The 72,089-nt window shown below is 35.9% G+C and overlaps 5 protein-coding genes and 1 long non-coding RNA gene across 6 annotated transcripts; 1 reads left to right on the top strand and 5 right to left on the bottom strand.

Annotated features, from left to right (window-relative positions):
• Positions 1-7,969: 7,969 nt before the first annotated feature.
• On the bottom strand, positions 7,970-10,701 carry LOC129798043 (dynein regulatory complex protein 11). The gene is made up of 3 exons (XM_055840998.1): positions 9,937-10,701; positions 8,354-9,858; positions 7,970-8,290 (listed from the first exon to the last, which is right to left on the bottom strand). Exons 1-3 carry the CDS (start codon positions 10,699-10,701, stop codon positions 8,122-8,124), a joined length of 2,439 nt encoding a protein of 812 aa, XP_055696973.1. The 3' UTR covers positions 7,970-8,121.
• Positions 10,702-13,224: 2,523 nt separating this feature from the next.
• On the bottom strand, positions 13,225-13,831 carry LOC129798047 (uncharacterized). Its single transcript, XR_008751380.1, has 3 exons — positions 13,677-13,831; positions 13,459-13,599; positions 13,225-13,379 (listed from the first exon to the last, which is right to left on the bottom strand). It is a non-coding gene; the product is annotated as an uncharacterized LOC129798047 (long non-coding RNA).
• Positions 13,832-15,364: 1,533 nt separating this feature from the next.
• On the top strand, positions 15,365-24,541 carry LOC129798052 (chitin deacetylase 1). Its single transcript, XM_055841021.1, has 6 exons — positions 15,365-15,589; positions 15,691-15,939; positions 17,604-17,983; positions 18,228-18,319; positions 20,277-20,799; positions 24,072-24,541. Exons 1-6 carry the CDS (start codon positions 15,469-15,471, stop codon positions 24,348-24,350), a joined length of 1,644 nt encoding a protein of 547 aa, XP_055696996.1. The 5' UTR covers positions 15,365-15,468; the 3' UTR covers positions 24,351-24,541.
• A 13,922-nt stretch (positions 24,542-38,463) lies between these two features.
• Positions 38,464-39,679, bottom strand: LOC129798080 (S-formylglutathione hydrolase). The gene is made up of 2 exons (XM_055841056.1): positions 39,515-39,679; positions 38,464-39,373 (listed from the first exon to the last, which is right to left on the bottom strand). Exons 1-2 carry the CDS (start codon positions 39,677-39,679, stop codon positions 38,519-38,521), a joined length of 1,020 nt encoding a protein of 339 aa, XP_055697031.1. The 3' UTR covers positions 38,464-38,518.
• Positions 39,667-41,022, bottom strand: LOC129798072 (presenilins-associated rhomboid-like protein, mitochondrial). Its single transcript, XM_055841044.1, has 3 exons — positions 40,918-41,022; positions 40,618-40,837; positions 39,667-40,553 (listed from the first exon to the last, which is right to left on the bottom strand). The coding sequence occupies exons 1-3, from the start codon at positions 40,965-40,967 to the stop codon at positions 39,741-39,743; spliced, it is 1,083 nt and encodes a 360-aa protein (XP_055697019.1). The 5' UTR covers positions 40,968-41,022; the 3' UTR covers positions 39,667-39,740.
• A 68-nt stretch (positions 41,023-41,090) lies between these two features.
• Positions 41,091-42,402, bottom strand: LOC129798063 (UPF0415 protein C7orf25 homolog). The gene is made up of 2 exons (XM_055841032.1): positions 42,211-42,402; positions 41,091-42,148 (listed from the first exon to the last, which is right to left on the bottom strand). The coding sequence occupies exons 1-2, from the start codon at positions 42,367-42,369 to the stop codon at positions 41,177-41,179; spliced, it is 1,131 nt and encodes a 376-aa protein (XP_055697007.1). The 5' UTR covers positions 42,370-42,402; the 3' UTR covers positions 41,091-41,176.
• Positions 42,403-72,089: the final 29,687 nt, after the last annotated feature.

The following is a 72,089-nucleotide window of genomic DNA, read 5'->3' on the forward strand; positions in this document are numbered from 1 at the left end:
GGGTATCTAACGGGTTTTATTTTGAATTAAAATCAACCTGTGTTCATTAGGAACATTTTCTTCTTCTCAAATAAAAGAATTCAAATTTTCTCCAGAGCTTTCGAACCTTATGGTACGAGTCTTCCTCCATGTATTAGAATCTTTCACTTATTTAGAAAATGTCGTCCTAAACGTCAATAGCACTTTAGAATTTCTTGAAATACACATACAATTCTTTTTCTTAATTTTTCAATTTTCCTATCTTAGTGTTGACTGGCTCTCAATAAATTGTTAAGTATTAGTGGTGATGTATAGATAAAACCGATAAGACAAACAACAAACGTTACCCAAATAATAAAAAAGATTCCAATTGACACATTGAGGTGTACCCATACCAATGATCGAAAGCTCGGGAGAAAATTTAATATATATATTTTTTTTAAAGAAGCTGCCTCTGACGAACACCTTAACCCTTTGAACACTTCATATTTTTTCCACATTTCTTTAATAAATCTGATCCATGGCCCGTATGGCCTCTATGGCAATATATTTTAATACATAGTTTTAATTCACATATTTCCTGAAAAAAATTGAATTCAGATTCATTAAATTAAAATTAGGCATGGGAAAAAAATCGAAAAAAATCTACATAAGAAACAAAAAAAAAAAAAGAATTCTGAAAAGAAAATTTATACACCAATATTTTTTAGAGATTTTACAAATCCTATAATTCCAATTACCATTCAAACCTTCGTAGTTTGAGGGTTCTAGACTTACTCATTTTACCTGAAAAATTCAGTCAAATACAAGGCATAAAACTCATTAAAATTTCGAAACATTGAGCTCTCAATATTCAGCCAAGGCAATTTGATTAAGAACAGATAATTTCTTTTTATACAAAAAAATATTACCTCACAAAAAAGCTTAAATCTAATACATTCCAATCGCAAAAAAACCTTTCAGTAAACATCCTAATTTGAAAACTTTTTTCGGTTCAAGGGTTAGAAAATAAGTACAAGGCTAACGGATTATATAATAATAAGAAAAGCGTTACTTCAGTGTTCAAGTTTTTAAAACCAATTTAGGGCATAATCACATTGACAGTAAAATGCTCACCGTATTTCGTTGATTCACGCATTTTCATTGCAATTCTTACGCAAATTCTCGATTACCGTATTACCTTATCTCATACTCGGTGACACTAGGTAAAAATAGTATAAGAAAACTGAAGAAATAAAACTAAAATGCGATAAGCGGTGAGCAAAAAAAAACTGTAGGATTTTTTTTGCTACAGTTTTTTTGCTCACCGTTTATCGCATTTTCATTTTATTTCTTCAGTTTTCTTATATTATTTTCACCTAGTGTCACCGAGTATGAGATAAGGTAATACGGTAATTAAAAATTTGCGTAAGAATTGCAATGAAAATGCATAAATTAACGAAATACACTGGTAAAAATAAAAGGGTCAAATTGACCCTTTTCAAAAGGATGGATCGTATTTGACCCTTTGAAAGGTTCACTTTTGTATCTCTTGAAATTTAGTATGCACATTTATCACGTTCTTGTTTTAGATAGATAGATAAATTTATTCATCAACAATGCTTTTCGAAGTACAGTTTCGTTTCACTGAGATCCCGTGCAATTCTTAGCGTCCACCGCCGTCTTAGCGTTGGTGACCAACCTCCAGAGCAAAACGGTGGAAAAGCTCTTTCTCAGGTTGTATATGCCAGTCATGTAAAAACATGTTTGAACTTTTTTCTTTTCTGAATACACAAAATTCCAAGGTAAAAGAGAAAAAATAAAACAGAAGATCTTGCTCCGTTGAAACTGCACTGCTTTGCAGCATTGTGAGAGGTTAAAAATAGCTAGCTCTTACTGAGCTGTAAGCCATTTGGAAAAAAAACGCAGAGAAAAAACAAAAAAAAATATTGCCTATGAAAAAAAAGAAAATGCATCAGGGAGGCTCCGCTCCACGACCATCCCACCAGACCCGCAAGTAGATGGTCCCAGGAACGACCTGTCCACCTTCAGTTTTGCAGATCCACACTTTACAATTTAACCTTTCACGGGGAGAGAGACCTCGGTGAAGCCGAGGAAGAGAGACCCCAGAGAGGATTTGCGGGTGAAGGTGGAGAACTTCATCTTAAGTTCAACAGATCGAACCCGTTAGCTGAAGGCTTGGAAAAAAAAAAAAAACATTCCAAACAGATCACCCCCAGCTGGCCCAGAAAAAGAGATCGCAGTTGCAAAATAAGTTATCTCCCCGAAACAGAAGTCAGCTTGCAGAATAGAGAAAGAATTAACAAATAATAATGCATATCAAGAAAAAAATATTCATACAACAAAAAAGTTTAAAAAAAAAAAAACTAGGGTTCCCCAGGCAAATAAATAAATAAAGATTGTCCAGACCGCTGTTACTACCTCCAAGTAAATAAAGGAACGCGAGGCAAAAAAAAAAAAAAAGAACACCATGTTATAGATAAAACGTTAAAAAGTTTGTAATAATTCAGAACAGCCCTCCATTTGTGACAGGATTCGGTGTATTAAGACAGTAAGGAGAAGAGAAAATCAGACAAAAAACAAAAAAAAAAAGCAAGACAACAATAATCGACTTGAAGGAATCCAGATGAAGCCGCAAAGGGCATGAGATTAGGAGTACAAGTCCACAATATCAAGATCTCGTAAATCCATTAGAACAGATCTCAACTCAGAATTTGTGAAAGACACTCTACCATGAAGAAGGATCAATGAGTTAATCAGTCTAGGGGCACAGTACGCGTAACAGTGCTTAAAGATCTCCTTTCTGGGCCTAGGTACACAGTAGACCTCCCGGGAGCGCACATTACGAATTCGAGAAACATCATGCGGCCTGATAATCCTCTCTCCGCAGCTATTAAAGAAAAGCTTCGTAGTTCTGTACGCATAGAGGGCCCTCAGGGACATAATCTTCCAACATCTAAACAGCGGAGCAGCGCTCTCAAATCTACTTTTAAAAGACATTATTCGCATAACAATCCGCTGAGCGGCGCTTAGCTTCCCAAGATGTGTGGAGTAAGCACAACCCCAAAAAGGTATTCCATACTGCAGTCTAGACTGAATCATAGCAAAGTAAAACGATGCAACCACCGGACGGGGACAGGATTCCCTCAGTCTAAAGCAATATCTCATGCATAGCCTCAAATGATCATGCAGACTATCGATGTGGAATCTCCAGCTCAAAGCCTGATCCATCACAATCCCCAAATACTTAAACTCAGAGACCCTCTCCAGATCAAAACAGCCAGGCTCGCAGCCACCGCTTAAACTAGCGTCGACCCCACAATTCGCGGAATGCAATCGAAGCGGAGAAACCACAGGAGATCCTCTCAAGGAAAATACCATAAACTTAGACTTCGGACTTAGAAGCATACCGTGGAAATCAAACCACAGCTTCAGTGCAGCCAAGTCCGCACTCATATCCACCACGAGAGTCTCAACTGAAGGCCCAGTATACGTAATGGCCAAGTCGTCCGCATAGGCCGTTGGCACACCTCTTAAACCAACCCCATGAATGTCATTCACATATATTAAAAATAAAATGGGACCCAAGACAGATCCCTGCGGAACACCAGTTTCAAGTCGCTGAAAACTACTAAACACTGAACCAATCCTCACACATTGCTGTCTATTAGAAAGGTAGGAATTACACCAATCAAGCGCTACACCCCTAACACCAATAGAATGAAGCTTCCTGAGCAAAAGCCCATGATTGACTGTATCGAAAGCCTTGCAGATGTCCAGGAAAAGAGCAGAGACCCTCCTATCCTCATTCAGATTATTAGAGACTCTTTCAAGGAAAGCTTCCAGAGCCTGCTCACACCCCACCCCCTCCCTGAAACCAAACTGAAAGTCCGCAAGAATTTTATACTTGGTCAGAAAACTCACAAGTTGAACCTTCATCAGCCTCTCAAACAGTTTGGAGAAGATTGAGAGAAGCGAAATCGGACGATAATTCTCCACCGACGATTTATCACCCTTCTTAAATATTGGAACTATCACAGCTCTCTTCAGCACATCAGGAAAAATCCCAGTTTGGAAGGACAGATTGACAAGATGGCTCAAAATATCGATAATATTCCATGCAACCCTCCTTAAAACTGTGCAGTTGATACCATCGAATCCGCAAGAAGAGTGCGGCCGCAATAAGAAAATCTCCCGATATACATTCATGGCCGGAATTGGAGAGACGAATAGAGAATCCACATTGTACGAATCAATCCTATACTCACCAACTGGAGACTCAATTTGCGATGCAATTCTGCGCGGAGCATTGACAAAATATCTGTTGAATTCCTCCGCGACGTCCTTTGGATCCGTTAGAGGACAATCATCACTATCGCGAACAGAGTCAATATTTTCTACATTTCCAGTTCGCCCTGTTAGTTCATTAACAGTACTCCAGACTTTCCTCATGTTATCCTGGGCCTCATCCAGCTTATTCTTATAATAAGAATTTTTGCTCCTCTCTATCTCCCTCCTCACATCACACGACAATCTTCTTGCATATGCCGCCAGCCTCCCACACTCTGGCTTTCGTTTACTCAGTCTCAGAATTCTGTTCTTTCTTCTTATCAGTCCACAAAGTTGGACAGTAATCCATGGCTGTCTAGGGACGTCAGACCCAATAGAGGGAGACAAAGTAGAAGACTGATCCATCAAACTCAAAAAAACTTCTAGAAATAAGTCGAAAGCTCTTGATGCATTAGGCTCTTCGAAGACGGCCTGCCATGTTTCCCCTCTAAGCCTACCATTAAAGTCCTCATAATTGATCCTCCTCCTATTGCAACTCCTATCAGACGCCCGTGAATCAGAACCTCTACCCTCCAATTTAAGGAAAAGAAGAGAATGATCAGTAACATTCAAATGCAAAATTTCAGCCTCAAACGATATATGCTGTCTGCGGCTACGCGCCCAAATATGGTCAATACACGTTGCACTGTGCCTAGAAATTCTAGTTGGATCGTTGATTAAACTTTCAAAACCGTAGCTAGACATAAGGGTAGCATAATCATCTGACTCACGTTTGTCAGCAAGGTCAATATTAAAGTCTCCAAGCAAAACCACATTAGGGAATTTAAATCTAACCAAACAATTATCTAATTCAGCCAAAAAACAAGAAATCGGGTACCTGTGGAAGCGATAAGCGCACAAAACAGTCATTTCCTCGTCATTCCTTTTAAAATTTACACATACAGCATCAGCTGCAGAAAAATTCACAGGAACAACATTACATGAGAAAGCCTCCTTAACATATATCACAATGTAAACTTTATTGTTTTTATTGTAAACTTATTACTGATATCATATTTCTCTCATCTGAGCGAACACCAAAGATCACTTTTTCATTGTTTTTTTATTCGTTTATTCCGGAATTAAATAGATGTCAAAACCGTGACCCTTTCGAAGGGTACCTGGTGACCCTTTCAAAGAGTCAAATATGATCCATCCTTTGGAAAAGGGTCAATTTGACCCTTTTATTTTTACCAGTGTACGGTGAGGAATTGACCGTGACGGTGAGCATATTTACTGTCAATGTGATTCTGCCCTTAAGCCAAAATTGTACGAATGATGGAAAGAAGCTATTGGTTTTTACTTTATGATAAAAAAATAAATTTAAAAAAATCATCACTGCAATCTTTTGGCATTTATCAAAAAATATCGAAAGTTTAATAATAATTACTATCAGCACTCAAACAACCAACGCGACAACATCCATTCTAAACTCCTGTTACATCTTTGCATAACTCTTCAACTTTTGATATTTGCAGAAAGTTTATGGTAAAGTTAGCAGACCACAACTTATACTATCCTTAACCCTTTAAGGACGAGCGGAATACCTGTGTTCTAAAAACAAAAACAATTTTTTAACTCTATAAAGTTATTTTGTCCTCTAAATAGTCAGAAAAAAATGTTTTTGAATTTAGGACACCGGTATATCAGTCGTCTTTTAAAGGTTGAACACACAATTCAAATTTACCGACACTTTAACTTTGGGTTTTGGATTTCCAGATTTTGTTAGAAACTACTTAAGTTTCGCATAGTGTATTTTATATGACCAAAGTAACTTTCAAACGCAAACTTTTCACCTTTACAATATTCATAAAGTTTTTAAAGAAACCGACATTTCCCATTTGTCAATAAAGTAATTTTTGAAACTGTAGAAGTCTCTATGGTAAATTATTCCACCTTCATAACTTTTATCAATACATGGAACTCAGAAAAAGAAATTGGTAAACTCTTTAAATTTTACGGATTCCTACAGTTGCATACCTTAACCTCTATCTCCTTTGACTCACAATCTAGAATGTTTTATATCCTTGCATTTTAGAAAAAATGAGATCTAAACACATTTTTTAATATCGCGGTAATTTTTTTTTGCGAAGATCGGTGCTATAGATCAAATGATTAAAAATATCTTTCTCAGTTCTAAGATAAACAAAGCTAATTTAAACATAGTGCTAAAAATAAGAATTTCCTGTTATAACTTTAAAACGAATGATGCTTCTTATTAAAAATCACATTATAAATTTCAGGATTTGAAGGGCTTTTAGATCAACTTAATTATGGAAAATGTTAAAAATTTTAAAAGATCAATTTTAACTTAATTATAGCGAATTCTGTTGTTTTTAAACAGAGATTTAAAAAAAAAATGTTCGAAAATACATATCAGTCTTTAAAGATTTATTTAAATACTAAACCCCTAAAAATGTATCTGAGAATTGAGGCGATCGTCTCTAGTTCGTCAAATGCCCCTGCATTTGGTAACATTCTTCAGAGTTTCATTATTTTTATTTATTACTAAAAATAATTCTACCACATATGAAATTTTATGAGATGCGTAAATTTAGCATATAGGGTAAGTGTGCCAAATTTCGGCATAGTTGCATGCAAGCGCCAAAGTCTCAAGTTTTAAATGCTATATCACTAATACAAATTGAATATTTTAATTACTTCTTCTTAAGGAGTGTTGCTTGGAACCTTGTAGACAGTTTATCGTCTTTATTTACTCTAAAATCATTCTTAATACATTTTAAAATAAATAAAAATGTTGACATAGCTTTGGTGCCTTATTTCGGCCACGTTCATTCTCATAGTTCTTTGCCCATTGGGAATTCTTCAAATATCTTTCACGTCATCTTGTTTGTCGAAGCTACATTTTTTGTTATTCTTTTGCATTGTATAATCTCTAGAGTACGTAAAATCTAAAAGTTCATGGAAATTCGAGGAACAAAAATAGTGGCCGAAATTGCAAGCTGGCCGGAATTTGGCACACTTACCCTATTTAGTGAAATTCACAGATTTAGTAATATGTACCAAATTTCGTTGAATTAAAATTCCTGTTACTCATAACAATTCGAGTATTCTGTGAATTGCCCTGTCATTGCTCTTTTTAAATTTATTATCAGATCTAAATCTGTTTCTTCCAAACAAAAGTTTGATTCATTGAGAATTTCTCTCAATTTAAAATTAATTATTTTTGCGATTTCAATCTATTGTCAAAATTTAACACTTTATTAAAGACTTCTGTAGCACTCTGCAGAAACTATTTCATTTATGTTGCGCAAAGTTTTCAGAAATTTCTCCCCATATGCTTAAGACTTGCCCAAAATATAACACCCTTCTCCAAATGATAAGTTTGTGAGATGAAATTCCTGAGAATATGTCAATGGAATCCCTGAGGAAGTCTCAATTGGGAATCGATTATTTGTGAATTAATTAATAAATATATCTTCGTCTTCTCGAATTTCCTGGAAGAGACGAGAATACTCTTCAATATTTCAGAGTGTTTTCCTTTGAAAATGGGAATGGGGAAAGCATTTCAATATGTTTGCATGATTTGGAGAGGACTCCATGTAATCGAAAAGTATAAGATACGAGCGCGGGAATCTCGAGAGAAATACATATGTAATACACCAATTTTCTTCCAAACATCCTCCTTCCGTACCCGGAAACTGCCAATATGCGGAAGCTCGGGCGAAGGTGTTGACTGAATTTATCGGATGTAAATTAAAGTGATGATAAGTAAAACATTGGAACTAAGTAATTCCCTACATTAAATGCGCTGCGTACGTGGAAGTCAAACAGAATACGATGTGGTTTAAATTACTTTTTCTTCTTGGCCCCCTTTTTGGCTTTGTCGCTGGCATTCTCCTTCTCAATCCTCGCCTCCATCTCCAACTCCAACACACGCTGTCTTCGTCGACCCAGAGGCGTCTTTCCCCACCACGTCAGAAAGGCCTCCTCTTCTTCCCGGTACACCGGATCCTTCGTGCTGCAGAGTCAGAGGAAATGTACTCAGAAACTGAGAATAGAAACTTTCTCGCGATATCCATACCTCAAGGAATTAATGAGTTCTACATGAGTTAATGGCTGTAGTCGGAGCTGCAGCATTCTCTTGCACGTTATCACCTCCTTGAGACATTTTACTACTGAACCTATAGTATACCCATCGGAAATCTTGGCCATTGCTCCTGAATCAAACGTGCTTTGGACCCCACTATATTGACTAAGCAAGGTCCTCCAGGCATATGATAAAGTTCCATAATCCGGCCGGGGAATGTAGATGAACCTGTTATAGGCTTGCTGTAAGAGCTTCTGATCAGCCTCCCAAGGAGCACAGGAAGTCCCTATGAAGATTACGCGATCTTCAGGTCCGATATTTTTCACCAACTTTGGTAGGTCTTTTTTCAATCTTTTAGGGTCAGTTCGATCTGTTTTAGGGATCTTCTTCATAAATGGTTTCTCAGCATCCCCCATATAGATCACCGATGGCTGTAGTAACCTTGATACCTTACTCACCAAGTGCATCAACATAATCAGGCCAGATTTTCCCGGATATTTGCCAACAATATTAGCTGGAGTCAGATCAAACAAAGTCCCACCGACCTCAGTACAAATTGCATTAACTAGGGTCCTCTTCCCTGCCCCCTTAGACCCAGTGAGCAAGATTGATCTAACACAGGGAGCAAAGTTCCTCACAACTTCTGACCCCAAAGGCAGGATACAATGCTCAATGATCACCTGACGGATATCCCCAGGAGTTGGATTAATCCCTGATCTAGCTACATAAGATTTATCACCCAAAAAAGACTTTAAAGGTGTTTCTGGATACTTCTTAATGATCCCATTCATGAAGAGCTCTTCAAACAGAGACTCAGTTGTTCGATCTGGGGTCAGATCCTTCTCCTTCTTTTTCTTTCCCTTTTTCCCACTTCTCCGAGCTTTCTTGTTGCTCTTCTTAACTTTCTTTCCCTTTTGAGCACGGTCGCGGTCTAAAGCTGCCTGCAGAAGTTCCAACTCCTGTCTCATCATATCATCTACAACCTTCCGGAGCTCATCCTCAACTTCAGCATACTTTTCGTTAAATATCATATCCTCATAATGACTTTGCTTGGCATTCTGAGTCTCATCCTTGTCGCGCCATGTGTCATTAAACTCCTCAATCCCGGTTTTAAGTTCTGGCAAAAACGAACTTTGAGAGGCTTTGTAGCCATTCTCAAAGGTATCTTCAACGTTAATGTCACCAGACTTTACTGCGCTCTTAGACTTATCTTTTGCTTTCTTAGACTCTTTAGAAGAAGGAGCTGAGGATCGACTCATTTCACTCTCTGTTCCTTGACGACTCAACAAGTGCCGTGACCCTCCGTGTTCCTCAGAAGGGAAGTCAGGAAGTTTCCCAGTGCGGCCCTTATACTCCTTGAACCAATTCCTTATCTCATCGGCAATGTCCTCCGAAATGACAGAACCTTGCTTTGTGTTTATCTCCTCTTTGGTGCCTTGCAGGGCTTTCTGGAACTCCTCCTGAAATTCAGCCTGAATGCTGTAGCGAAGCTGTGTTAGCTGGAAAATTAGATGAGAAAATCAATCAAGAGCTAATTGGTGTGAAAAGTGCCAGAGGAATTAATGACTTTCTCATACATTTTCACTCTTCTCCAGGCACTCTGGTCTGGTGGATGTAAGTGGCGGAATCATGCCAATAAGCACCATTTCCTCCACCTTCCGCCTCCGTGTCTTCTTTCGGGTGGCAAAACCCCGCCACACCTTCTGAATCTTCATGGCGGCAATCAATCCCGAATCTGTCTTGTCTTTCCCACTCTCTGGCTTTCCCTTTTCCTTCAGCAGGCGAATCTCCTTCATGAATTGTGCTCGAAGTCTGCCCTGGCGTGCTCTCTCGTGCATCTGAATCACCCTGATGGCTTCCAGTTCAGTCATCTTCTCCTCCTCCTCCTCCTCGTCCAAACATCCTAGCTTCTTCAGAATCTCATCCATAGTTTCTCTGCGCTGTGCCAGCTCCTTCTCCCTTTCCCGTCGAAAGTACCGAGGCACTCGAATCTCAATGTCCAGAGGAGTGAGGCCCAATCTCTCAATCACCTCATCATTGTAGCTGAACTCCATGATATCGATATTAACCAGGTCAGCTTTGAGTTCCACAACCCTTCCCAAGCACGCATCCAGCACCTTCCTAACCAGCAGACGTTTCTGGGGCTGGACCATCTGGTCATAAATCTCCTCAAGCTTATTCGCAATACAGATGTACTTTACATACAGTTCAAATATGGCCGTTTGCGCGGCACTTTTATCAAATTGCGGTTCAAGTGCCTGATTCTCAAAGTCCGACACAGCCACACTCTCCAAATGCTTCTGTGTCTCATGCCACAGTTTATTGTACGTGTAATTGGACATCTTTCGCGAGCACTTCCGGCCACTTTCACACACTGAAGAATTCGATCTGGGCAATTAATTCAATCCCGCACCAAACAATTGAACCATTGTTTGTGCCTCTCCATGGAAACTCTACTATACACTCTTAGGGGCCAACAAATCACACACATACATGCACCAATGATGCCTCAATGAGCCATTGATTGGCAACGAAACACTTCTTCAATGGCCATCGGCATTGGCTTGGAAGAAAGTTTCACGTCTCACACGATGTTGCTCGAGGGCTCGTAACTTTTCCCATTTTGATTGAGTGAGAGTGAAAGATTCAGGAAATGTTTCAAATATGCCCACTGCAGCTTAATAGCCTCTACACACTATAAGAAGTTTTCGTCAATATTTAGGATATTGAAACAAGTTTTTCATGCTTGTGTAGCAAAAACATCAAAATGTCTTCAATAAGGCCAAATATGGACATAAATTTCTCTAGCATGTAGGTGCCATAAAAGTGCATATTGTAAAGTGGGGCAGTATTAAGCACAAGAAAGTTTCAAATGCATATAATCAAGGCATTCATGGTTTAGTTTAATACAGCCAATTGCTCCTTAAAACACCTCACTGTATTATTTTTTGTACAAATGTGCCGATCATGACCCAGGTCAACATGATACGCCTAATATAAAATATGAAATAAGAGTCATTAGAACACTTTGAAGTTAAGAAAGAAGATATCTTCAAGGCTACACTTTGGAAACGTAAAACTACAGGTCATAAGTTGCATATCATAAAAATTTTAGGGGTTTCAAACAGACAACCGATGGTTCAATTCATCGTAAAGTCCTCTACATTTTCAGGACTTTTTCGTCAAATATTTTCATTATGACGAAATTTTAATATTTTTCGCTAGGTTATTTCTTTCAAAAAAAATTGACGACAATTGTTTCCAGTGTGTAGATGCCTTAAAGACAGAAAATTTTATCCGATCTATTAAGAATGATTTTCTACAAATGTTCTATATTTTTTGTAAATTTAGTTTAAAGTAATTTGGGGACCTCCAGTGGATCAATAAATTATGAAAATTAGCTTAGATTGAACACCACGTTGGTCGGTCAAACAATTGGGCAATGTATGCTTGAAAACAATTGTTAAAACTCTGATAGTAATACAATTACCGGCGGGCTCAGCACTACTACTGGCCATACGTGATATTAACAGTGAATAATTCTTCTGATCACTCCATCATTGGAATAGCTAAACCTTCCAACCAATACGAAGATGGTTCTAAACCAAATAAATGAGAAATATTCGACATAATTTTTGTTCATCATCATTATCAATCGGTAAGACAAAAACAAATTCAAATCAAATTCGCTTCAACTCAAATTTATTTATCGATCTAACTTGTAGTAGAAAGCAACATGAGCGGAAGTTCCAGCATTTCGCAAAATCCCTTTTACATGACTTTCCCCTTTACCGATTCGGAATCGGAACCAAATTGAATCAATTCACAAGTCATTTTTTTTTAAATATCGCTTGCAAATTTATACATCAGGATTTACAAAAAAAATGTCAATCACCCACTCATTTTTGAATTAAATCAGTTAAGATTAATTCTAAAATGAAAGCCTTTTCTTAAGTTTGAATTTAGAATTGAATATTTAAAAGAAGTAGGATGAATAGGAATATACAAGAAATGAATATCTGAAAATTAAGTTATAATTTTTCAGATAGCCAAAAAGTTATGTTAAAAACAAAACCTATTTAACTTACATGATTTGGCAAGATACTTAAGAAAAAACTGTTGAACTGTGTAAAACTGCTAAACTTTTTTCAAGGATTGAAGAAACACTTCAATCGTTGAAATCAATATAGGAAACACTTGTTGGCAGTTTCACTAAGATTAAGCAGGCATTTCCGCCAAAAAGAGGTGATCAATTTTTTTATCCCAAATGGTACTGAACTATTGAGATCATAACAAAAAGATTCTAAAAGTGGCAATATGTTTTTCTTTCACCTTATTTTATATCCATTTAGAAATAAGATCTTCTGAAATTTTTCTAAAAGCCTCAAGTCAATATCTCGTACCATTTATCCTATAGGTCTGATAACAAATTTACGAACGAACAGATAAGCAATGAGTAGAGGGATTTTTCGCTTTAAGGTCCAGTAATGATATAGTCAACCGGTGGTAGCCACAATCCCGAAAGCTAAAATAACGAAAGCCAAAATCGCGAATGTTCAAAATCCTCAAAGGGATGAAATTATATGGAGAAAATGTTTAGAGTGATTTCCCAAGACACAGAAAATTTTCCTTTGTCTCCAACAAAGCGCGGGTGCAATCGTGGGAGTAGCTATGACCCATTCGGGATTTCGGATTTCGGGATTTTGGCTTTCGGGATTTTGGCTTTCGGGATTTTGGCTTTCAGAATTTTGGCTTTCGGGATTTTGACTAGGACCCATAGTCAACATACAAAGGGCTAAAAATTTAAATATTCGAAACTGCACTATACTTTTACAAATACAGTGATACAATAACACATTAACACATTTCTATGTTCTTGATTTTATTCTTCAACCTTTGTTTAAATATACATAAGGTGATGGATCCGTCATTAAGCATTTTTCTGCATTTTTAGATATATTCTGTCCATGAAACTATGCTTGCTCTTTCCAAAAATTTGGCATATCCAATTTTTTCAGCCCTGTATCAGACAAACATTGAGAATATTCAAAACATATTAATCAGAAATGTAAAACAAAGTATCAGTTAGTATCTAATACCTTAATGGTGATTTTCGGAATTCGAACTTTGAGTAATTCCGCCTGAATTTTTGTGTAACATGCACTTCATAAGGTTTTTCATAAAACCCACTATAAAAGTCCTAAGGGCGGCAACTAAATCCGACTGCATGATTTGGGTTACTGAAATTATAGTATGAATAAAACACATGTAGATCACCTCTGTTTTGAGTACTAAAATAATTAAATTAAATATTAACTTGTGTCAGCAGCACTTTGCATGACTGATCGTTGCATTCTGTATTTACATTCTGCAGAATGCAATAAGAAAACTGCCAAGATAACTGACACAAAAAAGAACTTCACAAACATTTTCATTTTTAGTGCACTCAACTAATTATTTCTAATAACTTGTAAATTCCTCGGCTGCGAATCGTCTTATATAGTCGAAAAATTCAGAAAAAAGTAATTTAATTGCTTGTGTGTAATGAGATTTTAAACTATTTCTTTCAATATATTTCTCTAATCTGCTGATTTGAACTTAAATTGAAACTGTTATCAATTGATAAAAAAAATATATTAAAATTTCAGAGAAAGAACAATAGAGTTATCATATTTCTCTCTTATTACATTTGTTTTCGTTTATTAAAATGCAAATTATATATTATACATTTTAAAATGCTTTTTCAAAACGAAACCCATTATAAAAGCCATGGTAATTTGAGCTCTGCACAGATCAGCATCAAAAGAAATATAAAGAAGTAATAAATTGATTCCATCAATGCTAATTTTTATTTTTGATTGTCAATAAAAATTATTTTTAACCGATGAGAAAAACTATTTTATTAAATATTTTAACTTCATGCAATTTTTTTGCACAGAGCTATGTTATTCTTGAGATCGAGCTCAGCGTCTAATGAAAATTTGATGATCATCCGACGTTTAGGTGAAGAGATGTTCAATTTTTTCGAAAAAAAATTACACGGTCCGGCACAGGAATTTGCCAACTTCAAATGACTTTACTGAAAAGTTGTTATTTCGAGATAGCATAGTATGGAATAATACCATCGATTTATTCTTTGAGAATTTTGTACTAAGCCTTATTCATAAACTTTGATATTTTACTTCTTTTATTTAACATTCTTCTATTTTGACTATCTTTTGAAAACTTATTGACAGAATGATTTTAATGAAAAATACTTTATAGATCTTCCGTTTAAGATTATAATTCCAGCTCTTTCGAAATTTGTACCTTTAAAAACTGTTTAATAAAATAAATTGATGAAAAAAGTATTCCGTGGTTCGATTACTCGGTTTATAATAAGATTAATAAAAATTTATATTTGAATATTGTACTTTAAATATTTTGGTTCACATTTTGTAGTTGAAAACTATAAATAGTTTTCTCATGTTAGACAATGCTTTTCTTTAGTATTTTAACATTTTACCAAGCCTACAGTATCTTAACTTGTTGAAAAAATTTAGTGAAAGACATCAAGGGTCATTACAGACACATTCATCTAATTTAATACCAATTTCGTGAATTGAGCAGGAAGTAAAGGACCAAAAATCATCCTATAATAGATACATATGTGGCACAATTACTAATTATATTTTTTATTAATGTGTAATTGGCTTAAATATCAGTTACAGTCTTTCTTTATAAACTTCTTTCAAAGCCTCTGTGTCTTTGAGAAAATAAAACAATGTAGCATCAGCTTAGGTCAATCAAGAAATCAACTTAATACTTTCTTTGCTGTCCCCATCATTAAGTGCGATGGACATAACGGACACGATGGAATTTTTCAGGGAAGCTTTCATTGATATCCAATGAAACTTTCGCAGTCAAAGCAGCGATCGTGTCTGCAAGACACGCAAGATGCGACGATGGTAAAAAAAAAGGTGCTGGACTCAATCATACCAGTTAGAGAGATTGCCATCGAGGTTTAGTTGGATTCGCGACGTTGTTGAGGTAAGACCAGCTTAACCATCGCGGGCTAGGTGCCTCAGAAAGTGCGAGGTGTGATACCAAAAAGAAATTATTAAGTGGAAATGAAAAAAATGCCGCGACGCACGACAAAGACCATGAGTAAAAGTGACCAAGTGACTCCAAGCTCTGTTCAATATTCAGTGATAGTGATGTTGTTTTTGCTCATCAATTTCACCGAAAATGGTATGTTGGGTGGAATGATGAGGCTCAAGAAGTGGTGCAAGTTTGCGTGTATACTTTTCTGGGCCAGAATGTCAACAGAAAAATTTCTTTCCACATTCCAGTTTCATGTGGCGGAAATCTCACGAAACGGAGCCTCAAGAATACTATTTCCTGCATTGAAGACGGTCGTTTCTATCGTAACCCAGAACGTCCGGTACATAAGATGTGGTCAAATGCAGAATGTTCCAAGTACTACTTATGCCTCGAGGGTGAAGTGTTTGAGTTCAAGTGTTCCGTTGGACTTCTCTTTGACGTCACTCGACAGATTTGCGACTTCAAGAGCAATGTCGATAATTGTGATATAACAGCCGGTCAGTATTATGACTTGAGTTTATTGCACTCTACCTCGCCATTGACTTTCATTTCAGCGTCTCATTTCTTATTCCGTCGCGCTGTCTCACTGGATACATTATCTAAAAAAAATTTCACACGTTGTCTTGGCATCAAACGAAATTTCACCCGAAGAGGCTCTTCACTAATTCAAAATTTTGCCATCCAAAACAAAAGATATGGTTGAATCTCTCCGAAAAAAGTTAACGAACATTAAGAAAACACAACCAAATTCTTTAAGTTCTTATTTTTGAACTTTGAACCTGAACTTAATCTTTAACCATTTACCCCTTAAAAAATAGATTTTAAAGTCGGTCATATAAGGGACTAATGCATGTTGTTAATTAAACATTTTTGTTCTAAGTTCTATAATTTGAGTAGTCAATTAACCCTTTAAGATCGAGAGGGTCAAAAATTGGGGGTAAGAAAAACTCACCTTTTCTGAATTTTAAAAACAAGACATAACCTTAGGTGGCCGTAGGAAGAAAGATTTGTTTTTTGGGACACCGCGGTGTTCCTATTGTCCTTAAAGGGTTAAGCGAATAGTGACTTGAATACAGATTCTAAACACTAATAAGAGGATTTGTCTGCGATCCTATAGAGATCCAAAATGCCTGTAAAATAAATACTTAGCGTAATTAAAATTGATAAACTACGTTCCCAACATTTTTAAATTAAACTGTCTCTCGATTTATCTATGAGCTATGACTGTGCTAAGTAATTTATTTAAGTAATAGCCTTAATTCTCAAATTATACTTAAGTAAATAAAGTTGGTTGTTATGAATACTAACTTTTTAAAACTTTACTAATCTCTTCTTAAATTATGATAACAATTTACTCTCCTTCCTAATCTTCCTCTTAATTATGATATTATGATTTGAGCCTTAATATTCACACGAATTTCATTCATTTAATCGTTTTAAATTATTCTCACATTGGAAGAATTATCCACACCATTTGTGGACAGCCAAAGAGCAAGATCTTAATAACAGGGATGCTTTTTCATGCTGCTGGATTTTTCTGACCTATATAAATATAACGCAGAACTAAATATCTTCAGATTAATGTTAAAAAATGAAATTTACGATTATTTTTCCGCGTCAATAGGAAAATAATATTTTACTCGTACTTCTAGAAGTAAAAACAAAACAACTAATCTATTAAATATAAATTTGTTTCATGGTTTTACTGACCAAAAGTAATTTTATACTGCTTTTTATTTTTTACCTTTAGAAATATGATTAAAATTCATTTTCTCACTGATGGATTGCCAATTTGTTCTCAAAAGATTAAATATTCTTTAGGAAATTCTTTGGAGAAATTTTGACTTTACGGGCTTTAGACCTAAAGTTTAGCCATATGACTTAACTTCCCTAATTTTTTCACACTCAAGATTTTTTTTGAAAAATTTAGACTCAGGATTGGATTATTCAGGACAATGATACATTAGATTCTGAGAATCCAAAAAATTGGTTGCTATTTAAGATTTTAATACCTTCGGAAACTGGGCTGCTCCTCTAGTCTGAAGACCCCTTTAAAATAGTAAAATTGAGACAATTTATCTTCCAAACTATACCAGTTTAGTGGAACCTTCGGGAACGAGATTAAACTTTTAGTTTCAAACCCATATTACTTTGAATTTAGAACCCCAAGTACCAAAACCCCTCCTGGCTGAAGCAAACTGTTCGGACAGGAGTCACCTAGGCTGTGGAGACGGGACCTGTCTGCCGAACGAGTACTTCTGCGACGGAAGCGTTGACTGTCCTGATGGATCAGACGAAGGCTGGTGCGATGTAAGCAATGACCCAAATGCTGCATCAACCTGCGATTTATCCACCTGTCAACTTCCCGAATGCTTCTGCTCAAAAGATGGAACAATCATCCCAGGACGCTTGGATCCCAATCAAGTGCCCCAGATGATTCTACTAACTTTCGACGATGCCATCAACTTTGAGAATTGGGATCTTTACACCAAAAAGATCTTCACAGCTGAACGAAAGAATCCCAACGGATGCCCGATAAAGGTGAAATCTTTATATGGTCAAGTAAAAAAAATAAACCCATCTGTGACTCTCCAAAGTGCGTTACTATATGCAGAAATTGTGGCAAAGAGTGAAATTTCGAAATGTCTCCAATACTAGCAATTTCCAAAGCATCGTGAGAGTCACACACGATGAGTTTTTTGCAGCTTGCACTTTTTTCATCACAGAGATTCTTATAAGTTTTCCCCTCTCTTTTCCATCTCATCGAACACGCATCCAACACTAGTCCACTTTTTATATTTCCCATCAATATACCAACTACCAGCAAGTGCAGAAAATGTGGAATGATGGACATGAAATTGCTGTGCACTCAATAACGTAAGTAAAATTATTGTGACATTTACGGGAAAACCATAACAGCATCCTATTTCTCTTCACTACATCCTCCAGTGACCATCCGAATGAGCAGGAGGCATCATTCACTCGCCTAGGAGAACCTTTTGATATTGAACTTCTTCGATGATAAAAATATTCTGCATTATTCCCAAAGAAAGTTTTCTCAATGAGAAGCTTTGTGCTATTTATATATAATATACGTACACTTTAACGGTTTTTTTCCTCAAAGGCACTTAACAGAGTTGAAAGATTCTAGATTGAAAATAGATACATCTTGTAATTGTTTTTCGATCTATATGGTTTAATTAAGCCAGATTGCGTTGAAAAGGTTTTGGAATATCTGATAGGTCTAAACCGGTTTCAATCGGTTATGAACCAAAAAATAACCAATTATGAAACGGTAAGCAAATTTCGTCAGGAAATCAAATGTATTACTTGCTATTTTGGGTGATCTTTTGGCTGATTTTTCAATCAGTTCAAATCGATTGAAAACCGGTATAAAGAAAATGATGAGATAGTACTTTTAAGGGGTCCCAGTCAAAATCCCGAACGCCAAAATCCCGAAAGCCAAAATCCCGAACGCCAAAATCCCGAAAGCCAAAATCCCGAAAGCCAAAATCCCAAATGGGCCAAAATCCCGAAAACCAAAATCCCAAATTCTTAAAAGTCCCGCGATTGTACCCGCGCTTGCGGGGGGCAAAGGGAAATCTTCTGTGTCTTAGGAAATTATTCGAAACATTTTCCTCCATATAATTTCATTCCTTTCAGGATTTTGAATATTCGGGATTTTGGCTTTCGGGATTTTGGCTTTCAGGATTTTGGTTTTCGGGACTTTGGCCTTATCGGGATTTTGGCGTTCGGGATTTTGGCTTTCGGGATTTTGGCTGCCACCGCTTTTAAGATCTAGCATCTACGTCACAAGTTCAAGCATTTCGGAAAACGTGAGATAATTTACCAGCCCTTTATACATTAACATTTAGAAAATACCAACCTCTAAAAGCCTCTGCACATTGCAAGCAATTTTCGCCGACAATAATTGCATTTTTTGCAGAATTACAGAAGAAATCACATCATGATAATCTCTATTCAGGATGAATTAGCCTAATGCCTTTAAATTTAAAAACTATCAAAATGTATACTACTTCATGTAGTTATGCGATCGATCACATGTATAATAAGTTGCACTAAACTAGGAATAATACTATCAACAAATTTTATAGAAATAATTTGATGGAAAATGATTTTATGATTTATTACTTAAAGATCAGATATTTAAAGATACGCTTTAAAGATCATTTTAAATTCCGAAATTAATTTAAAACGGCTCTTTAAAGGGAACTCCTCATTTCAAACTATCATCTCTACTTAGATGATAGTATAGTCTAATAGCCCAAAATAGACTCGAGCTGATCTTTGAGATTATTTAGCCTGCAAATTTCCAGTAAAGGATTAGTTAAAGGAAGTTTATGCAAAAGACCTTAATCAAACTAATTGTAAAATAGTTTAGGGTAAATCTTTACTGCTAAATTTTTAGGATGGTCCGACTGAATCTATTTGGACCGTAAGACACTTCAACTCTGATTAAAAATTTTGATGTTACGCATAATTCCCGGAAATGATGCCTGTAAATTAATCTCTGAAAATTGTAAAATATTGCATGAATAACTTAATTAGTTGGGTATAATTACTCAGTGCGAGGGAGATGTTAATGGCTCAGTGAATGACCACAAAAGCCATCTACTGCAGCCGTAAAATGTATTTCAATTTTGGCCAATTTTTCTCGAAAACCCATAATTTTGTGGCATTTTATTGGCCCATTTCCCATCACTCTTTTCCCAAACAACTGCTTCAGGGATAAATGGTTAATGGCTGAATTTCATGAGGAGCTTTCCGCAAAACGCACAGAGAATAATGAGACTTTCTTTTCTATACCCCCAAGGCATCGAGGCCCTGAAGACTGGTGGTCTAGGAATGCTACAATTGAGGACTGGTTCGATGAGATGGTGGGTCAGGCCAACATCATCAACAAGTTCGCGAATGTGCGAATGGAGGATTTAAGAGGTATCAGAGTGCCATTTTTGAGAGTCGGATGGAACAGACAATTTCTAATGATGAAGGAGTTTGGATTTGAGTATGATTCATCAATGGTGGCACCCTTTTCAAACCCACCACTCTGGCCATATACCCTGGACCACAAAATGCCCCACACTTGCATGGGCAGCAACCAAAACTGTCCCTCAAGGAGTTATGCTGGAATCTGGGAAGTAGTGATGAACCAACTGGAAGCTGGAGAGTATACTTGTGGAATGGTAGACACTTGTCCACCAAACATGAATGGCGAAGAGATGTACAAAATGTTTACGCACAACTTTAAGAGACACTACCTCACCAACAGAGCTCCACTTGGGCTCTTTTTCCATACCACTTGGTTCCGCAATAATGATTACAAGGATGCTTTTATGGTGAGTTATTTTTAGTTTTGATCAAAAAAATTAAACTAAGTGAACTTGCAACATGGATACGTTAACTTTTGATTATTTCTTATTTTGTTTACATTATTTTTATTTTTCAATCAAAAACAATCTCAGATGCTTTTGAAGAATATAATTTTCAGACGATTTTCTCATAAACCTGATTCAAAAGTACACAAAAAATCTATAGAGTGAGATACAGTAAAGTAATTGGTTTAGAGTTATGAACTTTTGCATTGTAGATATTTTTCAATATTGTAAAATTGCAATTCTCAAATTGTTTTCCAACTATACGGCTTTTAAATTTATAGGACATGTAATAAACAATTATCAAAATACTTGTTCTGTCCCTCCAGCCTTTCATGGTTAAGTAGTTAATAGTTATTGTAAATAACTTACAGGTTAGCACAATCAGTAAAGGATCTTCCTAAGGTTATACGGCCTAGATCCTTCCGAAATTGCCACCGTCTTATATTTCACGATGTTTTCTGAAACCTCGAAATTCTTTCTTGAGAGAAAATCCTCCTTTTCATCCACCGTCATCGGATGGTATATCATTCTAGCTGTTCACTAACCAATACAATTCACAGAATGCACTATGTAGTCTTTGTAACTTATCCATAATTTTCATCTAAGCAGGAGCACTCCCTGGCTCACATTCGGCACTTTTCCCCGACTTTTACCGATTTTCACGAAAGAAAACTTATAATCAATTGTTCTCGCACGGCATGACTGATTTCAGAACTGATTCCTTCGTGCATACTTGATTAATAACCAAATTGCATATTTTTCTTAAAATTGAAATTAAATAATAATGGAAAGACAATATAAATTTTTAGCATAAGGGCAGAATCACATTGACAATAAAATGCTCGCCGTAGCCTCACCGTATTTCGTTAATTTACTCATTCTCATTGCAATTCTTACGCTAATTTTCCATTACCGTATTACCTTATCTCATACTCGGTGGCACTAGATGAAAATTACATAAGAAAATTGAAGAAATAAGACGAAAATTCAATAAACGGTGAGCAAAAAAACTATAAGAGAAATTAATCGTACAGTTTTTTTGCTCACAGTTTATCGCATTTTCGTTTTATTTCTTCAATTTTCTTATATTATTTTCACCTAGTGCCCTGGATATGAGATAAGGTAATACGGTAATCGAGAATTTGCGTAAGACTTGCAACGAAAATGCGTAAATTAACGAAATACGATGAGCATTTTACTGTCAATGTGATTCTGCTCTAAATCTTAAACATAATATCAACGAAATTTCTTTAAAAAAATATATATATTGATTTTTTACATTGTAGGTAATGTATAAAAACAGATAACAAAACGTCCTAACTTTGTAGAATGCTCGACATAGATATAGCTCTCCATGAATTATACTTTTACATAATAGTAATAGTAATAGTAATTTTATTATCCTTCCCAATAGGTTCAGAAAAATCTTCAACCTTTTATTTTGAGGTAAAATTTAATATTTGACATTTTAAAAAGAAAGTTATAAAGAGAAATGAGTAAAAATCATTTAACAGGTTGAAGATAATCAGGTTATAAATCGTCGGTTGCCTCAGCAACTGTGCTAACTGCATCTGCTTTGTGTCTGCATTCATTGCAAACGCCGCGCAGCGTTGCTTTGCTTACAACGAATGCTGACACAAAGTAAATGCAGTTAGCACAGTTGCTGAGGCAACCGACGAAATTTCAATACCTCTTCCAATGAAATTCAAATTTGACTATATCGGTTTGGAAATAAACCCTAGGCCTAGATTAACCCTTTAAGGACGATTGGATCACAGGGATCACAGGTGACCCAAAAATAAAATCTTTCCTATGGCCTTCTAAATAATTTGTGTTTTGCTCTAAAATGTCAGAAAAAAAAATATTTTTCTGACTCCCAATTTTTGACCTTCTCATCCTTAAAGGGTTAATTAAATTTTGGCCATCAGGGGGAATTGGGCACCTTTGAAAGTGCGGAACCTTTGAAATTGGAATTTTTCACCTATTTTTAAATAAAATTGAGCCCTATCGTGATATAATTTAGCTTCTTACTCTGTTTGTGCAGCTAAAGGTGAAAAATCCTAATTTCAAAGGTGCCCCACTTTCCCTTAAATATTTCAAATGACGAATTCTCTAGCCAGAGATATGTATGGAGAAAATTTTACCCACGCTGCCTCCAAAACCTGTCCGAAAATGTATTAAATTTGCGTAGGCCCATTTCGGAAAGACCATAAAAAATTATGTAAGGGAAAAGCTGAAAACTCGTAAAACTTTTTCATATAAATTACTATTCTTTCTTTAAATACGAGCAGTAATAAAAACGAAAGCAAAAATATTAATAAAGAAATTTATATGTTTCATATAAATTGATTTCTGACGTAAAGGCCCTAGGATCGATCATGTTGTCTTCAGTGAAAAGACATTCAAAACAAAAATCAGACATTTTGAAACAATACCATGTAGGAACAAAAACAAGAAAAGTACTACACTTTGATCTTAGCCGTTAGGCCGAGAAGCGATAAAACAAGAAAGGTGTTTAACAGTAAAAAAAGACTAATAAAATTTCAAAGTTTCAATTTTCCGATGCACAATGGAATAATATTTTTTTCCGGCCAAAATAATGATCGCCGAAGGTTTTAATACCTTTATTCAAATAGCATGTATGTTAAATTCAATAAACTTAAGCTTAACTGATTGTGATGGCCATTTTAGCGATTGGCAATGTACAGAAAAATATAATTTAAATTTATTTAAAAGTTTTATCAATTATTTTTGCGTGAATTTATATTGAACCCAGGGATCTGTCACGATAAAAATTCGCCTGATTAATTTTGTAAAATTTGATAATATTGACAAATAATAATGGACTTATTAATTTGTCACGAAATATGCTGATTGCATAATTCTCTTAGTGACGTATGCTTTTGTTATCCATAATTTAAGAGTATTTCATATAATTATCATTCAAAAATAAATTTCACTGAGGGTTAATTAATGATGAGACAGAAAATGATTTGAATAATCTCACATGCATATAATCTATATAATATTCTATTACCGGTATTATCACAGTCATGGCAAATTAAAAAGTTAATAAAATTTCCAATTCCGGGCCAAATCTATTAATTTGTGAAAAAAGTTAATGTTTTATTGATTTTGGTTGAAATTTGAAATTTAAAGCAGTTGTCACAAAAAATTAACAGGTTCTGAGTTAATTGCACCGAATATATGAATTTATATGATATTTTTTCTAGCATTTCCTGGATGATATGCGGAAAATGCCTGATGTATACTTTGTTACAACACACGAGGCCATCGAATGGATCCGTAATCCAACTCCTCTCAATCAGATAAACCAATTTGAGCCATGGAGTTGCAAAGGTCGTCAGCTGCAACCACATGAAATTGCATGCAACTTACCTAACATCTGCAAGCTCCACAGTCGCGTACTTCAGCAGGATCGGTATCTGTACACATGCAACGAATGCCCAGCTCAGTATCCGTGGCTGAGGAATGAATTCGGCTTGGATTGATACCCATACCGCTGGCCAGATTCAGCTCATTTTCCCACTGAACGCTCTGTTGAACGCCAAGGAATGCTCCCTCACTGCAAAGGGCAATGGTACGGGGGCAAATGTTATTTATGCTGCATAATATTATCTCGCATTCTCCTGCATGAGGACACACTTTCCAGTATTTAAGAATAAAAAGAGAACAAACTGTAGAGCATTGTTTGACGACTTGCGCGGAGTTCCTTCACCTCATAAAACACCAACGATTTCTTTTTCTCATTTCCACATAAAACTTTAATATTCCGGAAACAAGTTGGGGTATTGGGGCGAGAAAAGCAGAGACAACACCACCTACCAGAGACAAAGACGCGACGGAAAAGGCACATTTTTCCCAGGATGGCAGAGTCTGTGTTAGAAAATTTGCGCTGATTAAATATGGAGCCGAAGGGAAGAAATGGCAAAAAATGAGATGAAACAGTCTCATGGAAAACACAGAATTACCCACCACACGATGTCATTCTGGGACACATCTCCTTTTGCGTGAATTTTCAAAAATGCTCCTCATCCCCAATTACTCCCTCCCTGGAATTAATGACGACGCACAGTTTTGCTGGAAAATTAATTAACCCCCATTTAACTACTCTGAGGCGACCTCAATTTGTTCACCATCCACGGTTTCGAACCCCAACTGAGCTACAGACGTTTCTCTATTCAGTGGACCTGTCTATCTTGTATCCTTAATTTTACCCATTCAAATCTTTCGTGAGTAACCAGGCATATTAGAATCATTCAGTACTAGACGTTTAAATAGATTTTCGAAAACATAATGTTACCCCAAAGCTAAATGTCCATTCAAAAGTCCACCTAAAGTCTAAAGTTGATTCTAAATCTGAAGAACAGAAAAAGAAATTTGACTAATAAGGCGTAAAAATAATTTTATGCAGTCAAAACATTATTTTGTCTATGAACCACCGATAATAACAACTCACTGATCCTTAACCCATTCCTTACCATGGTATTATACATCATACGCAAATTGACTGATTTTAGATGATTTATTTCTGGGCAATTGATATTCGAATTTCTGTCGGGAATGGATCTTTAGTTACTTTAGTCCTTCAATTACTTGGAAAAAATAGCCTGACCGAGATGGAAATAAATTTTGTTGTTCTTTTCTCGCTTCGCGGAAAGTCATGCAAAATTTTTGCTCAAAATGGCGGACAGAAAATTCGACATCCCGTCGAATTTGTTAAATTTGACCTCCATCTTCATTACTTAATTGAATTCTAGTTGCCAATTTTTTTTCTTGGATAGTTACTCTATCTAAATCAATAGAGTTTGTAATAAATTAATGTACAAAATTTAAATTCAGTGACCGTTAAGACACGTGTTTGAGGGCAGCTCCCTGCGTCCCCATAATGGATAATTTTTTTTTTTTCAAAAAATTCATCTATTAATCTGTAGGAAACTAATCCCAAAATATGAATATTCTATCTCAAGTATTTCTAGTACATTGACTGAATGCGTTAAAGGATTAAGAGACCTTACTACTTTCAAATCAAGCTTTCGAAATTTCAAATGAGATTCTGACAAGTGATAAAACGTTGAAGTAGTTAAAAAAATTTAAATCAATTTTAGAACAAGAAAATCAAAATGATTTATGATTGTCTCACAGCTTCCTCTAGGTTAATAACACAAAAATTAATTACCAAAAGAATTAAAAATGTTATTAGCCTCAGTGTTCTCAATAAAAATCTTGAAAAAAATAAAAGAATACAGCAGGACTTTTCCTTATTGACATTTAATACTGAAATGTCATCCGAATTGTGAGTTCATTCGGATGTAAATAAAAAAAGTCAAAAATCCAATGATTTTTAATTCATTTATTGAATTTTGCTAAAAGATGAACAGTGCTGAAAGTCAAACGCACAGAAAGTCGGACTATAGACAGCTCCAAAACACAAAAACTTAAGCTCCTTTTTTAATGGGTTACGTGGATCACGCACACTAAAAAAAAACATATTTTCTTTATATCTTTTTTCAATATAACAAAAAATATTTAATCGAGCTCTTAAGCCTATAATATTTCGACTATATTTCTTTCTAAAATTTTCCAAAAAAATGTACTATGTAGAAAACAACAAAAATTAAAAAAGGGACAGATAATCCTAACCGGCTTATGTAGGTGAGATTCTTAACGTGAGCTAACTCGGAGTGCATGCAAATTCGATTTAGAGCTGAAATTGTGAGTCGCCATTCAGTTATCTTGAATCAAATTCGTGAAATTATACAAATTTTGTATTTAAACCAAAATATCAAGGATTTGGATGAACTGGCACAAAAGTGATATATGGGTGAAATGTAGACCAGAATGTACTCTATAATGTTCCTATAGAACATGATCTCATCGATTACTCAGAAGCCAAGATAAGCGAGGTTTTTTGTTTCTTAACTCGTTTTTTCATCCAGAGTGCCCCAAGTAGTCATTTGTTGAACTTCAACTATATCAAAGAATTGTTGTATTTTGTGGGACTTTCCATTTAAAACCCTATATTAAGTGTCTTTGTGGAATAGAGGCAGTCAAATTGGCATCTGAGTGATTTCAAAGCGTTATTATGGGAAAAATCAATTTTTTCACACTTAAACGGCAAAATCGGAGTGATAGCGTAGTCTGAGCGGAAAATGATGTATGGACGAAATGTAGAGACAAATGTCCTCTACAATTATGTTGAAGTAATCATCAAAATCGGTTCAGCGACAGTCCAGATAATTGAGGTTATGTGATATTGAAATTGGTTTTTCGACTGTGGCGCCCCTGCTGTTGGTCCCACGAAGTTCAAATATTTTAGAAAGTTGTAGCATTTGGTGAGATCTTTCGTTCAAGCCCTCATTAATCAAAATCGGTCACATAGAACCGGAGATATGATTTTTTGAATTTTGTGAACTTTGACCCCTCATATCTCCGGTTCTGTTTTAACCACAGCGCACATACGCACCATTTTGGAAACGTCCTAGACTGGACTACAACATACTAAAATTTGATTAACTTGCACAATGCCGTTTTTGAGAAAAATGACTTTGAATTTCGATGAATTTTGACGCTATCACAGCGCCACCTGTGGTGACTTTTTGAACTTCCATCTGAAAGTGCTCATCGAGACGAAACCAAAAAGGTAAAATTTATGTCGCTATGTTAGTTAGAACCGGAGATAGAGGCCGGTCAATGTTCGAACTTTAACCCCTTATAGCTCGGGTCAGGGGTTTTAGATCGACTTAAGGTTTTTTTTGTTTGATAGGTATAATCAACGGCTACAACATACTAAAATTTCAGCCCGATGCACAATGGAATTTTTGAGTTATTTAACTTATAAGATTTAAAAATTTTCTTTTTAATAATAGCGCCCCTAGCGGTGGTTTTATGAACTTGCGATGTTAGAAGGAGAAGTGGCATTTCATGAGAGCTTTCCAAAAAGCCCTCACTTTTTAAATTCTGACAATTAGAACCGGAGTTATGGCCATTTTAAGAAATTTTTTTGGACCCTTATAGCTCGGGTCAGGGGGGTCGGGGGACCTTAAGTTTGATATTTATGGAAAGCTCTAAGGCCCAGCTATAACATACTAAAATTTGAGCACGCTCGATGCCATAGGGGCGGAGCTATTGAGAAAACAAAAAAAGGGGGGTCTTCAAAATGGCGGAAGGAGGGGTGGGGGGTGGGGGGTCAATGCACCATGTTGCAATTTTCACCCGATATATAACCTTTGCCGAAAACCGCAAGTCGATATCTTTTTTAGTTTAGGAGCTATTAAGCTCCAAAGAGCGGCCGGCCGGCCGGCCGGCCAGCCGGCCGGCCGGGGACGTAAAATAGCCACATATATATTCGTGATCAGGAAGTGCTGAAACACATTTTGGCCAAGTTTGAGGTCGATCGGACGACATGAAATTTTGTTAGGATTATAGTAGGTGAGATTGTTAAGAATCTCACCTAATATATATATACTGTTTTCTAGTCTTTTGACGCTTTTGACTTGCGTAACCCCTTAAGTTTAAATTCATTGTTAAGAATTTTATGTTAAAATTAAAGACTACCAATTCTGAGACAAATGATAATGACGCTTCGTCTATACTAATTTTCCCTCAAAATACTTCACTACTGGTAGAAATAAAAAGATCTAATTGATCAAAATTTGATCTTTTTGCAAAGGATGGATCAAATTTCAAACTCTGAATGCACATTTATCATAATAGAACATGTTAATTTGATTCATCCTTTGCAGGAGGATCAAATTTGGATCAATTTGATCCTTTAGTTTTTACCAGTGTCTTAAAAGCTTAAAAGACCTTCTCAAAAATGTTTAAATCTTCAAGATTCTTTTAATTTAAAAATAATAAGTAAACTCAAAGACGTTTGATTTTTCCATTTTAGCTTCGTTATTGTATATTTGTACATATTTCAATTTGAAGGCCTAAGGAAATTCGACACTTTAAAGTTAATTATAAATTGTGTAAATTTTAATCGGAGAATACGAGTCTGCTTTGAAAAGCAATTTTAGTGGCAAGGGAGGTAATAACACTCGAAGATTTATTTAAGAATTGAGGGATTTATTTACTATAAACTTCCAATAAGCATTCAAAAGTTTAAATGCTCATTTGAATGCTTAATTAAATAAATTAATATAACTAGGTTGCAAATTAAAGCTATTCCTTTAGTTTAGGGTAACGTGTAGTATTTCGGGACAATTTTTAGCACTTTAAAGATTCAAACAGCTTGACGACTTCTCAAATAATTTTTGTTCTTTGTTGATACAGATATTTATGTTCCTTATGCTATCCAGAATAAGATTCCGATCAAAAAATGTTGAAAAATGCATCATTTTTTATACAAAATAACAAGAAATATAAAGAAGTAAGAGTGGTATATTTCGGGACAATTGGGTATTTCGGGACAGACAAAAGTCGCTATTATGCAAATAAATTTCACCGAGCCTGATTATTTTCCTTTAAGTAGAAGTTCTAAACTTCACTCTTGCATAAAAAAATTGTTTAAATTTTACTTTTAAAGTGACTTAAATCGAAAAAAACTAAACACTGTTTGTGTTGACATCTGCAAAATTGACCACACTGAAGGTTTTGTAAAAAGTGAAGTGTGACACTCAAAATTCACGCATATTTCACGCTTTAAATAAAATAAAATTTCAGAAGTTTTATGTTAATCTAATACGTAAAAGAGCTTAATATTTCATATAGAACTTTAAAATAATTATAAAACAAATATTTATAGGATTTTTGATGTGTCCCAAAATACCCATATTATGTCCCGAAAAGCTCCTTGTCCATAAATACCACGCACAAATTTATAAAAACATTAATTTTAAATATATCAGTACATTAATATTAAAGATTTAGTATTGTACATAGTTTAAAGAAGTTTAGCATTTCCATTTCATCTCAATTAAAAAAAATCTTTTAATATTTTTATTTAAAGATTTAGAGGAATTGAACATTTTATTTTAAATCTTTAAGGACGATATTGGGTCACCGGTGATCCAAAAAAAATTTACATTCGAGTTATATTTTGTTGCAGAAATCCAAAAAAAATATGTCCCCCAAATTTTTGACTCTCTCGTCTTTAAAGTATAAAGAATAGGGATCTTGATCAGAAATTACGAATATTTATTTATGCCAATTTAAAAATGTTAAATCTAGTTTCTAAAAAAAAAAACACAATTAAATACAATTAAGCAAAAAAGTCATTTGAACGTCCAAATTTCGATATAACTTTAGGATAATTAACGTCCATTTAACCCTCAGACCATACTTATAAAGTAAAGTAAACTTCCTAAGTAGAAAGGAGGAATATGTAACCTTCATTGTTGGGAAAAGAACATTTAACTACCCCATAAAATGGTCATTTTATTTGCACTCTGGGAGTCTTATGTGGCCACTCATTTGTGGAAAATTTTCTTCTGCACAAGAGCCAAATCAATGGGGACACGTTCATCGTCAGTGAATTCGAGGGACCAACAAAATAATTGCCACTTGCTACAAACCCGAGAGATAGAGAGTCGAAATAATAATTTAATTGCAAGTATAGTACAAACCAGAACATTCACGAGGGAATTCACAAATTCCACTGACGATATGCGCTTAATCTAGCTGCTGGTCCTCCGTGGTTTGTAAATGATGACAAAACTTTTATGATTATCCCTGTCCACGACTTCTCTGCCCTTCACGTGCTTCCTGGGGAGTAGGGGATGCACATGTCATGGCATGTTTTTCTGCCCACGTGCAAAAATGATGAAATATCGCATCTTCCCAGTGGACGTGTGTCCATCAATGCTTTCCAAAAGCCCGAGGGGGCGGACAAGCATTCACTTCCTGCAAGGACGATGTTGAGTCCATCAAGTGAAAGGAAAAGAAATCACCTCGTAGTGCTTATTTTGCTTATTTGTTGTTTGTGCAAATCTTCCCGTACGAGCTGCACTAAGTAACCTATTAGCTGGACGTGCCAGGAACCTTTTCATTCATCCGCATCTCCGAACAAAATCCCATAGGAGATGGGAAATGATGAAAAGTACTCTCAAATACCTCGTGATACCATATAAAGTTGCAAGAGAAAAAGAATCAAGCTAACAGCCAAGAGTTGCAAATATTTTGATAAGCACTTTTCCAGATATCTAAAGTGAATGCCTGAACTGAATTTACCTATCTCTCGCATCCAAAAAAAAAATAAATCATTTAATTATTTTTGTTGCAATAAAACTGATTTTTTAATGAAAGTTTTTTCTCCATATCAGAAGCATTTTTTTTAATATTTTAACACAGTTTTTTTTTTAAATTATACTTTGACAGGATTTGTGAAATTCATCAAACATATGACTACAACATGCTTCTATTTTGTTTGAAACAAATTTTTAATAAATTAGTTTTTGCTCCCAGAGCTTCGGGAAATTAAAGTTTAAACTTTATCAAAGTCATGTTAGTGTTGAATTGTGATTAAATTTATAAGGATTAGTTAGTTAGTTAGTTACTGTAGTTTTTTATTGAGTTCTACAACTTCCTAATGTAACAATCCGAAATCCAAAATGAAAAACATTCCAGCTCTGCGACATACTCAAACTCCTCAAACTCGTGACTTTGATGCCATGAAGAAATTTATTTAACAATTTTGAATTAAAAAGAATCATTCGCATGAGTTCGAGCTTTCCGTAGAGTCCGTTTGTCCGTTTCCATTTATTTATTTATTTATTTTGAATTTAATGTATCCGCAAAACGCACTTATTAACGCATTTCATAGATCAATTCGAAATTAATTTAATTAAAAGTTAATTAATCATAAAAGTTCATAAACGTTGGTAGTAGTGCATAATCCCGGAATCAAATGTATTATTGTTTAATTTAAAGTCATTTCTAATCAATTTACATTTTTTGGTGTCTTGGAATTAAGCACATTTTCGGTACCGAAAACACTGTGAATTCAAAATCAGAAGAACAATAATTGCATATGTCGATAACTTTCGAAAAACAATAAATTTTTGGTCCTAATTTACACAAATATTTAAAATTAGTTTTTAATAAAGTATATTTTTCTGTGGAGTGTTTCTTAATAAATTATTATAATATTCAAAAATTATTATTTGAAAAAGAAAGTTTTAAAGATTTTTCTAAATAAAGAAACATTATGTCCTAGACACACTTACGATTTAAGCCGAGAGACGACTTAGTGGAAAATGATGGAAATGTTGTAATAACCATTATTTCTAATATAATTACGCTAAGCCGTCTCTCGGCTAATCCTCATGTCTGTCAAGGCCCTTACAGAGGGTCCCGGTTCCCGGTCCTGGGATTATCAAACACAATTATACAACTTTGCCTACCACTGGAAACTATTTTGTTTTTTTTTAAATAGCCCTTTTATGTAGGGGAAAGTGACCATGCTTGATACGATCCAAGCTTGATTATAACTATTTTTTTCCTATGTTAATCAATAGTTATGACTCATCGCAATATATTTCAATAGCTGGTGCTAAGCCTCACATTTCCTAAAAAAATTAGGATCCTAGCTCTCTTTTCCTAGTTTCAGGAAGCAAAAATCAAAAATAGGCCCAAAACTGTAATTTCGATACATGATATTTCATAAGTATTTCTTAATTAATGTCGCTGTTCACGAAAACTACTATCATAGGCACATAGAGGGGTCATCAGTACTAATATTTATGTAAAAATATTTTTACTTGGTGGACACTGTTTTTGTGTGTGGTAACAAATTCATAAATTCTACTTGTGTCCATCCTATATTTTAAAAAGGGTCCATGAATGATAATTTTAATGTGGCAACTATATCATTAGATGTGATTATTTCATAATTACACATATTGCAATCCGCCAATTTTATCGACAATTGACATAATCTTCAACCCTGTTGTCTGAATTTTAAGGTTGCAGAATGACATTTTCATGGACTCAAAGTGAAAAAATGGTTTTCGCTAGCGCCCTAATGTCATAAAAACACGGCTTAGAAAAATTACATAAAAGCGATTTTAAAACTAATAACCAGTCTTACAAATGACTTGAGTAGATAGATTAGAGTTCCGTCTAAATATTGATGTGCAATTTTTTGTATCCGGTGAATTTTTTGCAGTGAAAATGGGCCTCCGAATTGTCGAATCAATTATTATACAGGAAGGCCCCGGACCCAACTTGTATAAAAATCGCCACTGAATTTCCATTTTCTTCTTGAGGGAAATCTAAGGATTTCCAGGAACTATTTGAGGTTGGATTATGAACCTAATAAGTGAGACATTTTTTTGTCATAGTGCAAGAATCGCTTCGGTTTGTGTGTTAATCAGAAAATAATCACAAACCTTGGACATCATTTTACAGTATCAAGCATGGTCACTTTCCCCTACACATATTTTATAATGCAATTAATTTGGAAAGCATTTTTTCGAGAGAAATAACTTTGCGCATAATGCATATTTTCTGATAAAAGCGGTAAAAGGATTTCACATTCATACGATTTTTTTTTCACTCCAGAAAATTTGCATAATCCTGGCACTTCCTGTATGTCTTTTCAAAAGTTCAGTTTCAAAAATTATATAGCGGAGACCGGGGCAGATTAGCCATTAAATGAAGTTTTTGATTGCGTATAATTTGTAAAAAAAAATTTGTATCAGGGTATCAGGCAAATGAATATTTCAATGAATAGAAGGGAGGTATTAGGTGAGATTCTTAACAATCTCACCTACTATAATCCTAACAAAATTTCATGTCCTCCGATCGCGCTCAAACTTGGCCAAAATGTGTTTCAGCACTTCCTGATCACGAATATATGGGGGGCTAAGTTACGTTCCCGGCCGGCCGGCCGGCCGTCCGGCCGTCCGGCCGCTCTTTGGAGCTTAATAGCTCCTAAACTAAAAAAGATATCGACTTGCGGTTTTCGGCAAAGGTTAAATATCGTATGAAAATTGCAACATGGTGCATTGACCCCCCACCCCCCACCACTCCTTCCGCCATTTTGAAGACACCCTTTTTTTGTTTTCTCAATAGCTCCGGCCCTATGGCATCGAGCGGGCTCAAATTTTAGTATGTTATAGCTAGGCCTTAGAGCTTTCCATCAATACCAAACTTAAGGTCCCCCGACCCCCCTGACCCAAGCTATAAGGGTCCAAAAAATTTTTCTTAAAATGGCCATAACTCCGGTTCTAATTGTCAGAATTTAAAAAGTGAGGGCTTTTTGGAAAGCTCTCGTGAAATGCCACTTCCTCTTCTAACATCGCAAGTTCATAAAACCACCGCTAGGGGCGCTATTATTAAAAAGAAAATTTTTAAATATTATAAGTTAAATAACTCAAAAATTCCTTATGCAATCGGGCTGAAATTTTAGTATGTTGTAGCCGTTGATTATACCTATCAAACAAAAAAAACCTTAAGTCGATCCATAACCCCTGACCCGAGCTATAAGGGGTCAAAGTTCGAACATTGACCGGCCTCTATCTCCGGTTCTAATTAACATATCGACATAAATTTTACCTTTTTGGTTTCGTCTCGATGAGCACTTTCAGATGGAAGTTCAAAAAGTCACTACAGGTGGCGCTGTGATAGCGTCAAAATTCATCGAAATTCAAAGTCACTTTTCTCAAAAACGGCATTGTGCAAGTTAATGAAATTTTAGTATGTTGTAGTCCAGTCTAGGACGTTTCCAAAATGGTGCGTATGTGCGCTGTGGTTTCAATAGAACCGGAGATATGAGGGGTCAAAGTTCACAAAATTTAAAAAATCATATCTCCGGTTCTATGTGACCGATTTTGATGAATGAGGGCTTAAACGAAAGATCTCACCAAATGCTACAACTTTCTAGAACATTTGAACTTCGTGGGACCAACACCAGGGGCGCCACAGTCAAAAAACGAATTTCAATATCACATAACCTCAATTATCTCGACTGTCGCTAAACCGATTTTGATGATTACTTCGACATAATTGTAGAGGACATTTGTCTCTACATTTCGTCCATACATCATTTTCCGGTCAGACTACGCTATCACTCCGATTTTGCCGTTTAAGTGTGAAAAAATTGATTTTTCCCATAATAACGCTTTGAAATCACTCAGATGCCAATTTGACTGCCTCTACTCCACCAAGACACTTAAAATAGGGTTTTAAATGGAAAGTCCCACAGAATACAACAATTCTTTGATATAGTTGAAATTCAACAAATGACTACTTGGGGCACTCTGATGGATGAAAAAACGAGTTAAGAAACAAAAAACCTCGATTATCTTGGCTTCTGAGTAATCGATGAGATCATGTTCTATGGAAAAATTATAGAGAACATTCTGGTCTACATTTCACCCATATAACACTTTTCTGTCAGTTCATCCAAATCCTTGATATTTTGGTTTAAATACAAAATTTGTATAATTTCACGAATTTTATTCAAGATAACTGAATGGCGTCTCCCAACTTCAGCTCTAAATCGAATTTGCATGCACTCCGAGTTAGCTCACGTTAAGAATCTCACCTACATAAGCCGGTTAGGATTATCTGTCCCTTTACTTCAAATAAATAAAAATTTCCTCAATATTCCTAAGCGTTCACGACAAACCATCATCCCACTACAGTAGACTCTCACTCAATCGGCTCTTTTTTAATCGGGCGTCAAATTTTGTTGACAATTTTGACGTTTAATTATGAAGCTAATTCGCTCAAATTCGCTGTAGTTCTTCCTATTTTATCGTGATTCTTTATAATTGAGCACTTTTTGTGGAATTTACGAAGGCTTTGACGCTCAATTCTATCGCTAAACCGGATGACATTTCGCCCCATATTCCCGATTGAGAGAGAGTCTACTGTATCTAATACTATCCGTGACTAATTGTGCCTCGATCTTTCCTATTTGAACCCTCTAAAGACGAGTGGGATACCGGTGTCCTAAAAATAAAACAATTTTTTGACTAGAAAGTTATTTTGTCCTCTAAATTGTAAGACGAATCGGTTCCATAGGCCGAAAATTTAGTTTTTATTTTCGGGTTACCGATCTCCCATTCGTCTTAAGGGGATTAAGGGGTTACGTGAGTAGGCACGACTAACAAATAGCATATTAGGTGAGATTTTTAACAATCTCACCTACTATAATCCTAACAAAATCTCATGTCCTCCGATCGGCCTCTAACTTTGCCAGAATATGTTTCATCATTTCCTGATCACGAATATATGGGGGGCTAAGATACGGCCGCTCTTTGGAGATTAATAGCTCCCAAACTAAGAAAGATATCGACTTGCGATTTTCGGCAAAGGTTATACATCGGGTGAAAATTGCAACTTGGTGCATTGACCCCCCACCCCCCACCCCTCCTTCCGCCATTTTGAAGACCCCCTTTTTTGTTTTCTTAATGGCTCCGCCCCTATGGCATCGATCGGGCTCAAATTTTAGTATGTTATAGCTGGGCCTTAGGGCTTTCCATCAATACCAAACTTAAGGTCCCCCGACCCCCTGACCCGAGCTATAAGGGTCCAAAAAACAATTCTTAAAATCCAAAAAACAATTTTTCCGGTTCTAATTGTCAGAATTTAAAAAGCGAGGCCTTTTTGGAAAGCTCTCATAAAATGCCACTTCCCCTTCTAACATCACAAGTTCATAAAACCACCGCTAGGGGCACTATTTTTAAAAAGAAGATTTTTCAATTTCCTAAGTTAAATAACCCAAAAATTCCTTTATGAATCGGGCTGAAATTTTAGTATATTGTAGCCGCTGATTATACCTATCAAACAAAAAAACCTTAAGTCGATCCATAACCCCTGACCCGAGCTATAAGGGGTCAAAGTTCGAATATTGACCGGCCTCTATCTCCGGTTCTAATTAACATTTTGAGCTAAATTTTGGATTTTTGGTTTCGTCTCGATGAGCACTTTCAGATGGAAGTTCAAAAAGTCACAACAGGTGGCGCTGTGATAGCGTCAAAATTCATCGAAATTCAAAGTCACTTTTCTCAAAAACGGCATTGTGAAAGTTAATCAAATTTTAGAGTGTTGTAGTCCAGTCTATGACGTTTCCAAAATGGTGCGTAAGTGTGCTGTGGTTATAATAGAACCGGAGATATGAGGGGTCAAAGTTCACGAAATTCAAAAAATCATATCTCCGGTTCTATTTGACCGATTTTGACGATTGAAAGCTTAAATGAAAGATCTCATCAAACGCTACAACTTTCTGGAACATTTGAACTTCGTGGGACCAACACCAGGGGCGCCACAGTCCGGAAACCAATTTCAATATCACATAACCTCAATTATCTCGACACGTGCTTCACTGATTTTGATTATTACTTCGACATAATTGTAGAGGACATTTGTCTCTACATTTCGTCCATACATCATTTTCCGATCAGACTATGCTATCTGTCCGATTTTGTCGTGTAAGTGTGAAAAAATTGATTTTTCCCATAATAACGCTCTGAAACCACTCAGATACCAATTTGACTGCTTCTTGCTTCTACTCGACCAAGACACTTAAAATAGGGTTTTAAATTTTATGAAATTTCACGTTTTTCCGCCTATTGTAGGTGGAGACTACAGTGAAATTTCATGAAATTTGCCATCTATAGTTAAATGGAAAGTCTCACATAATACAACAATTCTTTGATATAGTTGAAGTTCATCAAAGGAACACTTGGGGCGTTCTGGTCGAAAAAACGAGTTCAGAAACAAACAACCTCGATTATCTCGGCTTCTGATTAATCGATGAGATCAAGTTCTACGGCAAAATTATAGAGAACATTCTGGTCTACATTTCACCCATATATCACTCTTCTGTCAGTCCATCCAAATCCTTGATATTTTGGTTTAAATACAAAATTTGTATAATTTTACGAATTTGATTCGAAATGACTGAATGGCGTCCCCCAACTTCAGCTCTAAATCGAATTTTCATGCATTCCGAGTTAGCTCACGTTAAAAATCTCACCTACAATAAGCTGATCTAGGCTTATCACTAGTTTTTTTTCTAATATATTTTCAACATAATAGTTTTTTTCTTTAATTCAAGCTCTTAAGCTCAGATACTTTTCGGTATACAAGATTTCTGGAAGTAGGTATACATTTGAAATCCAAAAACCAAATATTTGCTGTTAACTATAATGAGTTACACGTTAAACTAGTCAATACAAATAAACGAAAAATAATTATTTCTCAATTCAACTTTTTGATAATTCAATTTCTCTTCCATAAAAACACTAATCTTAAAAATTTCCTTATCATTATAATTGCAAAAACTAGCTCCCCAAAAGTAGAAAATGATTCATAAATCATCCAACCCATCCCTTAATAGCTTAATCCATTGCAGGAGTGTCCTCAGGAAATTCTAACTGAATTATACATCCCAACGACCCTTTTTTGCCAATCATCCCAGAGTCCTGTGCATTTTTCCTAGCCTTTGTCCGGCTGTCGCTGGGAATGCCATCAATTTATCATGGATGACGTGAAGCAATCAGTTGCTCTATGAACTTTTGCTCCCTAGAGTCCGTCCACTTTCGCAAACTAACCATGATTACTCCAGGGAATATCCCTTCACTTTAGATTACCATCTGTTTCCTGAGGCTCTTCCTGGGGAAATATTTTTCATTGATTCAAACAAAAACCTTTTCTTTTGCTGACTTTTATTTACAATCTTTACAACGGAATTGCAAAAAAAAATTCACTGAAGCTTATCAGCATGGTAACGGATGTGTTCCTCAATGAAAGTTGCGATGTAGAAGTAACTGTGATCGTATCCTTCCCTGATCCTCAAGATAAATGGGAAGTTGACAGAACGACAAGAACTGGCTAAATTGTCCGGCAGCAATTGATTGTCCTTGAGAAATTGATCAGCATCTCCTTGATCCAGGAATACTTCCAGAGGTGGACCATTGTAAACTTTCACGAGTTCAGTTGCATCCCAGTTTTTCCATTCTTCGCGATTTTTGCCCAGATAACCCGTGAAAGCCTTTTCTCCCCAGGGACAATTGACTGGATTGGAGATGGCAGAAAAGGTGGACACACTCTTGAATAATCCAGGATTCTTCAGAGCACAAATGAGAGCTCCGTGCCCACCCATTGAATGCCCAAAGACACCTTTTCTCTCAGGATCCACAGGGAAATTTCCTTCCACCAAGGCAATAAGCTCCTTGGTCACATAGCTGAACATCCTGTAGTTCTTCTTCCACGGCTCTTCGGTGGCGTCAACATAGAATCCAGCTCCAGACCCAAAATCCCATGAGTCATCCTCTCCTGGGATATTAACGTTCCGCGGAGAAGTATCTGGACAGACAATTACCATACCCAGCTCAGCTGCATATTTCTGAGCTCCTGCTTTCTGGACAAAGTTCGCTTCAGTGCATGACAAGCCTGAGAGCCAGAAGAGGACTGGGACCTTGGAATTTCCCTCTGAAGCTTGAGGAGGCAGAAAAATCGAGAATTTCATCTCGCATTGTAATTCTTTGGACTCATGGGAATAGACTCGTTGATCACCGCCAAAGATGCGATTGGACGATACCAGTTTGAGGGCAGTCATCTGGAAATCATTGATAATTGTCTTGATAAACCTCAGTAGAATTCAAGGTCATAAGACTTCTGTAGGAAAATGGGTTTCCTGACCACTTCCCGCCAAAATAAGTCAGGATCCTTCTAGGAAATAATTCTAGGGCTACTGTACCTTGCTTTCGGATGATAAATCGGTGCAGATAAGGTGTATTGACAGAGAAAATTGATGAAAATCGAGAAAATGCCGCACGGAAGCTAATCTCTCTGACACTGGAATAAGCCGTGTTATACTGGAAAGTGACTGGAAAATGACTCCTGGACATCTCAAAAATAACATAATTTATTGAATCAGCTCAATATCTATACAAAGAGGGTGGTTACTTTAAGGAAATTTCCAACTACTTCTTTCGTTCTTCCCTTATTTTGTGATATTCCCGGAGAATGACTTCCCGCCTTGGCCAGATGCGCAGACTTCCGTAATAGTACCAGAACAGCCCAAAGAGCGCCCCACCGAGATGGGCAGCATGATCAAAGATCTTCCAACCCATCACTAGCCCAGCCATATCCAGGCCCATAATGCACTTGATGGCAGTTCCTGCCGAAAAGGTGAACATGGGCAGGAAGATGATACTGAGCTGAGTGTCTGGGAATTGGGTGCAAACAAAAGCCAGAATAGCCATGATGGCTCCAGAAGCCCCAAGAGACAATCCAGCCTGTCGGACTCCAGTCTTGTAGATGTAACTGGCCAGAGATGAGACAACTCCAGCACTCAAGTATAATCCCACAAATTGCTCCCGGCCGAGGGCATGAATGGCAGCTCCGGAGAAGGAGCGCAGGACATACATGTTGGCGAAGATGTGAAACAGGGAATAGTGACTGAAGGTGGAAAGGAACATTGGCCAGCAAATGGCTCTAGCAGCAGGATTGGAACAGAAATACTTGACCATCATGGGTTGGAGCCGAGGAACTCGCCACAGACCAAATACCAAAAGGTTCATTGCACAAATCGGGATGAATACCTTGTCGCCTTCAGGGAGATTCCGCCACCAATTCTCTACTTCCAGTCTCCAACCCGTAGCCCTTTTCTGGGTCCCTTGAGCCTTGCTCTTGAACCACCCAAGAGCTGCTGAGCCCTTCACAGATCGCAGAATCCTCGCCCGGACCCTCTCATACTCCCAGATCGTCACAGACACAAAACTCCCCGTTGATACCTGAAACATCCCGTATAAAAATTTTGAACTCAAGGAATCTCCTTCCGGAAAGCACTTTTCTTACAGCAAGCGTAAAGACGAGGGGCTTCCACAATCGCTGAGGGCTCATATGACCACCATCGGAACTGAATTTGTCAAAAGGCGTAGGAGTTGGGGCCAGAGACTGCTGAGAACCTCGCAATCGCTCCGAACCACCCCGGCTCTCATTCTTAAACTGTCTACTCTGCCAGTTTATCCGGGAGGGTGTGGACCTGTGTAACAGAGGCTGCTGGCCAGGATTCTGCCTAAAAACCCATCGTCAAAAAGTGCAAAACAATTAAAATGCTGCAATATTGTGCAACATTTGAGGTTAGGTCACACTCACCTCAGCAAAACTGGGAATTTAGAGGCATTAGAAAAATGCCTCAGAATCATCCTGATAGACAATCAATCCCTCTACTATACCCAGCTCATATTAACACAAAATACTATGAAATGCCTAGAGAAAGTCCCTAAAAACTCCCGGATGCAAACTTCCACAGGAAAAAACAACACGCAGCAACTTCACTTTGTATTTATTCCAGGTATTCCAATGAGATTTCCCTCCAAAATTCAAAAAATAAAATTCTTCAAACGGATTTTTTTTAGGATCTTGAAATTCTTCTCGCAGTTTTCTCTTTCATTTCCGTCAGAGCTCTCGCTTCGTGGACAAAAGCCGGAACATCAATACCCTCCTGAGTCTTCACAGCCCGAAGAAAGCCCTCATTGGATGTAACAGTGAGAGCTCCATGGAAGATACCAAAAGCAAAAATCTGGAAGCTTCTTGGTTTGATTTTCCCTCTGATTTGCACAATTCTCAGTCTTTCTGGGATTTCTGTTATATCCGGCATCACTTCAACTCTCTGCATTAACTCCTCAGTGCGTTTCTTCTCTTCAGGGCCTCCCAGAAGAGATACAATCTCCCGGAAGGACTTCTCAGCGGTTTTGCAGCAAATCAGGCGTTTTCCTTGAAAGACATCCTCCAGCACAATTTTCACTGGATTCTTTTGCTCAGAACGAGCCTGTTCAGTCAAAATGGGTTCGGGAAATTCCCAGTCACAGCTTCCATTGGTGAGGGAGCTCACATAAGACAGAAGAGTAGTAATATCAAGATTGAGGACGCTATGAGTATCTTTAGAAGCTTCAGTCTGAAATTCACTTCCTGGAGAGAAATTCTTCACAATAATCCCAATCTCTTCGAGTTCAGCCACTAGATTGTCATCCAAAGCGTTCAGACAGACAAAATAAACCTTCGGAGTGTGGAAATTAATTGGATTCTGAGAAGCAACTTCCAGGAATTCCTCAGCATGATCGAGAATGGTCTTTGATCCGAATTTTCCTCTCCCACAGACAGCATCCTTGATTGACTGACTCTTCCTTGCGATAATCTTGATCCAAGACACCCCATCGTCACAAACAATGTCCACACGGAGTGGAGATCTTCTGCTTGGACAAGAGAGCGGGAGATCAATGTGTTTGGGAGCTCTACAAGTTGCCAAAACAGCCACTACTACCTCGAAATGGATCATATTAGAGCAGAGGATATGATTCTCTATGATTGTGGAGTTCTTTAAGTTCTGAAAATGCAATTTGAATTTACTACAATTTGGATTTGGGCAGAAATTGGAAGCCCGCTCACCGTTCTCAGGAAATTTATCTCTTGGTTTATTTTCTTCTCCAGCCTCTGCACTCCATCGACATGTCTCAATGTGACTAATTTCTGAAGAAGGGCAATCCCCACAGTCACTTTCTCATTCACCAGGTGCGCCAGTTCCTCAGGAGACCTTTCCTGGCTCATTTTCACTCCTGTTCCCCGAAAGCCACAAACCAAACACATAAAGTGAGGTTAGGAAACTTTCCAGATGTTCCAGGTTTGCGACTCTGCTTAAAACACTTCAACAGCAAATTTCACTTTCATAAAACTCTTCAAATGCACAAAATTCAAAAATTTAAATCAACCTCTATTCAACGACAAAGAGAATGTTAACACTAAAGAAGAGAGAAAAAAATGCTATAAAAATGATAACTTTCATTGGATGAAACTCAGTTTTTGGCTCAATTATCTTCATTTACAACACGACCTATCGTAATATGAAGTCAATTAAATTAATCGAGACTCTTTTCTTCATCTCTCTCTCACCAATTTTCACCAAACAATAAATAAACCCGCATCGCTTCGTCACCGCGACTTTTTTGTTAGCCACTCTTTTTATCCATCCCTTCTGGGTGAAAGATTCTCAGATGATAAAAAAGTCAAGAGAGAAATTTTTCCTGCAATTTTCATTTGAACGTGCGCGCTATTGATTGACATTAATGCGGGAGGCACACAATAACAATTTTTTGCGTGCCATTATCTTTTCAAAAATATTCCCACATGGGCTCTTTTTTTGGCCAAATCCATGGGAAGAGGCTCTGTTTTTTGGTCTTCTCCCCAAAATCCGGTGCATTTGCATTTTTCCCAAATGACTTGCGGGTTCCTAATTGCCCCCTAAATTCCCATATTTGTCTCATCAATTGATAGATATATGGCAAATAGGCAGGAAATGAAAATCAATTCCTCGCAGATATTTCGGGGCAAATTTATTAATCAGCCAACCAATTGATCAATAGGGGTGCATTGTGGATGCACCAGAGTGAAAAATTGTATCGGATTTAGTGCGGGAATAATTCAACAAAGATATCAAGTTACAGAGAATTTTTGTGAGAGAATTTCTCAATTTGCAGCACAAAGGCCATCAAGGACTCCACAAGACACGTCAATAATTTAGCATGAAATGCAAAAATTGTCCTGAAATTGTCTTGCTTTTCACTTTGATCGACTTACTTGGTCGCTGTCGAGGACTTATTAAAGATTCACGAGGAAAATTGCTAAAGTCCACAAATGGATTTCAGAAGGGAAAAGCACTTCCTTGGACAACTCATGCAAATTTTTCCAATCAATAAAATATGCATTTGGAGAAGGAAAAAAGGTAAATTTAAAAGTGTATTGAATTGATTTTCCCACCAAAACTCACATAAAAACCTTTCTTACTACTAACCGATTTTAATTCAGCTAAAAACATATCTATTTTAATTGAGGCAGTCAAAATCCCAAAAACCAAAATTCCGAAAGCCGAAATCCCAAACGCCAAAATCACGAAAGGGTCAAAAGATCAAAACGGTCAAAACCGATCAAAATCTCGAAACCCAAAATTCCGAAAGCCAAAATCCCGAATGGTTAAAATCCTGCTAGAAATGCAATTATATGGAGGATAATGTATAGAATAATTTCTCAAGATACAGAAAATTTCCCTTTGCCTCCAACAAGCGTGGTTGCAATCAAGGAAGAAGCTATGACACTTTTAAGAATTTGGGATTTTGAGTTTCAGAATTTTAGTCCATTCGGGATTTTGGCCTTCAAGATTTTAACCGGGACCCGTATTAGGTGAGATTCTTAATAATCTCACCTACTATAATCCTAACAAAATTTCATGTCGTCCGATCGAGCTCAAACTTGGCCAAAATGTGTTTCAGCACTTCCTGATCACGAATATATAAGGTAAAGTACCCTCTAGTCGGCCGGTTTCTCAACTCGAACAGTGCGACTATTTATTCAATTTACTTAGATTTGTTATAATATGGTCTTACCGATTTAACATTATAAGGTGTATTATATTATATATAACGTAAATCAGTGAAAATTTCATAGAAGTTGACTATAAAACGTTAATAAATTGGTTAAATAATTCAACTGGCCGAGTTGAGAAACCGGCCGAATAGAGGGTACTTTACCTTATGTGGCTAATTTACGTTCCCGGCCGGCCGGCCGGCCGCTCTTTGGAGCTTAATAGCTCCTAAACTAAAAAAGATATCGACTTTCGGTTTTCGGCAAAGGTTATATATCGGGTGAAAATTGCAACTTGGTGCATTGACCCCCACCCCCCACCCCTCCTTCCGCCATTTTGAAGACCCCCCTTTTTTTGTTTTATCAATAGCTCCACCCCTATAGCATCGAGCGGGCTCAAATTTTAGTATGTTATAGCTGGGCCTTATAGCTTTCCATCAATACCAAACTTAAGGTCCCCCGACCCCCCTGACCCGAGCAATAAGGGTCCAAAAAAAAATTCTTAAAATAGCCATAACTCCGGTTCTAATTATCAGAATTTAAAAAATGAGGGCTTTTTCGAAAGCTCTCGTGAAATGCCACTTCCCCTTCTAACATCGCAAGTTCATAAAACCACCACTAGGGGCGCTATTATTAAAAAGAAAATTTTTAAATCTTATAAGTTAAATAACTCAAAAATTCCATTGTGCATCGGGCTAAAATTTTAGTATGTTGTAGCCCTTGATTATACCTATCAAACAAAAAAAACCTTAAGTCGATCCATAACCCCTGACCCGAGCTATAAGGGGTCAAAGTTCGAACATTGACCGGCCTCTATCTCCGGTTCTAATTAACATAGCGACCTAAATTTTACCTTTTTGGTTTCGTCTCGATGAGCACTTTCAGATGGAAGTTCAAAAAGTCACCACAGGTAGCGCTGCGATAGCGTCAAAATTCATCGAAATTCAAACTATTTTTTTTCAAAAACGGCATTGTGCAAGTTAATGAAATTTTAGTATGTTGTAGCCCAGTCTAGGACGTTTCCAAAATGGTGCGTAAGTGCGCTGTGGTTTCAATAGAACCGGAGATATTAGGGGTCAAATTTCACAAAATTAAAAAAATCATATCTCTGGTTCTATGTGACCGATTTTGATGATTGAGGGCTTGAACGAAAGATCTCACCAAATGCTACAACTTTTTAGAATATTTGAACTTCGTGGTACCAACACCAAGGGCGCCACAATCGAAAAACCAATTTCAATATCACATAATCTCAATTATCTCAACTGTCGCTGAACCGCTTTTGATGATTACTTCGACATAATTGTAGAGGACATTTGTCTCTATATTTCGTCCATACATCATTTTTTGATCAGATAATGCGATCTGTCCGATTTTGTCGTTTAAGTGTGAAAAAATTGATTTTTCCCATAATAACGCTTTGAAACCACTCAGATGCCAATTTGACTACTTCTTCTCGACCAAGACACTTAAAATAAGGTTTTAAATGAAAAATCTCACAAAATACAACAATTCTTTGATATAGTTGAAGTTCATCAAATGAACACTTGGGGTGATCTGGTCGAAAAAACAAGTTAAGAAACAAAAAACCTCACTTATCTTGGCTTCTGAGTAATCGATGAGATCATGTTCCATAAGAAAATTATAGAGTACATTCTGGTCTACATTTCATCCATATATCACTTTTCTGTCACTCCATCCAAATGCTTGATATTTTGGTTTAAATACAAAATTTGTATAATTTCAAGAATTTGATTCAAGATAACTGAATGGCGTACCCCAACTTCAGCTCTAAATCGAATTTGCATGCATTCCGAGTTAGCTCACATTAAGAATCTCACCTACATAAGCCGGTTAGGATTATCTGTCCCTTTTCAGTCGAATTCTGCTAACATTAAAACGATACTCGCGATGTAGAGGAAAGTACTCTCCCTTCGAACGTTCATATCTTCGACTAATGTGAATTTTTTTTTCTTAAAAGACTTGCACATTTTTATTAATATTAGTTAGCTTATCGTCAATTAGTGATAATTGCGTGATATTTATCTGTAATTCTCTTAGAGAAAATAAAAGAAATTCACATTATTTGAAGCCATGAACGTTCAAAGCGAGAGTAATTTCCCCTATTGTTATTTCCATATATTTGGTTAGCACTTTTTCTTTGATAAATGTTGGCTAGTTAGCATATTTTTGCTGATCGACTCATTAAAAATGTGCTGAAAACGCTGCCTTTTTCAGCTAACTGTGCTTGCTGGGAAATTTAATCTTACTTTTTTTTTATTAAATTAACATTTTTTTGGTCAATACGTTTTTCCTTTTAACCACTACACTATGCAACAGTGATTTATGTCTGGGATATCAGGCAATTTTTTCTATTTCTGAGATCAAATGCTTTACAAAAATACTTAGGATAACTGTATCCTTGACTGTACCAAATTTCGGCATAGTTGCATGCGAGCGCCGAAATCTTAAGTTTGAAATATAATATTTTATACGAGATAGAGCTATCTGTGAGTTATCCTCTTACATATTTTTTGGATTTATACCGGTTTATTACTAATAAAATTTATTCACAATCGAAAAGCACTTCTGAACTATAAAATTGGCTAAAAAAATATGTATTTTACAATGTTCTTGGCATTAGTAACATGCCTACGTGCAAATAAAAAATAAATTCGAAAAAAATAAATAAATACGGGCACTTGACTATTCATTACCGATTGGAATTGATATATAGCCGGATAAGAAATTTCAACACCTTTCCAAAAAATCCAAATTTAACCAAATTGGTTAAAAAATGAGCCCTTCATAAAAGTAAAAACCACTCAGAAAAAATATCTTCTTAAACGGACAAATGGATTTTGTTAAAATTTTGTCACAAAGATGTTATTTATCAATTTGACAAAACATTTTCCTACATTTTATATGGAAAAACATACTTTTCACAAACTTTTGACAAAATCCAGTTGGCCGCCGATTTGACAAAACTTTTCCATATTCTGTATGAAAGAACATCCTTCTCACAAACTTTTCTTGTTATTTTGACAAAACATTTTTTGCAGAGCATATAACGAAAAATATCCTTCGAAATAAACCAAAATGCATGGCTTCAGGTGGGATGAATGGGAGTTAGCGGAAAAAGGAAAAAAAAGACCGTACGAAATAATAAATTATATGATAAATAAATTACATAAATGTGCAGATATGAGGGGATCATCGAAGACCGGAAATCGATATCTTTTACCATTTGACCTCTAGCGTCAGCTTAAGAAAAATAATTTCCGAGATTCAAATATCGGTACTTAACCGATTCAATACAGATGAAGACTGATTCAGCCTGGTTCGAAATTTCAATACATGTCCAAAAAATCCAAATTTAACCGAATAGGGTAAAGTGATATAATTTGGAATTAGTGTTACAAGTTGGGCAATTCGCTGGTACAAGTTGGACATGGCTTTTTTCTTGTTAAATACAGTACAAAATTTGTTTTTAAGCACAAGGAACCAAATTATAAAACTAAAGCATTAGAAATATACAAATGAAAATGAAGTACTAAATTTATCAAGACTAAAAGCCCTGTCCAAATTATACAATTGTCCAACTTGTACCGCTGTCCAATTTGTACCACTTTACCCTAGGTTAAAAAATGAGTCTTCAAAGTAATTGATCTTTGACCTTTAATAATTCAAAATGGACAATTTCCCGGTCATAGGTACCTAAGTTTGGACGAAATGGTCATATGGACTACTTCTAAAACATATCCGAAAATCATTGAAAAAACTTGGAACAATTTTAATAAAAACAAAAACTGGATTTTGGAAGGGGACGGAGAGAGTGATGAACATTAAGAAAAAATCTGGAGATAATGTTTTTTATTGGGGTCACCGAAACCAAACGTTGATATCTTTTTACCGATAAGCTTCAGAGTAGTGACAGTTTGGAAAAATCGGATTATATTACTACTTTCTATTTGAATTCGAACAGTAAAAATTCTTACGCCATTAGAATTAATTTTTTTTGCAAATTCGATTTTACTGATAAATTTTGAGTAGTTCTTGAAGATTAAAGGTAAGAAGTAAAGATAAAAAGATTTTATTTTCATTTTTTATTTTATTTTTTTTTATTTAGTTTTTGGCAAAATAAAAGAATGAGTAATTTTGTATAATCTTAAAGTTATCGTTGTTTTACAAACCCACCGCCAAAGTCTTTACACTCAAATTGTGTGTGAAAAACATTTACAATAAATAAAGGAATCCAATTTTCTGCAAGTTTCATGAATGATTTTTTTGGTTATTAGAGATTTTGAAAATTCTTCAAAGCAATATAATTAAAAAAAAAAGTATTGTCTTTGCCCATCCGTGAGAAAACGAGGAAAAATTAGATTTGAAGATCTGGAGAATTGAATTGTACCCATTTCTATCTTAAAATTTTTTTATATTAAATAAAGGATTTGCTTTAGAGTGAAGTAGGGCACCTTTTGAAATAGGGTTTTTTTCTCCTATTTTTAAATGGGACTTAGACACTTTGGTTTAATTTAGCTCCACAAACCAAATGTGAAGTTTAACCCTTTAACGACGAGACAGTTTTCGCGGACCGAAATTCAGCAATAAAAATGAAACGGATAAACAAAATCAGTAAAAAGTCTTACATCTAACCTTAGAAAATCCAACAGAGTCTGATTCGGTGTATTTTTTTCTTCTATGAGCAATAGGGACAAAAATAGCTTAAAAATTTAAGTAATTTTTCTGACAATACCAATGAATGATAATTTTCACTCTAATGAAAAATATTATGTTTGAATATTGTAGTTTCTTTTTCTAAAACGGTTTTGCTTAAAAAAAATTTAAAGTATAAAAAATAATTAAAATTAATTTTCATTATGAGAATTTAAAAATTCGTCATTTCTTAGCTTAAAAATTTACTATATAACAAATATCTGGAGACTTGCAAAAAATATTCTAGATTCCTTCAACCTTCTACTTTGCAAAAACGTACAAACATAAGGAAAAAATAACTTTAGGTAGTCAGGAAAAATTATTTTCTTTTTGGGACAGCTTTTATTTATTTATTTAGTTTTAAAAGCTCGAAATCTCATAGTCAAGTGCTGAACACACTTACGACTATAAGCAGCTTCCCAGCTTCAGCTCCCACATACAAGATTTACCAAATATCAATTTCAAATGAAATTAAAATGAATTCTGAGAACTTTAACTTTGTAATAGAACTCAGCCAATGTCTTTTGCAAAATGGGAAAATTTCGTGCAAAATCCGGAAAGAAAAAGTTTATTGGACCTCAGCACGGAAAGGTAACAAAATGTGTGACGCTATTCGGGGCAATTTGTCTGCCCCTTTTTGGGGTGGGAATTCCATGGGAAATTGACATAGAAATTCGCGTGCAAAACCAACTGACCGTTGGACTATCATTTGGCAGGGGGTAGTCTGAACGGCAATTTATTCGGATTGTTGTGGCATTTTTCCATCCACCTGACCAATTTCCACGCGAGCCACCGAGTCGCCAATTTTAATAGCAATCCATCAAGCCACCCCTTCCCCCAATACAGGGGTCTACTCTGCCAGGTGGGTGGCTCACGGACGATCAAATTAGCCCATACAGCTCAGGCAGTAAAATTGGCAAGCATGTTTCGTGTGCAATTACTTTAATGAAAATCTGAATATTCCACATATGTACTAAATTATTTATCGGCAATCGTACACTCTCGCCCAGAAGTCCAATCAATTTAGAAAGCTCATCATTTAATTGAGTGGCACAGAGTGGAAAATAGAAAAAAAAGGCACAATAATGGGTGTTTTTCCCACCAATGTCAAAAGCCAACAACAATAAATGCAGAATTTTACCCATTTACCCATTAATTTGTGCCATTGCTTATCAGTCGGAATCGCAAAATATGATGCCTAATGACATATTTTCTACATCAGACACAGGGTGAGAAAATTCCACCCCCTTGTCAAGGACTCAATAGCACGTACAGCAATTTCTGTGCAATAATTCACAGTAAATTCACACATCGATCTGAGTTGATAGATTTTGTTTCTTAGAAAATCATATAAATGATAGGCTACCCATATATTAACCCTCTAACAGTATTTTATTTAACGCAACTAATTTGCGTTAATTAAAGTTGTAAGAAAATGTTTTTCTATGATACTTATGATCCGATAAAGTCGAAAAAATCATCCAATCTTTATTTTATTATCTCTTTTATTTTATGAGCTAGGTGAGAAAATATTTTTTTTTGAAACTCTTTTTACTTCTAAAATTAACATTTTAACTTTTTTAAATTTTTTTAAAAATAAAATACACCAAAAATAGAACGACATATCTTTCAGTAAAAAATAAATTTATTTTAGTCAGATAACTTTAAATAGGAATTTTTCTTCAAAATGGAAATGGGTTTTTTTGCACAAATAGTTTTTATTGCTTTTTCTCTGACCTGTCACACAAAACTGGGGATAGCAACTAAACTACTAAACGAAGAGTTAAAATGAGTTAAAACTTTCAAAAGATGTTAGTAAGACTATTACCAAGGACACTATAGCACTTTTAAATAAATAAAAAACTTTGTAATCACAGTAAATGTGATTTTTGTGAAGACCGTCTTGAGACGATCTTACCTGATAGAGGGTTAATTAATTTAATAAAATTAATTAAGTAATTAATTAATTAAAATTAATTAAATTAATTAATTAAATTAATTAATTTAATAAAATATCCTCTCATATAAAAGTAAAACTATAATAAGAATAGCTAGTAGTTATTAAATAATGATATTTAAAGAGACAATAATTCTTATGTTCAGATCTTTACGGACGAATAAAAAAAAAAGGAAAAACCGTTAAATCTGTTCACACAAAAGTTAAGTAAAATCATGTTTTTCAAAACAACAGAATTATAAATCTAATCATTATTCTAAGGGCTATAAAGACGTATTTAAAGATACTAAAAACTATCATCACCACAGAAACTCTCTATCCTCCCTATTATTACCAATTGCAGTTTTGCTATCAATTTTCTGCAATTATTTTTGAAGGTTAGTCTTCACATAACGTAACACTCAAAAATAGCCTTTGAGACGAGTTAAGGAACCCACAGGGGAAACTGGGGCACTACCAAACACGGGGTAGCACCAAACACTAATTTTTATTTCTAAACTATTTGGACTATCTCGACCATTTCTTCAATGGACAAGCATCCCTATAATGCCTAAAAATTTCTATAAGTCTTGTACTCTGAAGTCGAATATCCTATTAAAAAATTGCAGTATTTGGTGCTACCCCGTGTTTGGTGGTGTCCCAGTTTCACCTACTCTTAACCTTTTTATAAATTATAATAAGAAATTGTTAAGTCTATAATTTAAAAAAAAAATCTCTTTCAAAGGTTTGAAAACAAAATAAATTAAGTTCAGAATAGGGGAAAGTACTCTCCCTTCGAATGTTCATGCCTTCGAATAATGTGAATTTTCTTTTAGTTTTCCTAAGAAACTTAGACATTTCTATTAAATATTAGTTGGCCTATCATCATTTGTTGATAATTCCGTGATAATTTGGTGTAAATCTCCTACGAAAAACAAAAGAAATTCATATTATTCGAAGGCTTGAACGTTCGAAGGGAGAGCACTTTCCCCTATATTAGACTTTGTTCTTTCACGAAAAAAAACTATGAATACAAAAACATTCGTAGAGCTTAACTGAATTGAAGTGCTTCCTTGAAATATCTTTAATTTAACAAAATTCTAAGGTCACTGTTGACCCGAAAAAAAATTTTTGACTCCTTTGAAAACAAAATATCTTTATTGATTAAAAAATGTTTTTGTTTTGCAACGTTTAAGAATCGATGACTCACTGGTTCTTAATAGGTGAAACTTTCCTACGTAAATAGCAATTAAAGCTTAAAATAAATAAGCAATTACTTCAAAACTAAATTTTGTTATAAAATTAGAATATTTTTATGAATTTTCGAAAATGTTTTAAAATATAAATTTCTAATTTAAACTTTATTTTAAAGTCTTCAATAAAAAAAATAAATTTAGAATTTTCCTGCCATAGGGTAAGTGCTCATAATTTTGGACAGTTTCTAAATTTGGACACTTTGAGGGTAAAATTGGACACTAAAAATAAATTGATTAAAACGATGGATTTTTATTCCAATATTTGATGAAAAATGAATTCTATCTAAATATTTGTTCTTTTTGGAAGATTTTGAAACTAAATACGTTAAATTTTGAATATGATTTGAGTTGAAATTGCTTTGTTGAAAATTCAGTGTGAGCAATTGCTTACGAGAAATATGACAGAACTTCGTGGCTTACTTCAGTCTTATTTAGTTTTGGTGAAGTACTAACAAAGTTTGTTCGCTGTTTTTGAGTGATATTATTGAATATTCATTGAATATTGTGTTGATTCACGTTACTGATGATTTGTACATTTGACCTGAAGTGAGATTTGCCTTGTGAATTATATTTTTCGTGTGAAAAATGGGAAATTTTTGAAGGCATTCACCAGTGAGGTGATGATTCTTATTTTGGACAGGTGTTTTTCTCACGAAATTTCGTGAAGTTTTAGCTTTTGTGATGACTAGGTTGGACAAATGCCTGGAGAAACAAAGGAGCATCATCTCTACGAAAGAGATGTAGCGAGAAATGCCTTGAAAGGCTCCCGGAAAGGTCAGGGAATGAGCGAATCTGCACGTACTTGGAGTATCGAAGTCAACTCACTTTAATGAATGATATGGAAAGTTTCCGGGCTTCTGTGACATTCTACGTTTCCCTTACATGAAAAGGAAGAGGACTTGGTAAGATTGGTTCATCAAATGAAGAACAATGGGCATCCTATTGAGGCGGATTAGCTGTCCAAATTTACAGCCAAGTTGGCCAAATTAATAAACAAGTTGTCCAAAATAAGAGCCAAGGTCACTTCTACTTATCAATTCATTTTTAAACGTAATTAAACTAATTTTAATAAAAATAAGACGATAAATAGCTTGCTAAGTTTCTAAACAACCCTTCTGAAAAGAGAGTAACAAGAAATGTCAATTAGTATAGAAAATATCGCACTTCAAACTTGGAACTTCAATGCTTATAAGCAGACTGTCCAAAATTATAAGCACTTCCCCTATATCACAATTATTTTCGCTTGTATATTATAATATGTCCTTAATAAATATTAACATAAATTATCCTTTATTTGCTACTTTAACAATTATTTATTATTGTTATTTTAATTTTTGATGCTTCGAAAAAGTTATCAGCTTAACCCTTTAAGGACGAGAAGGTCAAAAATTGAGGGTCAGAAAAAATAATTTTTTCTAACTTTTTAGAGTAAAATACAACATTATAAGGCCGTGGGAAAAATCTCATTTTTGAGTCACCGGTGACCCAATCGTCCTTAAAGGGTTAAGATTGAAACTTTGACCAATGAAAACAGATCGAAAAACACACTTTTTTTCAAAATTGTAACATAATTTAACATGATTTAACATAATTTAACAAACTAACATAATTTGACATGATTTTTTATTTCTTCGACTTAGTGCTTTAAACTAAAAAAAAAAAACTTTTGGAAAACTAAATCATTTTTATCCAAAATCCGTACAATATCTAATGAATTTTCAGCTCTGTCTACCCTAATTTTCAATTATTTTAATAGCCTCTTTCAACAGAAGATTAGAAATTTCGATGACCTTCCTCCTATAAATGTAGTGCATAAATTTCAGAAGCTCTTCTCTAATTGAAAACTTTTGAAGACACCGTGTGAAATCTCATGGTAAGCAACAGGTGAAGAGGGATCGATGCCACCCTCAATTGTGGGTCTCTGGTGTTTACCACAGCATTTCCCGAGGTCGATTTCTGTGCAATTTATCGCACGAAACACGGCCAATCGCAAAATCGGCCGATGGGGCGGATTGTCCTAATGGAATGAGCGAAAACCTCATGGAGGAAAATCGATCAATTCCGGGAAATTTTAAGCAGTAATGTGCCAATAAAAATGTGCATTGCGGATTTTGCTGGAATTTTTCAATTTATCATGAAATTGATTTTTTTCTTTGTAGAGGAAACATGCAATTTCTCCGTTTTATGGGTGTTTTGTATAGTCTTCGCCCTGGAAGATGATCTCAATTCAAAATGAGTCACTTGAGGGAATTATCTCTAAATGTTTTTGAGAAAGTGCGGGTTTGTCATCGCCATTTATTTGAGGAAATAATTTGGGTGAATGGACTTGACTCAATATTCTTCAAAGTCTGCATTAAAGCTGTTGAATTGAATTTTTACGATCTCAAATAATTTTATTTGATATTCGACTGTAAAATTTAGGGGAATTAATTGATGAACTCTTGGAAATCCCATAAAGATTTGATGCAATTTCCCAGGAAAGAAATCCAACTAGTCCACCCTAAATGTGAGCAATATCTCGCATGGAGAACAGAAGGAAGCAAAATGGTTCTGGGACAAAGGGCAGGATTGTTCTAAGAATAAACACCTCACCAATTAAATGGTGATGTGTTTCCTTAACCGTGATTTCTTGCTGTGGCTTCACTCCTCAGAAAAGAAGAGCCGGAGGCGCGATAATTTCATAATATTTACACTTGGAACTTGGGAATTTATTGCATTTGCTCTGGTGTTGGTTTCTAAAAAAAAAGGGGGTTCATGGGGCGTCTCTCACTTTAACCACGGAGGTCAGTGTCCTTGTGGCCCGAGTCAATATGCATTTTGAGCCCCGCCGAAAAACTCAACATTTAGCAGCTTGAAGGAGACAAAGTTCTCCTCCATCAGTGAATTTTGTATGAGCAAACATTTCATGTGTGGTTGCGCGAGATAAAAAGAAACTCTCTGAGGCTTTTATTTGTTTTAGCACCGAAGTCAATGGCATCAGCGACTCACCATTGCTGCATGTGCACAACGTGGCCCCTTATCAGTGGCCCCGCGGGCCAAGGGGGGCACCTTATCGTGCTGCAATGACAGCCGCGGAATCGGGGGATTATTGGTGGAAATTCGACGAAATTTTATTTATTCAGTTCCATATACACATAGAGGAACACAAAAAGTGCTCTTTTTGGGCTTCGGATTCAGAGAAAGTCACACCCACTCACACCGATATTGCGGTCAGTGGACATTTATTATCTTCCTAAAAGAGAGCTGCTTAAGACACTAAAACAACACCACCGTGTTAGGCGATGAAAAATTCAAGATATTTTAAGAAATTTGCAAAGGCTAAAACTCGAAGACTTCTCCAAAGTGGAAAAATTTCAAATTTGAACAGATGACTTAGAACAAGTTATTAGAAAAGTAATATAGAATTTACTTTACTTGGGGTAAAGGCTCATAATTTGGGACAGTCTGCTTATAAGCATCGAAGTTCCAAGTTTGAAGTGCGATATTTTCAATACTAATTGATTTTTTTTGTTACTCTCTTTTCAGAAAGGTTGCTTAGAAACTTGGAAATGGTTTATTGTCTCTGTTTTTACTAAAATTACTCTTAACACATTTAAAAATGAATTGATATGTAGAGGTGAATTTGACTCTTATTTTGAACAACTTGGTTATTAATGTGGACAACTTGGCTGTAAATTTGGACAGCTAATCCGCCTCAACAGGATGCCCATTGTTCTTCATTTCATGAACCAATCTTACCAAGTCCTCTTCCTGAACATGTAAGGGAAACGTAGAATGTCACAAGAAGCCCGGAAACTTTCCATAGCATTCATTAAAATGAGTTGACTTCGGTACTCCAAGTACGTGCGGATTCGCTCATTCCCTGGCCTTTCCGGAAGCCTTTCAAGGCTTTTCTCGCTACATATCTTTCACAGAGATGATGCTCCTTTGTTTTTCCAGGCATTTGTCCAACCTAGTCATCACAAAATCTAAAACTTTACGAAATTTCGTGAGAAAAACACCTATCCAAAATAAGGAGTATCACCTCACTGGTAAATGTCTTTATAAAATTCCCATTTTTCACACGAAAAATCTAATTCACAAGGAAAACCTCACTTCAGGTCAAATGTACAAATCACCATTAACGTGAATCAACACAATATTCAATGAATATTCAATAATATTACTCAAAAAAAGCGAAGAAACATTCTTAGTACTTCACCACAGCTAAATAAGACTGAAGTAAACACGAAGTTCTGTCATATTTCTCGTAAGCAATTGCTCACACTGAATTTTCAACAAAGCAATTTCAACTCAAATCATATTTAAAATTTTACGTATTTAATGTTAAAATCTTCCAAAAAGAACAAATATTTAGATAGATAGATAGATTCATTCAGGGGGCAGCAATCGGCTTCCATCCATACACGTTCAGCTCCAGTCTCAGCTACAGACGCTCCATCCTCCTTGTGTATAATGTCTCGCCAACTCGCCAGCTGCATCCAGGCCTCTGTTTGGGCCCCTTATGCATCCCCTTTATGGTTGTCCCTTACGGGTTGTGTGTATTGAGCCAGCCAGTCCTTCGGATAAATTCCATTAGACAAGCCGGCTTCAATTTTGGTAGGTCATTCCAGTCTAGCACCACTTTTCAAAGTAGCGCTCGTCTGGTGTTGTAAAGGCTGGGACAGTCACATACATAATGTAGGACCGTTTCCTCAGCGTTGTCACAACCTCTACAGATTGGATTACACTCAACACCCAATCTGTTGAGGTGTTTGTTTAGACAGCGTCCGGTAGATCAGCAAACTGCCGCGCTTTGCAGCGGTTACTGCTCACCAGGTACTCCGTTCTTTTTCTATCCACAAGTGGCATGAACAGTTTGGACACGCGACATTTGGTAGTAGCCGTCCAGACCGTTTGGTGTTGTGCAAGTAAATCCTCCCCAATGATGGTTTTCTTCATTTGGGGCGATACTCCCACGGCAGGCTCGGGACCGATATAAATTCGGTCTTCGCTCCTGCCACTGCGAGACGGTCAGCCTCTTCATTACCCGCAATACCACAGTGCCCAGGTACCCAATGTAGACCGATCTCACATTTAAGTGAGACCGTTTCTAACATTTCCCGGCACTCGAGCACCAGCGAAGAGCGGGATTTGTTTCCCGATATAGAGAGCAAAGCAGCTCTGCTATCAGAAAATATGTTAATTTTCCTGCCAGAAACCCCTGATTCAGTCAGAGTCTGAACCCCAATTAGGATTGCTGTGACCTCGGCCTGGAATACAGTAGTATACCGGCCAAGTGCCACTGACCCACCAATTCCGAGTTCCGGACAGTGGTACCCAGCTCCAGAGGAGCCGTCCACCCGTGAGCCGTCTGTGAAGAGTGCAACCGTACTGGGTTCATTGATGACCCCTTCCCGGTCTCTCCACTCAGCTCAAATATTTAGATAGAATTCATTATTCATCAAATATTGGAATAAAAATCCATAATTTTAATCAATTTATTTTTATTGTCCAATATTATCATCAAAGTGTCCAAAATAAGAAACTGGACAAAATTATGAGCCTTTCCCCTACTTACTTTAATTCAACCCTAATCCTTTAAAATGACTTATTTAATAGACTTTTCTACTCTTTAACCCTTTTAAGAACGAGAGGGTCAAAAATTTCGGGTCGGACAAATTAATTTTGCCCGCTTTTAGATCAAAATATAGCTTTAGATGGCCACAGGAAAAATTTCATTTTTGGGTCACCGTTAATGATAATAACACGATCTTCCCTGGAACCCGTCACCACTCGTATCATGTCTTGTACCTTGTACCCTCCCCCCTTTATTACTTTCAATAAATACATTAATAAATTAAACTAAATTGCAAATAAGTTTCTCAAAAATATTTTAAAAGGCAACAAACATTATCATGACCTATTTTTAAAAATTTTTAGAAATAATTAGACATTAGAGTTTTTGAATAAAAAAAATCAAAAATGCCTAAACTAAACCCTCTACTTATATGCTACACTGTAAAAGTTTATTCAATTTATCTGACTAGGTTAGTTAAGTTCATTAGTAACTCAAACTGTAGCCCAGTTACCGAAAGCTTAAAAATCCTTACTAAAATCTTTACTGCCTTTTTAATCTAGTGGATCATTTGCCCTTACAGTTAATTTATTTTTTTTTCAAAAAAGCCTTGCTTTATAATAAATTCCGGAAGTCATGCTATAACGATAAATCTCAGGTCTGAAACCCCTATAAAAGCTTTTTGCAAAATTTTTTTTTATCTGCTGCACTCCCCTCTATGTTTCGAAGTTTAAAAATATTTTCAATTGAAAAGATTACTTGTCTCATGATTAAAATAATTCATATTTCATAAGACTGTTTTATATAAGAATTTAAGGATATCAGATAAAATTTGTATCTTGCTAAAATAATAAAATTTATTGGAAATAATAAAAAGTACATATTTTTAAATAAAATATTTCACTTTAAAGATATGCAAAAAATCTCAGTGTGTAAATATAGCAGTGATTCATTTTAAAAATTTCAAGTATTTTTAAGTATTTCAATTCAACACAAACGTTTTCTAAAAAGATAAGGGTATTTTTACGATTTTAAATTTATTACGTGAAAATAATATTATATTACATTTTTAATTGACAAAATGTTTGCGGAGAATGAAACTTTCGCCTCACGAAAAATCCTAACGTGTGATTTAATAAGTTTAACATCACACAACATGACAAATCTCTTCCCACTTTTTCCAAAATTATTCAGAAAATATAAATATTTGCAAATACCCAAAAGTATAAGTAGCAGCATTTGTTTTTTTTTTTTTTTAATGGCCAAGCCCATTCATATAGAATCATTTGTCTTGTCTAAAATGATTTTGCTACAGGTGAAAAATTGGCTCGAGGTCAAAGAGAGGTGAATTGCGTAAAAGGTGACCCTTCACGGAACTCTATACCGCAGAAGCAGGGGGAGTTGTTCAATATATTCACCTGAGTGGATAAATGTAATTTTCCAATCGACACCTTTCGATAGCCCTCAGGGCTCCTCCAACCGGTCGCTAAATTAATGGTTTTCGGCTGCGAAAACATGGGTGCAATTCTCGCGCAATTGGGCGCAATTTCAGGCTTTGTACTGCGTCAAAAGCCCATTAATCATCAGCAATAGCATATTGAGAAGTTAATTATGGGACTTAGGTGGCCGATAAACCTCCCCTGAGGCGCTAAATGTAGGTTTTGGTGGGATTTTTAGCAAAATTTTGGGCGGCGGAGGAGGAAATTGAGAATGTTAAATTGAGAAATGGCCAAGAGAAAAAAGCCACACGAATGTGTTGCGCCATTTGATCAACTTTTTAATCCACAGTCCACCAGATATTCCATCAGCTTTGCGCATTGAACAAATATTGTTATCTATAGAGCTCCCTTGTCGTCTGCGCCGCTACAATCCCATAAAAATGCACAAGGGCAGCGGATGGAGGGCGGCAAGAGGTGTGTGTTTCATAGTCCGCCAAATAGCTGCTCAATTCTGCGGATATTGAACTCAACTCTCACTCTCTCTGTCCACTTTGACACCAAGATTAAACATGCCTCTTTTTTTTCAGAAGCCCCTCGCTCTGTTCGGCCGCTTAATTGGTGCAGAGACCAAAGGGCACAGCTCAAATTCACGCCAGGATTGACTACCCAAATGGGAGGGGAACTTTTGTTTTTAGAGATAGTTCATTTCCGGACCTCAGTTTCTAATATTTTTTTTTAGAATTTTGCAGGAAATTCAGAAATTGAGAAAAACGCATCGCCTGATTTACTTTTAAAACATTTTATTGCATCAAAATAATTCATTCGTAGCCAAAAGTTCAACCAATTTATCCGTGAATTAATAAATTTTAATTTCTTTGTCAAAGCAATTGATAAACTCTTAATAAGAGTACAAAAAGTTAAAAGCATGGCCCAACTTTCTGTGTTTAATTACATGTCTGCAAATTTAATAAACTCTATTGATATAGGGGAAAGGCTCATAATTTTGTCCAGTTTCTTATTTTGGACACTTTGAGGATAACATTGGACACTAAAAATAAATTGATTAAAATTATGGATTTTTATTCCAATATTTGATGAATAATGAATTCTATCTAAATATTTGTTCTTTTTGGAAGATTTTGACACTAAATACGTTAAATTTTGAATATGACTTGAGTTAAAATTGCTTTGTTGAAAATTCAGTGTGAGCAATTGCTTACGAGAAATATGACAGAACTTCGTGGCTTACTTCAGTCTTGTTTAGCTGTGGTGAAGTACTAACAATGTTTCTTCGCTTTTCTTGAATGATATTATTGAATATTCATTGAATATTGTGTTAATTCACGTTAGTGGTGATTTGTACATTTGACCTGAAGTGAGATTTGCCTTGTGAATTAGATTTTTCCTGTGAAAAATGGGAAATTTTTTAAGACATTCACCAGTGAAATGATACTCCTTATTTTGGACAGGTGTTTTTCTCACGAAATTTCGTGCAGTTTTAGCTTTTGTGATGACTAGGTTGGACAAATGCCTGGAGAAACAAAGGAGCATCATCTCTAGGAACGAGATGTAGCGAGAAATGCCTTAAAAGGCTCCCGGAAAGGCCAGGGAATGAGCGAATCCGCACGTACTTGGAATACCGAAGTCAACTCACTTTAATTAATGATATGGAAAGTTTCCGGGCTTCTTGTGACATTCTACATTTCCCTTACATGAACAGGAAGAGGACTTGGTAAGATTGATTCATGAAATGAAGAACAATGGGCATCCTATTGAGGCGGATTAGCTGTCCAAATTTACAGCCAAGTTGTCCAAATTAATAAACAAGTTGTCCAAAATTCTAGTCAAATTCACCTCTACATATCAATTCATTTTTAAACGTATTAAAACTAATTTTAATAAAAATAAGACGATAAATAGCTTGCTAAGTTTCTAAACAACCCTTCTGAAAAGAGAGTAACAAGAAATGTCAATTAGTATCGAAAATATCGCACGTCAAACTTGGAACATCGATGCTTATAAGCAGACTGTCCAAAATTATGAGCCCTTACCCTAATTCTTGCATTTATTAAAGTATCAAATGTGCAATATACATACACTGACTGGTATAAAACGATAGAGTTTTTTCCAAACGTATTTTAAGAAGAAGAAAGTATTTAAGAAACTGTAAATCCTTTCTTAAATTTCTTCACAATTTGAATAGTTTAGCACTTGGAGTACCGAAGTCAACTCATTTTAATGAATGATATAGAAAGTTTCCGGGCTCCTTGTGATATTCTACGGTTCCTTAGGAAGAGGACTTGGTAAAATAGGTTCTTGAAATGAAGGACAATGTGCATTCAATTGGGCCGGATTAACTGTCCAAAATTAGAAGCAAAGTGTCCAAAATTACGATCAGTGTCCAAAATTATAAGCAAGGTGTCCAAAATTACAGTCAAATTCATCTCTGCATGTCAATTCATTTTTAAGCGTATTAAGATTAATTTTAGAAAAAGCAAATATGATAAACAGCTTGTTAAGTTTCAAGTTTACATTTGTACAGTTCATAAAACTTTGTTCTCAAATTCCCAATTTAGGATCGATTTCAAATTACCCCATTGCACTCTAGTTACTCCTTTTATCTGCCTAGATTACTTTAAAATTTACACCTAAGCACTAATTTGAAGTTTAAAAAATTGAACATTAAAAAAATCCATAATTTAGAATTGGTGATATTCATTTCAGCATAAAATACAATAAAATAAAAGCCAAGCAATGTCTCGCATATTCCCAATATTATCTGAGTTTTGAATAAGTTTTGCAATTTTTAAAATTCATGATGATACGAAAATATTTCAGCAGAATATTAATTCAATTTCAGAACTCCGGTAGGTGGGAAAATTTCTTCCTGGGAGGAAATGCCGACAATTTGCAATGGATCGTCAATTTCTTGAAGATGGTCATTTGGGGGAAAATTGCAGGAAATTGCCAATCAACAGGCAGGAGTGGGATGATGAATCCGCATTCGTGGCAATTTTTGAGCTGCATTTGCGTGGCTAGCGAGTTCGGATGGGCATTGCAGAGGGCTTCAAGTGCCCATAGAAACTCTCCAAGAATTCGGGTGGATTCAAAGTGAATTTGTGCGTGGTCTTAACTCTTTCGCGTCCATAGGGTCATATATGACCCGGGAAAAAAAGTTTCTTTTTGGCTATTTACATTAATTGAAATCTAACTGGAGTCTTGAGAAAATGAGCCAAGAATCTTACATCCTTCTATTATGATGTCGTGCACGAACAGATAGATTTCAATTAATGTAAATACCCAAAAAAAACTTTTTTCCCCGAGTCATGACATTACCCTATGGACGCGAAAGAGTTAATTCAAGTCGAAAGTACACCAAACACGCCACATGGCAAACCTTTCACACCGCTCCACATAAATTTGCTGCACGTAGGGCCCTTCTCTCAAGTGAGTTTGTGGTGGAAAATTTTGCGGCTTTTCTGGGATTTCCACCATTTTTTTTTTTAATTTACTCCCTACCCCGCTAGAGATAAAAAAATTCTGCCCTCCCAAAACACGCGTCGCATGCGATAAAAATGCACGATAGTCGACGGTGTGCTTTATTACGATTTTTGTGCGTATTTTATTCGGGCTAGCTGGTGTCAATGGCCTCCCAGAATTTTCACCATAATACCCACACTCCTCAGTACATTGGCTCATACACTGCCACTTCAATTTGAGCCATTTCCAACAAAACAGCAGCACGGCCCCGAAGAGATGGAATGTGTGGGCTGTGCAACAGAAGAAACGGCGAGCAAATAGAAAAATTAATGCTATTTTGTTTAGGCACTCTCCAAGACATATCCCAGAGGTCGTCGCCACGTGCAATAAATATGCACACATCGCGCATTCTCAAGTAGGTCGCACACGTGTACGAAAAACAGCCCAAAAAAAGCCCGATAGATCGAACTTCGAAGCAGGAGATCCAAGAGAGAGGAGGCCCTTCGAAAGGCCTTTGCTGCTGAAAGTTCAGCACCACAGCAAATATTTGCGAAAGTTTCCCAATCGTATTGCTGAGCTCTTTTTTATTCTGAGTTTTCCGGGACAAGAGAAGAGTACGGAGTGCCTGAGGGGCTAATCACTAAAAAAGTACATGAACATTCTTGACTGAAAATCATACAATACTAAACTTTGAAACTTTTACCCCTTAATGTTCACTGTTCACTAATTCTTACTTTTAGCAAATTCTTATCAAAAACATTTGATGTTCAATATGCAAAATGCGAAAATGTGCATGATATCTGACTTTATTATTTATAAGCACACATATTATACATAATGTTCGTAGAATACTCAAACCCCTTATTATTAAAAAGCCAATAATAAGTCCAGATAAGCTTATAGTAGCTGAGATTCTTTACAGACCACTTCGAAATGCATGCAAGTCGGGGTTCTTACAACTCGAATTACTTAAAAATTCGATTGTAAATGGAATTTCGGGGTAAAGAATATCGTCGAGCAAACTGTTCTTGGGGACTGAAACAAATTACATTGCCTCGAAGTGATTCTATACCCCCAAAATTCAATCGATTTTTGAAATATTTCGATTTGCAATTACTCCGAGTTGCACACATTTCGAGGTCGCCTGAAAATGATCTCAGTTACCATTAGTTTATCTAGAGGTTTCTCACTAGTCATTTTCTATTTTAAATAATTTGAGTACAAAAGGCCAACAAAAGAAATAGAAAGTTCATTAAAATCGGTTACAGAGATCGGTTACTATCGGATCGACATCAACTACAACATATTAAAATTTAAAGAAAATCGTCTAGTTCTCGAAATATTAGACATCGAAATTTTGAAAATCATATTTTTATTAATCGAACTTTTGATAAAATCGAATTATTCAGTTAGATCCAATTTTACATTATTTTATACTAACCAAATTGAATATTTTATAGGAAAGTTTAATTCTATTGACCACATACCAAAAATGTTCATTCCATTATAGTAAGGTGAGGTAACTGGATCGTTTTCCGAAGAGTGCTACTTAAACGTTTGTTTTTGGACTGATGAAATTCTTTTTTACTTCTTCTAAATCCATAGGATTATTCACTATTTCATTCAGAAACATAATTTAAAAAAATTATCAAAAATATTAAAGAAAATTTATAAAGTAATGATAATACTGAAATAGGTCAGCATGCACTGGGTCGCCTTTTCGCTAATTCACTTTTAATTAAACCTTTGGATTTAAAATACTTTTTTCACAAGGAAAAAAGAATAAATGTTTTCAATCAACCAGATGTCATTAGCGAAAATATCACTGCTAAAAAATTTTTAATGAAGAATCCAGCTGGTACAAGATTGAAATGAGTCAATTGCAATCAAGTGTGGTAATTAAGGCACTCACTTATTTAATGGATAAAAATATTATTTTTGCTTTTTCTCAAATTTGAATAGCTATATTATGTTACTGTAGTGACTATATTACGGAAATAAAAATAAAAATATTATTTGAAGTGGATTAGTCATAAACGATCCAGATAGCGAAGCGCCCGGATTAGCACACTTGACTATAATTTCACTAAATTTTATACTTTTCCTGAGGCATCATCGTTCTCTAATTCCAACATTCAAACATTAAAAATGTGGCTCATATTTAAACTTTCAAATATTTAAGAATTTCAACCATTTTAATAAGAGAACTCTATCCAAAAATTTTGAACCACATAGAAAAGTTTTAGAAGATTTCAGGAAATCCTCACAATGAATACCCCCTTTGGTATCTCCTATGAGTGAATGATCTTATGAGTGATCTGTGGTGCTTCTGCGCAAAGTCATAGCTAGAGATGCGGAATGAGTGTCCCATTTAGAGTGTCCACATCAGCAATTTAGCGATTGTATGTGGAGCCATTTGGCGCACATATTTAGTGTTTTGCAACAGCCCCAAAATGGGTTAGATTAATTTCATATATATATTTTTATTGCTCTTGTAGATACATTTTTGGGCCACAGCTCGATCGATTAAGTGTGCGTGCACAAAACAGCAAGCAAAATGGTCAAATTGATGGACATGGACGCAGAAATTTAAAAGTGAAAGACATTTCACAATATCTTATTGACAGTATCAATTTTTTTCCTTAGCGCAGAGCATTATTTATTCATGAAACGAAAATAGGACAAATGGTGATTGTAATTAATGAGAAATGGCGTATAGAGAACAGAGTGGCACCCACACTTGCATTATATTGGAAGAAAGTCCCCATGCCATAGAGGTTAAACCTGTTTATTTGCTTAAATGGAATCGGAGAGAGTTTTCATCGAATAGAGTCAAAGACATCGTCCCATTTTCCTTGCTTCACCACCAGAAAAAAGGTGTTTCGATAAATACAAATTAAGGTTTTTTTTGTTAACCCTTTAAGGACGACATATAGAATCTTACTAATTACTAAAAAAAATTATCCCTATCCCAACATATTGTCAGAAAATCCAAAAAAAAACTTACGTAGTTTTCTATACTTAAAAATAATATTAATATTTAGAAGTTGCAATTTAAAAAAATCCATTATTTCGACTTTGATAACACTTTTTCCAATAATTACTTTTCCAACTATAGAAATATTTAATAAGAGATTAGGTTTAAGTGTTTTTCGGTAAAAGAATCCAAATTTGCAAATTTAAGCAGTTAATATACCTTAAACGGAGCTATTTTACAATGCACCCCAGAGGTGCTAAAGCTTGTAAGCATTGAAAACTTTAGCCAATCATCGAATGCGGGAGGACTAAAACAGTTTATTTGATTGAATATTTAATTAGGGTAAAGTGATATAATTTGGAATTAGTGTTACAAGTTGGACAATTCGCCGGTACAAGTTGGGCATGGCTTTTTTCTTGATAAATACAGTACAAAATTTATTTTTAAGCACAAGGAACCAAATTATAAAACTAAAGCATTAAAAATATACAAATAAAAATGAAGTACTAAATTTATCAAGACAAAAAGCCCTGTCCAAATTGTACCAATGTCCAACTTGTACCACTTTACCCTACTGTAGTTGTATAGCTGAAAGAATATTTAAATGTTTGAAAATACGAGAATCAGTTTCTTATTAGGGATCCTGTACCAGCAATTCATAGCCTCAAAGGGTTAAGAACATGGAGAAAACTCAAGAGATTTAAACCCCATCTCACTTTGCTCTCTTATGCTTTTTCAATGTGTTTTATTTATGCAAGAGCCCAACGTTATAAACACAGACGTCTGAAAAAGCCATCTTGTACAAACATCCAACAACCCCGACAAAGATAATTTTATTTTTAATTTTTAAAACAAATCACTCTGCCTCACAATTATCCTGTATTATTTATCATGAAAAATTCACAGCACAACTTATACATTTGACTGCAAAATTATGCACAGATAATTTTTTCTGGTGAATTTCCTGGAAGAGAGTACGCCTAATTGGCCTCAAAGTCGATACTTCTAAATCGCCTTTGGAAAATTCACCAACAGTGTTGAATGAATTGATGAAAAAATTATGTGAATTGGAAATTCGGTAATAATTAATTGCTAGTAATCACTCTAGATTGCGGAGCGTTTAGTCAATTTAAATAATGAGACTCATGTTGGTGGCAAAATGCCATGTAAAGTGGAAACCAACTCCCAGAACTTCGCCCCATTTCTCATCCAGCGAAAAAAAGGCCAACATACTTTCCTGATAGTGTGATAAGACTTTCATTTCGAAATCAATGAACATTTTTTTGTCAAGCTTTATTGCGTTCGCATTCACGAATATTTTACAGCAGTTTTATCTCAAAAAGTTATAGCATCATTAGACACCTTTTCTTCACTTTTTTGCGTCCATTTCCCCCCTCCAAAGCTTTACGCAGAAATTGCCGGTTTTTCCATAAAGTCCACATCGCTCAAAATAGTTACAATTTTTAATGTGTGGCACTTTATATTTCACTAAAGGTGAATTTAGAACGAAAGTGAACCAAGTGAACGATAAAATAATAAACTGCAAAGTTCACGTAAGCAACACGTGGTATAGAGTTTATTTGGGACACTCGCAATATACTCATTGCTATTATTTTAGTGTTGAAGACCTTACCAAGGTATTCTGACAATATATATTGGGAATATTTAAAGGGTAAAAAAATTGGTCAGTACTTATTAAAATGTAATTTGCAGAAAATAAAACTGCAAAATTAATGTTTTTTTTAAGTTATAAAAAACAACGTAGAATTAGACTCAAAAGCAGAGAACTGATAGTAAATTCTTCGAATATCTCAAATCTATCAGAGATAGAAACATTGAACAACCAGGATTGTATCCTAAATGGACCACATTCACAAAATAAACAAATCATTGCATGCATTGAATTGTTTTTAACCCATTTTAAAAGTGTAAAGCCTGTTAGCTTAATGACCAAGAACCAAGAAATTGGAATGGACTGTATTAAAAAAAAGGGGGTTGTTGAACAACAAAATTAAACTGCTAAACTACTTTGAACAAATCAATCTTTTATTAATATCTAGAATTAACTTCACATAATTCACGTGTTCACTCTTCCGATTTCTTTGACATACTGACTGCCGTCACCCTCTCTCTCTCTCTCTCTCTCTCGCTCAACCCCCTCAACCCAGCAGACAAAACACCGCTGACTCTCCCATAATTCCCACAGACACATCCTCAAAACGTCTAAGGAATCCAATCTTAGCTCCTACATTCAACATATTCTCCCCCCGAATTGAGCCGATCTTTCGGCTTCAATTCATCGTTGAGCAGTTCGGGCGTTCAGAGGACGATTAACTTCGCTACTGGTCGCTTAATAAACACTTTATACTCGTCTTCAATTGGGACCAGGGCCACTCGAACTTTTCCATCTTTCCCTAGATACAATTCGGCAACCCGTCCAATAGGTCACGTGTTGCGCTCCAGGAAAAGATCCACAATCTTAGCACGGTCTCGGTCTCCAACTTTGACATTTGGGTTGATGTGTCTCGGTGCGTAGAACTGCAGCCACTTCTTCCAGAAGATGTCAGTGGAACGTTGTAATTTACGCCATTCCTTACGAAGTACAAGGTCTTGATCAGTGAAGGTTCCAGTTGCTTGTAGCCCAAACTGACGGTGAATGTGAATTCACTAGATGTTCTGCTTCTGCTAACACAATCTGCAACGCTTCCTCAGGAATTTGGCCCATAATTGGTACGATAGGTTACGATCGTGGTTTCTGGCATGTGATACAATCCATCTGAATCTGTTTTAACGCCTTCTTTCCAGTAATAATTTCAAAGCGTGGTCGTAACTCTGTCATCACCAAAGGAATTCCCCAGTGACCGAGGTCATGATGGTAATGGGCAACATTAGCTGTACTGCCCGATTCCCTGCATGAAGCAAGATAGGATTTTTGAAGTCTTCGCTAGCTCGTGACATCGTCTGAATTTTACTGTAACCACGAATTATTTCGTTCTCATCCAAACATTTGTAGTCATTGATGGTCAAAGATATTTTTCCATTCCGTTCTGTTAAGTTACTAGTTTTGCGACGCTGACGACAAGCTTCAATGAATTTGTAAACATAACTCTCGACTTTAAGCATATGATCCCAACACATATAATTCTTCGGATCCAATACTAATTGGTGTAACTTGTCGTTATCTGCTACTGCTGGCTCATCTAAAGTTGTAACGTTTACCGTTTCAAAATCCAACTTATCTTCGCTTTCATTTTTTTTTTTTCATATCCTGAGTACAGGGTGCAGCCGGCCACAGGTTTTCATCTTTCCACAAGAATAGCGGGCCTTGATACCAAGCTGATGTTACACTAAATCGGCCATACCATTCCCTCTTGTGGCTTGATCTGCTACATTTAACTGACTGGGCACGTACCTCCATGTTTCAGGGTTTGTGAGTTCGTTTATTTTGCCAACCCTATTCGCGACGAAAGCGTTGCGGTGCAAAAGATCTCCTCGAATCTTACCTAACACTGCCATAGAGTCAGACCAAAAGACTTTCCGATAAATAGTAATATCAATGTATCGTTCTATTGTTTCGGAGAGACGACTAGCCATTAAAGCAGCTGCAATTCCAATTTAGGAATTGTCAATCCCTTTATAGGTGCGACACGGGTACGAGCCATTACAAAGCTGACACGAATGTCTCCATTTCTCACAAATATTAAATATGTAACTGAAGCAAAGGCCTCACTGCTTCCATCTGCAAAAACATGTAGTTCTACTGAAGCTGTTCGGAAACGTAAATCTGAATAGCATCTCGGAATTGAGATACGAGGTAAAATGGAAAGTTGCTTTAACCAGTTCCTCCATTCGTCTCCAAGATCAGATGGCAGATCATCGTCTCACTCTATTCCACATTTCCCGAGTAGACATGTTTCAAATCTTTGACCAACACGTTTTGTCATTGGTTCCATAATTGATAATGCATATTTGCCCTCCTGACTTCTGGGTTTCTCGATATAGACCTTGACACCGAAATCTTCTGTACTAAAGGATGTCTTGATAATTTCAATGAGCTCGTGAATTTGACTGTTATTCGTGTTTCTCGACATATGAGTGTATTCTGGGTGACGTCGTCTCCCCCCATCTGAGCCACTAATTACCCATCCCAAAGCAGTTTTTGAAGCTACAGGATCCTTTAGAGGACCATGTATGAGATCATGAGTGGCGATAAGGAAAACATTATCCTCACCAAGAAGTATTTGAGGTGCTTAGTTAGAAAATCCAGAAAATTTTATTGTTTTGAGATAGGGAAATTGATTAATCAATTTCTCTTTATCCACACGCACCTCTGGCAAGATCAAATTGGACATGGTTCGTATATTTCGCAACTCATACCACTTTGCATCCGGAAAGACTCCTTGTATTGCAAGTGTTACCTTCGTGGTGCTGTGAATTTCTTTACTTGAACCATCCAACCACATCAGTTCCATGGAGGCCTGAGTACCAAATACGCCCAATCGACGAATTAAAGCACCATCAATTAGACTAACTGATGAAGCAGAATCCAGTAAAGCCAGAATTCGAACAATGTTACTCTTATCAGGAGCAGCAATCTCTACTGGTAATGCCCTCAACATTACTGTTGATTGGCATTAAGACGCACCAGAAAATGCTGGGGGTCTTCCTTTGGACTGAAATTCTACTAAAGAAATTTTCTTAACATAATTTTGGACTTTGGCACATGACTCTGAAGACATTTGAGTATTTTCATTCTTTCGATTCTTTCCATCAAACATTGTTTCTTTTCCCGTAATCAGATGCTCCAAACAAGGACACACCTAATACATTTAAAATACGTTTTAAAACCTTATCTACTAACACTCTAGATTTCGTATCACCCGTATAACCGATTACTCACCACTTGTTTTTCCATGCGAACTGACGATCTCAGTCGTCGTACCTTGGTTTGGTTAATAATCGGTATACCTTAAATAAGACCAGTTTTACAATTTCAAAAATTGTGTGTTTAATTTTTTTTCTTTTTTTTTTTTTTACGCTTACCGAAAAAGGCATCATCTCCCCCCGTAAGCGTACCCTTTGAACTGCAAGACTCTTCAGCCTCACCTATGATAAACACACAATTAATTGAAATTCTCCCATGGAGATAGTTTTCCAAGACTCACTGGAAATTTTTGAAAATAACCCTTCCATTGTGAGTAGTTTTCGTCCTGATGGATCGGTCACATCCACAGGGATCTCCATATTTTTCAGTTTGTTTGAAACCTCAGTGTTAGTATTTTTGAAACATTTTTTTTTTTTATTTCAATTTCATTGTTTTTTATTACATAGTTTTCTCTTTCATGTGTCAATGAGTCATTGCCAAAGACCACTAGTAATCTTTTTAATTCAATCAAAATTTTAAAATTCAGAACAAATCCAATATAAAAATTTCAAAGATCAAAAATTCTGTTATTTATTTTACTGAGGACCAAATTTAGCCAATTTAATTTTAATTTTACTTCATTTCTTGTTTAGCGATTAATCTTAATTACTTCAATAATTAATTCACACAAAATGTTATCCGTTTTTGTTTTGCGTTCTATCTTGAATGATCACAGCTTATAGATCTTATTTTTTACCTGTCTTATCGTCGTTTTCTTTCTGCTCGTATTCGACTTTTGCGGATTTGTATGTCCTATGCAGCAAACGATGATGCATTCGCTTACATCCTTCTAATCCACAAGTGCGGCGGCGAACACAGGTATTCAAGCGATGGTTTCGGCCCAAACATCCCCAACAGAGACCCTTTACGAGATTGTAACGATCGTTCACACTGGAATCCTTCAATTTTGGACATTCATTGGTATAATGGCCTTCTTCACACACTGCACATTTGTAGCTGTTCTTTGCAATTTGGGTCGTCATAACCGCTGCACTGTGTATTTTTGGTGTTTGTGTTTGTGCGTTTGTCTCCTGCCTTTCTTCAGTTGATGATTGAGTCGAGAGTGACGTCATCGGCAAAATATTCAAAGAAATTTTCGATTGGTCATTCAGCCAAGTTGCAAGATCCGTCACAGAGTAATTTGGAATTTCTTTGGCTTTCATTGCCCAAAGCATCCTCATGGTTGGAGACAGTTTTCTCTCAATATCGTTTGTCACCCATGGAGAGTCCATATAACGTCCTTTGTCCAGCCATTTCAAACCAAACGACAAGTTTTCTACAATGGTTGCAAATTTAACAATACTCTCTGGATCATCATCTTTTGGGTCAGGTGTTGAAGCTATGCGAGTCATCATTCGATTTATCACTTGTCTTGGATGTCCGAAATGCGACTGCAACACGTTCATGATGTCTTCCGGTGCTGCTGCAGTAGCAATGAGAGTTTTTACTCTATCCCGTGCATCCCCTTTTAGTGCTTTTGCCAATCTCATGGTGTTTTCAATAGCTGTGAAATCGCCGTCCTTGGAACTTTGTTGAAACATTGCATAAAATAATGGCCATTCCTCAGGGTCACCATTAAAATCTGGCAATTCTTTGGCCACAGCCTGACGTGCGATGAATTTGCTGACT

Source organism: Phlebotomus papatasi, chromosome 1 (assembly GCF_024763615.1).
Source record: "Phlebotomus papatasi isolate M1 chromosome 1, Ppap_2.1, whole genome shotgun sequence".
NCBI classification, from domain to species: Eukaryota; Metazoa; Arthropoda; class Insecta; order Diptera; family Psychodidae; genus Phlebotomus; species Phlebotomus papatasi.

Bases quoted from the DNA above. Each gene is read 5' to 3' on its own strand.
- LOC129798072 (XM_055841044.1), bottom strand. From the start codon at position 40,967: ATGATTCTGAGGCATTTTTCTAATGCCTCTAAATTCCCAGTTTTGCTG. The intron at 40,838-40,917 runs GTGAGTGTGACC...ATGGGTTTTTAG, and splicing joins AAATTCCCAGTTTTGCTGAG to GCAGAATCCTGGCCAGCAGC. The intron at 40,554-40,617 runs GTAAGAAAAGTG...GGGATGTTTCAG, and splicing joins CCCTCGTCTTTACGCTTGCT to GTATCAACGGGGAGTTTTGT.
- LOC129798052 (XM_055841021.1), top strand. From the start codon at position 15,469: ATGAAAAAAATGCCGCGACGCACGACAAAGACCATGAGTAAAAGTGAC. The intron at 17,984-18,227 runs GTGAAATCTTTA...ATCCAACACTAG, and splicing joins CCAACGGATGCCCGATAAAG to TCCACTTTTTATATTTCCCA. The intron at 20,800-24,071 runs GTGAGTTATTTT...TATTTTTTCTAG, and splicing joins ATTACAAGGATGCTTTTATG to CATTTCCTGGATGATATGCG.
- LOC129798043 (XM_055840998.1), bottom strand. From the start codon at position 10,701: ATGTCCAATTACACGTACAATAAACTGTGGCATGAGACACAGAAGCAT. The intron at 9,859-9,936 runs GTATGAGAAAGT...CTAATTTTCCAG, and splicing joins GCCTGGAGAAGAGTGAAAAT to CTAACACAGCTTCGCTACAG. The intron at 8,291-8,353 runs GTATGGATATCG...CTGACTCTGCAG, and splicing joins GAACTCATTAATTCCTTGAG to CACGAAGGATCCGGTGTACC.
- LOC129798080 (XM_055841056.1), bottom strand. From the start codon at position 39,679: ATGTTATTTTTGAGATGTCCAGGAGTCATTTTCCAGTCACTTTCCAGT. The intron at 39,374-39,514 runs GTACAGTAGCCC...AATGATTTCCAG, and splicing joins ATTTATCATCCGAAAGCAAG to ATGACTGCCCTCAAACTGGT.
- LOC129798063 (XM_055841032.1), bottom strand. From the start codon at position 42,369: ATGAGCCAGGAAAGGTCTCCTGAGGAACTGGCGCACCTGGTGAATGAG. The intron at 42,149-42,210 runs GTGAGCGGGCTT...TTGCATTTTCAG, and splicing joins AGATAAATTTCCTGAGAACG to AACTTAAAGAACTCCACAAT.